The sequence below is a fragment of the Ipomoea triloba genome, chromosome 5, assembly GCF_003576645.1.
Source record: "Ipomoea triloba cultivar NCNSP0323 chromosome 5, ASM357664v1".
In the NCBI taxonomy this organism is placed as follows: domain Eukaryota; kingdom Viridiplantae; phylum Streptophyta; class Magnoliopsida; order Solanales; family Convolvulaceae; genus Ipomoea; species Ipomoea triloba.
This window is the reverse complement of record NC_044920.1, coordinates 18748687-18820775: the sequence shown is the minus strand read 5'-3', so window position 1 is coordinate 18820775 and position 72089 is coordinate 18748687. Positions and strand designations below refer to the sequence as shown.

At 33.3% G+C, this 72089-nt stretch overlaps 5 protein-coding genes across 11 annotated transcripts in view; 4 read left to right on the top strand and 1 right to left on the bottom strand.

Moving 5' to 3' along the window:
• Positions 1–104, top strand: part of LOC116020726 (translation initiation factor eIF-2B subunit epsilon-like) — a 9726-nt gene extending 9622 nt beyond the window's left edge. The window contains exon 13 of the mRNA XM_031261221.1: positions 1–104. This exon is cut by the window's left edge and continues 175 nt beyond it. Within this exon, the coding sequence (XP_031117081.1) occupies positions 1–71 (71 nt within the window). The 3' untranslated portion in view covers positions 72–104.
• Positions 105–15295: 15191 nt separating this feature from the next.
• LOC116020341 (transcription factor DIVARICATA-like) lies at positions 15296–23653 on the top strand. The gene is made up of 2 exons (XM_031260821.1): positions 15296–15583; positions 23333–23653. The coding sequence occupies exons 1-2, from the start codon at positions 15296–15298 to the stop codon at positions 23651–23653; spliced, it is 609 nt and encodes a 202-aa protein (XP_031116681.1).
• A 7542-nt stretch (positions 23654–31195) lies between these two features.
• LOC116019009 lies at positions 31196–34467 on the top strand. 2 transcript variants are annotated; one of them, XR_004098654.1, is made up of 2 exons: positions 31196–31581; positions 33885–34462. XR_004098654.1 is itself a non-coding variant. In XM_031259072.1 (2 exons), exons 1-2 carry the CDS (start codon positions 31393–31395, stop codon positions 34304–34306), a joined length of 606 nt encoding a protein of 201 aa, XP_031114932.1. In that variant the 5' UTR covers positions 31196–31392; the 3' UTR covers positions 34307–34467. The 2 variants fall into 2 exon arrangements, 1 of the variants encoding a protein (XP_031114932.1); XM_031259072.1 differs by having other exon boundaries at positions 33890–34467.
• Positions 34468–39717: 5250 nt separating this feature from the next.
• On the top strand, positions 39718–50395 carry LOC116020789. Of its 6 annotated transcripts, none has more exons than XM_031261323.1 (19): positions 39718–39905; positions 40021–42784; positions 42908–43711; positions 44039–44178; positions 44263–44390; positions 44475–44589; positions 44674–44896; positions 44986–45327; positions 45447–45692; positions 45894–45956; positions 46082–46198; positions 46485–46610; positions 46730–46876; positions 47121–47252; positions 47497–47604; positions 47894–47977; positions 48132–48392; positions 48585–49124; positions 49889–50395. In XM_031261323.1, the coding sequence occupies exons 1-19, from the start codon at positions 39792–39794 to the stop codon at positions 50134–50136; spliced, it is 6702 nt and encodes a 2233-aa protein (XP_031117183.1). In that variant the 5' UTR covers positions 39718–39791; the 3' UTR covers positions 50137–50395. The 6 variants fall into 6 exon arrangements, 5 of the variants coding, with proteins under 5 accessions (XP_031117183.1, XP_031117180.1, XP_031117179.1 ...); XM_031261320.1 differs by having other exon boundaries at positions 42908–43736; positions 43821–44178; positions 45453–45692; XM_031261319.1 differs by having other exon boundaries at positions 42908–43736; positions 43821–44178.
• A 9907-nt stretch (positions 50396–60302) lies between these two features.
• On the bottom strand, positions 60303–62832 carry LOC116018977 (thioredoxin-like protein slr0233). The gene is made up of 4 exons (XM_031259032.1): positions 62609–62832; positions 61632–61717; positions 61101–61278; positions 60303–60768 (listed from the first exon to the last, which is right to left on the bottom strand). Exons 1-4 carry the CDS (start codon positions 62780–62782, stop codon positions 60703–60705), a joined length of 504 nt encoding a protein of 167 aa, XP_031114892.1. The 5' UTR covers positions 62783–62832; the 3' UTR covers positions 60303–60702.
• Positions 62833–72089: the final 9257 nt, after the last annotated feature.

The following is a 72089-nucleotide window of genomic DNA, read 5'->3' as shown; positions in this document are numbered from 1 at the left end:
TTTGTTCAAGGCTTGACATGTTTCATTTCATTGTGAGTTTGATGCAGTCTGTGATGTCTTTACAAGCATGAGATGTTTGAGAAAATATATTCCAAAGAGAAGTCTAAATTTCCTAGGTAGCAAATAATTTCAGATGCACTAGTATGAGCAAAGTGTTGCTGTTAATGTGACACAGATTTTTAAGAATCAATATTGTCTTCAAAAAATTACAGGATGAGTTTGTGNCAATGTTATCGAAAACTTGAATCGCAGACTGTTTCACAAATTTGAAGCTGAAGTCGACAGGAGCACTCCAAGCTTCTTTACTGTCAATAGTAATTTGGTCAAACATAACGAAGGCATACTCTAGTTCAAAAGTCGTTGACACCACCCGAGTATCAATCTTCATTCTTTTGTGGTTCACATACGCCATGACCAATTATCGTTCTACGTACGCTTATAACAAGAACTCGGCAAAAAAACGAGAGGGAATAAACTTGCTAAAGATGCGAGAAGCAACAAATTCGATAAATAAACGAAAGATATAATAGCAACAAAACTTACTAATAAAAAAACAACACTTCTTTGAATCAAGAAAAACCACTCCTTCCTACTTCACCTTTTGCAAAACCCAAAACCTTCTTTTCCTTATTCAATGGTGATGTACTTCTTGACAGATCCGAAGTTGGGGAAGAGGAATAATGTCGGAAGGGAAGGAAAAGGGGCGGCGATAGCCGAAGAACACAAACATTGTCTTTTATTAGAATACAAATTTTGTTAATGGCATGGTGAACTTGTGAGAATTGTGATTGTATTGTGCACTGAGAGATATAGTACTTACAAACTACAAGAATACATATATACAACAGAGATTAATACGGTAGTAGCATAGTGGGACTATAAATATATAACATTATTTTGGTCTAAGTTATACGGAAGTAGTAGCATAGTGAGTCACATTACAAAGCTATGGCTTTTGCCGGACCTCTTCATTGGATGAAAATGTGTAAGAAAAATTATTGTAAATGGTAAAGGAGATGATCAAAGCATGAAAAGATCAAAATACTCATGTTTTGGATGGTCATTTGACGAAAATTTTAATAGTGGATTAAAAGTGGCAAGGACTAAATAAGACTGACCACAATGTGACAAAAATTAATGAAGTGGACTAAAATTGGTAATGTCTCAATAATAGTAGGACCAAAAATGGAAATGATTCATTTTTTAATCATACAATGAGTATATTTTAAAAGAGTATAATACATACGTTGTGTGTATGTGTTTATATATATATATATGGTTGTTCATGTGCGGTCTGGTCATTTTAGGTATGGCCATGCGGCCTATTTTCAGGCATTAGATTAGATCAAGTCATCAAATCAACGCGCAATATATATATATATTTATGTTACAAAACACACCATTCTACGCACTAAAATGCACCCGAAAATTAATGAAACACACCATTCCACACTATAACCAAATGCACTTATTCACTTAAAGTTCATCAGTATACATGATAAAAAGCATCATTCTGCATATTAAAATGTAGAGAAAATGTCTAAAATGGTCCTCCGAGTATGGCCTTTTCTTAATTTAGTGCATTGACTTTTAATTGCACCCAATGTGGTCCCTAGACTATTTAATTTTAGGCCAAAAAGGTCTCCGTTAGTTTTGGTGTGAATGTGGCGTTAAACAAAAGGGTAAAAAAGACAATGTATATTGTTTGTCATTGAAACCATTGATAGATGAATTCTTCCCCAAATTAGCGAAACACAATGCCTAACATTATGCCTTAATTTCTAAAGCTGAGGATCGGTGGAGAAAATCAAAGATATGAGCGGCTTGATCGCGCCGGTCGGGCAATTTTGATTCGATTCTCAGGCTTCTTCTTCGCGAGGAGCCGGATTTCATTGCGGCTAGCTTCTGTTCGCCGATTGATGTCGACTGAAGATCATACACCAGTTGTTGGATCAATTCGTCGGAGTTTTCCGTCGCGCAAGCCACGAGTAGCCGCCGGCTCTGGGAAGAAGCCGTCGGGAACTCTCCAGATCTATCACTGCTACAATCGCTGAAAGNCGAAAACTTGAATTGCAGATTGTTTCACAAATGTGAAGCTGAAGTTGACAGGAGCACTCCAAGCTTCTTTACTGTCAATAGTAATTTGGTCAAACATAACGAAGGCATACTCTAGTTCAAAAGTCGTTGACACCACCCGAGTATCAATCTTCATTCTTTTGTGGTTCACATACGCCATGACCAATTATCGTTCTACGTACGCTTATAACAAGAACTCGGCAAAAAAACGAGAGGGAATAAACTTGCTAAAGATGCGAGAAGCAACAAATTCGATAAATAAACGAAAGATATAATAGCAACAAAACTTACTAATAAAAAAACAACACTTCTTTGAATCAAGAAAAACCACTCCTTCCTACTTCACCTTTTGCAAAACCCAAAACCTTCTTTTCCTTATTCAATGGTGATGTACTTCTTGACAGATCCGAAGTTGGGGAAGAGGAATAATGTCGGAAGGGAAGGAAAAGGGGCGGCGATAGCCGAAGAACACAAACATTGTCTTTTATTAGAATACAAATTTTGTTAATGGCATGGTGAACTTGTGAGAATTGTGATTGTATTGTGCACTGAGAGATATAGTACTTACAAACTACAAGAATACATATATACAACAGAGATTAATACGGTAGTAGCATAGTGGGACTATAAATATATAACATTATTTTGGTCTAAGTTATACGGAAGTAGTAGCATAGTGAGTCACATTACAAAGCTATGGCTTTTGCCGGACCTCTTCATTGGATGAAAATGTGTAAGAAAAATTATTGTAAATGGTAAAGGAGATGATCAAAGCATGAAAAGATCAAAATACTCATGTTTTGGATGGTCATTTGACGAAAATTTTAATAGTGGATTAAAAGTGGCAAGGACTAAATAAGACTGACCACAATGTGACAAAAATTAATGAAGTGGACTAAAATTGGTAATGTCTCAATAATAGTAGGACCAAAAATGGAAATGATTCATTTTTTAATCATACAATGAGTATATTTTAAAAGAGTATAATACATACGTTGTGTGTATGTGTTTATATATATATATATGGTTGTTCATGTGCGGTCTGGTCATTTTAGGTATGGCCATGCGGCCTATTTTCAGGCATTAGATTAGATCAAGTCATCAAATCAACGCGCAATATATATATATATTTATGTTACAAAACACACCATTCTACGCACTAAAATGCACCCGAAAATTAATGAAACACACCATTCCACACTATAACCAAATGCACTTATTCACTTAAAGTTCATCAGTATACATGATAAAAAGCATCATTCTGCATATTAAAATGTAGAGAAAATGTCTAAAATGGTCCTCCGAGTATGGCCTTTTCTTAATTTAGTGCATTGACTTTTAATTGCACCCAATGTGGTCCCTAGACTATTTAATTTTAGGCCAAAAAGGTCTCCGTTAGTTTTGGTGTGAATGTGGCGTTAAACAAAAGGGTAAAAAAGACAATGTATATTGTTTGTCATTGAAACCATTGATAGATGAATTCTTCCCCAAATTAGCGAAACACAATGCCTAACATTATGCCTTAATTTCTAAAGCTGAGGATCGGTGGAGAAAATCAAAGATATGAGCGGCTTGATCGCGCCGGTCGGGCAATTTTGATTCGATTCTCAGGCTTCTTCTTCGCGAGGAGCCGGATTTCATTGCGGCTAGCTTCTGTTCGCCGATTGATGTCGACTGAAGATCATACACCAGTTGTTGGATCAATTCGTCGGAGTTTTCCGTCGCGCAAGCCACGAGTAGCCGCCGGCTCTGGGAAGAAGCCGTCGGGAACTCTCCAGATCTATCACTGCTACAATCGCTGAAAGCCGTCTGCTGGCCCACTCCCCTCGCCGCTCAGTACAACAATCCAAAAACGCATGAAACACCTAGGAAGGAGTTAGCCAGAGGGAAAATAACCACTGCCATTTCTGGCTAAGCAAAAGCTTTTGGCTTTATAATTTTTTCTGATTTTTTGGGCTAATATTCTGCAACTAATTCTTAACTTTATTTGCTATCCCAACAAAAAACTCAATTTTTGCCTAGAGCCATTCTCCAGATCTATTTGATTTTTCTGATCTTTTGACTTCTTCCCTCCATTGCCTAGAGCCATAAAATCGTCATTGTTGGAGCGTGTGAATCAGGGACTCTGTAACTCTGCAAAAACTGTGTACACTGTTTTTTTGGGTGAATTTATTCAACTTTGGGAAGTTCTCTTCAAACATTGCTGAGAAGATCAGAGATAAATAGAATAGTTTTCTCATCCTCTGGCTTAAGTGCTTAACCATGTGGATGGACAAGAGAGATGATGGTTGACCTAACAAGAAGAAAAATCAACCTTTGTATTTGTCAAAACATTCCTTCAATGATCTGGTCTGTCTCATGTTTCTCCAGTGGTTTTTCTATACCCATTGAAGGAATGCTATGTTTGTGGTATAATCCTTTATTTAAAAAAAAAATTGAAGAAGAGTATTTCTTAATTTGAAGACAAATTTTCGCTGCCTGCTAAATTTAGGATGCAAGAGCTTTAATTTGGGACTAGCACTTGAATTACCCATTTTGCCCCTCATTTTAACACCCATTTGACGTCTAATCTAACGGCTGACCTTTTTGGCTTAAAAATGAATAGTCTAGGGACCACATTGGGTGCAATTAAAAGTCAAGGCACTAAATTAAGAAAAGGTCATAGTCGAAGGACCATTTTGGGAATTAACTCTTAAAATGTATCACAACGTGCCTCATGTCAGATTATAAGCATGCACTATTTATACATATTAGAAAACATGTGCTAAAATATGCACCATTCTACGTATTAAAATGCACCACAACGTGTGTTAAAAGCACAATTCCACTCATTGAAAATCTCCATCCCAGATTATAAACATGCACTATTACACTTATTAGAAACATGTGTTAAAATACACACCATTCAACGCATTAAAATGCAACAGAAGCCGGATTAAGGGGGTGTTTGGCAAACGGCTGATAGCTTATAGCTAATAGCTGGTTGGTTTAGCTAGTAGTTGATGTCTGATTGCGTTAATTGGTTTGACCAGCTGGTTGTATTAGCTGGTTATAAAAAACTGTTTGGTAAATTAGCTGTTTACTAGTAGCTGATTGAATGTAAAATGACATTTAAGGGTATTATTATTATTATTATTATTATATTATTATTATTATTATTATTATTATTATTATTAAATAACAAACACACCACCCATTTAAAAGTAAATCCCATTGACTTCAAAGGATAAAATAGTCAATATACCTATTGTTTCCAACCAGCTGATACAAAAAGCTAAATTCATTAGCTTTTCAATTTTCAGCTTATTGGCCCAATAAGCCAAGGCCAATAAGCCATTTACCAAACACTTCAAAATAGCTTATTGGTTGGTCAAAAAGCTAAACTTGGTCAAATAAGCTAAAATTTGGCTTATAAGCCAATAACCAAACACCCCCTAAAACACACCATTTCACAACACACTTATTAGAAACACATGTGTTAAGATACACACCATTCTACGTATTAAAATGCATTAGATGACGTATTAAAACACACCGTTCCATAACACAGTTACACACTATTCTACGTATGAAAATGCACCAGCAGATAGATTAAAACATACCATTCCACAACACAGTTAATGCACCAACATACGTAATAAAACGCACAACATGTATTAAAACGCACCACACTGTGTACTAAAATGCACCATTTCAATTCGCGTAATATAGATACTAAAATTACCATAATAACCCCACTTAAACATACGCGAATTGAGTTGGATTAATGAAATTCGACGACGCAGATAAGACCGCGTGACCGCACCAGAGCATATATATATATATATATATATATATATATATATATATATATATATATATATATATATATATATATATATATATATATATATATATATATATATATATATATATATATATATATATATATNTATACATATTAGAAAACATGTGCTAAAATATGCACCATTCTACGTATTAAAATGCACCACAACGTGTGTTAAAAGCACAATTCCACTCATTGAAAATCTCCATCCCAGATTATAAACATGCACTATTACACTTATTAGAAACATGTGTTAAAATACACACCATTCAACGCATTAAAATGCAACAGAAGCCGGATTAAGGGGGTGTTTGGCAAACGGCTGATAGCTTATAGCTAATAGCTGGTTGGTTTAGCTAGTAGTTGATGTCTGATTGCGTTAATTGGTTTGACCAGCTGGTTGTATTAGCTGGTTATAAAAAACTGTTTGGTAAATTAGCTGTTTACTAGTAGCTGATTGAATGTAAAATGACATTTAAGGGTATTATTATTATTATTATTATTATATTATTATTATTATTATTATTATTATTATTATTAAATAACAAACACACCACCCATTTAAAAGTAAATCCCATTGACTTCAAAGGATAAAATAGTCAATATACCTATTGTTTCCAACCAGCTGATACAAAAAGCTAAATTCATTAGCTTTTCAATTTTCAGCTTATTGGCCCAATAAGCCAAGGCCAATAAGCCATTTACCAAACACTTCAAAATAGCTTATTGGTTGGTCAAAAAGCTAAACTTGGTCAAATAAGCTAAAATTTGGCTTATAAGCCAATAACCAAACACCCCCTAAAACACACCATTTCACAACACACTTATTAGAAACACATGTGTTAAGATACACACCATTCTACGTATTAAAATGCATTAGATGACGTATTAAAACACACCGTTCCATAACACAGTTACACACTATTCTACGTATGAAAATGCACCAGCAGATAGATTAAAACATACCATTCCACAACACAGTTAATGCACCAACATACGTAATAAAACGCACAACATGTATTAAAACGCACCACACTGTGTACTAAAATGCACCATTTCAATTCGCGTAATATAGATACTAAAATTACCATAATAACCCCACTTAAACATACGCGAATTGAGTTGGATTAATGAAATTCGACGACGCAGATAAGACCGCGTGACCGCACCAGAGCATATATATATATATATATATATATATATATATATATATATATATATATATATATATATATATATATATATATATATATATATATATATATATATATATATATATATATATATATAATTCAACATATCTCTATTAATGTTATTTAAACTAGTATTTTCGCTCGTGCATTGCACATAATAGATTTGTTATAATATTTTAAGAATATTTGGATCGATATACAATTATATAAATTATAACATTGAATATTATATAGCACAATTGATGAAATTGGTTGGATCGATTATGCTTTCTGATGTTTTCCTTGCTTGAATTAGAGTACATAATTGTCAAATTACTAGTGCGATGCACGGATAAATTTTTTATTATATATTTAGATAATAAAAATAAAGATGAAATTATAAAAAAAAATTCTAATATTGAACGTGTACATTTATTTGATTATAAGATTAGTGCAAAAGTATCACTCAATTAACTGAATAATATATGACTTATTTGTCTACAATTATCTTAAAAGATCAATATGTAATATGACTTATGTAATTATATTATTACTAAAATAAAAATGGGAAAATGAGAAATAATTTAATTATATAATTATTATAAAAATAAATTCAATGACCAATATTTAGCTTATTTACCATAATAATTATTAGACAATTATTATTAGTCAATTACACATATACTTTTATACATTAAGTATATTCATTTTCACCATATCGCATTTAGTTTTTTGTTCCTCCTCCATATTTGAATGAATGAATTGTAATTATTATAAAAAATCCAACAATCCATGTTTAATTGTAATTATACTAATATATGCGTAATTATTAAATTAATTAACATAATAATATTAGTCAATTATACTAATATCTTTGTAATTAATTTCTTAATTACCATAATAATTATTAGGTAATTATATACTAACATTATGCAATTATATTTTTATATCATGTTTAAATGTAATTATACTAATATTCATGTAATTAGTAGCTTAATTAATACAATATTTATTATATTTTATATAGTAATAGTTTGGGCAGAAAATTGTAAAAGTAAGATTTTGTTTTTTTTTTTGTTTGAGAAGAGTAAGATTTTGTTTTTATTAGTAGTAAGTATAGATATTGATAGATTTATAATTAAAATAATTATATTTAGAAATTAAAAAATTAGAATTCAAATTTTGTATGTTTAATTTAGTGCATAAGTATATGTATATATGTATGCATTTAAAAAAAATTCTAAATATTAATGAACACATAGTTTGTTAATTTTATAATTTTATTTCTTATTTTAGTAATTATAATTAAGGAAATTGCGTGTACAAATTAAAAGAATTTAATTATTAAATTTGTATGATTTAATATAGTTCGTAACTATATTGAGCATAAATTATTAAAACTATGAATCATTACAATTATTTTGAGTACAATTCATTCTTTAATATAATTTTAGTTATTTTATGAAATTATGAGTATAAATCATTACTATATCTACTATACTAATAAGAGCCAAAGTGAGTTATGCCTAAAATGGGTAGAAAAAATGGCGGTCAAATTATTTAATCAAATGGATGGTTAAGATGAATTATTTAATCAAATAGATGGTTAAGATAGTTCAGATTAATATTATTAATAGAGATTACCTAATTTAACATTACTTTTATGATTATCCGTTAAGTTTTCCGTTAAATATTCTCTTTTCCGTTAATATTCCGTTAACTTTTAACTTACCCATCAATTTCTATAAAAAAAAAAAAAAAGTCTTAGGTTCGAATCTCATCTCAATCAAATTTGACATAATTAAGTATCTTACTCTATTTTACTCTTATTAAATTAAATAAATTAGTAGCTACAACAAAAAAAAAATGATACATATGTATTTCTTTAGTTTAGAATTATGTGTCTACAATACCTTTATTTGAAAAAAATATTCATTATCAAAAAATTAAATTAAATAAGAGAAATAATTTCATTAGTTATATTGTCTTTATTTTCTCTCATGCAAAGATTCTTTACATTCAAATTTATCAATTGATATTATTACATTGTCCATTATCTTATTTTTACAATATCTTGTAATTAAATATCAAAGTTATAGTACAAAATAATATTATTTATTTATTTATTTACCAAGTATTTTATTAATACTATGAAATTTTTTTAAAAAATAATTTGGAGCTAATTATATTAACTACTTGGGGATTGGTTGACAAAGAGAGTACTCAAATAACCCAACAAATTGAAGCGAAATCATTCTATTTTACTCTTATTGAATTAAATAAATTAGTAGTTACACCAAAAAATGATACATATGTATTTCTTTAATATCACGAAAAAAATAAAAAAAGAATAGTTTGAAACCAATCATATTAACTACTTGGGAGATTTGTTAACAATGAAAGTACTCAAATAATCCATTACCCAGAAAATTGAAGCGAGAAACTACCTTTTAATATCTTTGGAATACATAATATTTTAAATTTTCAAATTTTTATTAATTTATTTAATCTTTTTTTCTTAAACTATGGATTTCTTTATCCACAATAACTCATTCAACAATAATGGTTGAACCAAATGAACCCCAAGCAGAACACCTAAAGGAAAGTCCATAGCTCTTATATCATAATCTCATTGCATGACGTTGTCATCTATGCTACCAACAATAACCGAATTGCAAATAACACACTACCAACAAAAAGAAAGATGACAAATAGTAAAGATGAAGACAATCACAATATTACTCAAAAGAGAATTAAGAACACTTAGAAAAATTCAAACAAAAAGTAGTATTTATTTAGACTATCATTTTTAGACCAAATATTTAGACTATCGATTTTACAAGGTTGCAAACATTTATTTTAGTAATAATTATAATGAATTTTCTATATTATCCTGGATTCATATACTTTGAGTAAGATATTTAAATAAAAAAATTCGACATTTAATTACCGTGTATAAACTTCTCCTATATAATCTTGCATTGATATACTTTCGAATATTTATTTAAATATAAACATTGGGCATTAACCCATTCGCGCAATGCGCATATAAAACTAGTTATGAATATAAATCATTACAACTATAAACCTATATCTTTATTTTAAGCTTAAATCAATAAAAAAATATTAATCTTTATGTAATTTAAATATAAGATTGAAAATATATACAATTAAATTTGAATCAAATAAAATTATTTCAATTTTAAATTTTTTGAATTGAAATACTAAACAAATAAATTTAAAGATATCTACAATATGAAGATATTAAATTAAATAGAACACTTCAATTCTATCTAATTAGAATTAATTCCACATATCAATTTCTTACGTGGAATTTTCATTTTATTTTATCAGAATATAAAATTACACATACATAAAATATGTTAGTAATATGCATAGTCCAAATATAGTGTATATATGTCATTCAATATAAATACATGTAGAATATAATCATTACTATTATTTTACTCATCTAAGTAAATAAATAAAATACAATAAATAAATGAATAAATACAAAGCCTAATGAAATAAAGCTAAAAATATATATATATTTACAGCAGCTCATTACAACTGTCTTCGACAAAAAAATAAATAAATAAATAAATAATCATTTCAATCCTGTAACCCTAACACCTCGTACAATCGAATCAATCGTACTCTTATTGTCCAAGCAGTACTTTAGGCATTTATTTAATTGAGTGAAACGAAAGTATGAGCCATTATGGGTATTTTTTTTTTAAAGTATGTGGCTGGAAAAACGCAAGAAATACAATGAGAAATGAATTATAATAAGGTTAACAAATCTTGAAATGTAAGATTTATATATTAGTATCTAAATCAATTACATACAAATCATATTAGGAAACATATTAAAAAAATAGCTTAATAATTATGGTACATTAATCCCAAAAAAAATTATTCTTTAGTTATAATTATAATAATATTATACTTTAAGTATATATGTATATACAGGATTAGGATTCTATGTGTATATAAATAAATAAATAAATAAATAAGTAAATATATATATATATATATATATATATATATATATATATATATATAGTTTATTACCGAAATGGTCCCTCGACTATTGCAAAATTATCAATTTGGTCCTTGACAATTTTTCTTGTCCAATTAACTCCTCGACTTTGAAAATTTAAACCAATTTGGTCCTCCGTTTATTTTGGATATATATATATAGAGAGTTTATTACCGAAATGGTCCCTCGACTATTGCAAAATTATCAATTTGGTCCTTGACAATTTTTCTTGCCCAATTAACTCCTCGACTTTGAAAATTTAAACCAATTTGGTCCTCCGTTTATTTTGGTGTTAAACATCCGTTAAATCGGGACTAAATAGGTAATTTTGCTATAGTCAAGGGACCATTTTAGTAATTAATTTTGGACTGAAATTGTCCCTTGACTATCGTGAAATTACCAATTTGGTCACGATTTAATGGATATCAAACGATAAAATAAACAGAAGATCAAAATGGTTAAATTTTTCAAAGTTGAGGACTTAATTGCGCAAGAAAAATTATTGAGGACCAAATTGGTGATATCGTAATAGTCGAGGGACCATTTCGGTAATAAACTCATATATATATATATATAATCATAATAATTGCACGGAAGAAGGGAATGAGAATTACCCTAATAATTACTATAAATAAAAATTAGGCAATTATATTAATAATTAATTATTCAGGTAAATATTTACAAAAAAAAAAAAAAAGTTAAAGTATAATTTATTTTGTATCAATAATATTATACCTTAAGTATAAACATATGTATATAGATTATCATAAAATTTACACGGAAGAAGATGATGAGAATTACCGTAAATAATCATTAGGCAATAATATTAATAATAATTATTAATTATTAAGACATGTATATAGTGTTATAGCTTTGTGTGTGTGTATGTACACACACACATGTATGTATGTATGTATGTATGTACGTACTTTTAATTCTATATTGATATGTATAATTTGTGTATAGTTTTTAGAAAAATATTTATTATTAAAAATGAAATATAATTTAAAAAGTAAATTATTAATTAGATTGCCGATTATAATTGTCTTAGTAATTAATTATTATGCTACTATAATTCGTACATTTGAAGACTTTTTATTATCAAGCTAAATATATATTAATTTTTTTAATAATTAAAATAATTCTTAATCACATCCGTAGTACTAAAAATATTGCTTTGGATTTTTTGTAAATAAGATATAATATTATTAAATCTAAATAATTAAAAATAATGTGCCCATAAGACAAAAGATTTTATAATTGACTTAAAAATTAACTATTAATTTTATTGTTGAATACAAATTAACCATTATTAAACATTATTTATGGTAATTATTGTGTCACGTGTAATACTAAAATTATTAGGTAGTATTTTTATAATTAAGGTGCAATTTAATTAAATCGAAATTATTAAAAATAATGTGTCCACGGTACAAAATAAATTATACTTGTCTTAATAATTAATTATTAATAATTATCTAATTTAAATTTACATTTACTAATAATTATTTTTGGGAATTATTAGGCATTAAAAATGGATAAAAAAGAATAAAGAAAAGGGAATCATATAAAAGATGCCATACAATATCTTAGATAAGGCAAATTAATATAAAATTTAATAATTACTTCAAAATCAAATACAAAAAATTTTGTAGGAAACATTGATGTCATCCACATGAACCCCGATCTTCTTAAATTTGTGTTTCTTTGGCTTCTTTTTGCTTCATCTACACGACCTGCAACTACATGAATTTATCCTTGAACACCGCCAGATCGGTGAAAATCTTGGCGTTCTCGCGGTGGTTTACAACGTCTTCCTGCTACGACAATTAATTATTACCATTGTAATATGATTTAGAAATTATATTATTATTAAAATAAATATAGAAAAAATAAATGAGAAATAATTTAAAAAGTAAATATAGTGTGAACTATTATATAAATGCATATTATATGTCAATTTATAAATTTGTAATATGATTTCTTACTGGGCAATGGACAAAGGGAATGAGAGAGTCACCAGCATGGGAAGAGGAGAGAGGCCGTGCAAAATGAAGAATATACTTATAGTTAGAGAATGCGAGAATTATAAATTTGTATAATTTTTCAAAAGTAAAGTCTAATTATTTTTTTTTTAAAGTTTTTAAATAATTTTCAGCCAATTGGTAATATCCTTTTCCTTTTCCAATTTTCCTAATTTACATTTCATTTTCCATTAGGATCTTTTTATATTTTCAATCAATTAGTAATATTAGTTTTTTTTTTCCATTTTATCTTTATTATTGATTGAGCGAGAATTTCAGTATAGGATGATTTTATTTTTATTAATAGTAATATAGATGAAGAATTATATATAAGTATTCGAATTATTATTAATGGTGTAAATAATAATTAATAAATTATTATTTGTTATAAAATTACGCAGAATTTTTAAGGAATTTTCTTATTTATTACGCAGAATTTGTTTCCATTATTCTCACAATTATAATGGTTTAATTGTTCTCAAAATTTGGTAAATACAATTTTGTTACCAATTAAGTTTTATTAATTTTTTATACCAATTAATTAATAATATTAGTTTGCGCGAGTTGAATGGTAGGATTTTACTTTTATTAATAGTATTGATACGTGAATATAGAAACAATATTACCAATTAATAGATATTAGTTAATTTCCATTTTGCATTTTCTTACCAAATAAGCTTTATTAATCATTTGACCAATAAACTATTTAATTAATTGACTACAAACGTTGGTGCGGGAAAATGAAATAGGAAGATTTTACTTTTATATATAGTATCGAAGTATAGGGCAGGGCAAAACGGTTCGGGTAACCCGAACCGAAGACATTTGGTTTGGTTTTAAACTGAACCGAAAACCGATCGATTCATGTTTTAGAAGAACTAAACGGTTCGGTTAAAAATCAAACCGAACCGAAAAATCGAACGATTTTTTAATTAAATATAAATATATATTATATATAATAAATAAATAAATAAATAAATAAATAAATATATATATATATATATATATATATATATATATATATATATATATATATAATCCTTATTAGTGAGACGAGACGGGTCGGGTCGGGTCGTGGCACCATGCAAATGTCACACTTATATGTGCAAATGTCATACTTATATGCTCAAATATAATACTAATCAGGAATACATTTTTTGTTACTTATAAGAGAAAAAGTATTACATTTTTCATAATAAGTAATGTTGACAAGTTTTCCTTACTTATAAGGGAAAATATAATACTTTTGAGGAAAAATGTAATACTTTTAAATCGAAATGTAAAAGTATTGTAATTTCCCTTAAAAGTATTACATTTACCTTTATAAGTAACAAAATTTTTATTCCTGATTAGTATTACATTTGAGCATATAAGTATGACATTTGTGCGTATAAGTGTTACATTTACATCTTGACCCGATCCGTCTCACCGTAAGACGGTCTCACACAAGTTTTTGCCTATATATATATATTATGTTTCCAAACGAATGAATTTGGAATTCATTCGAGATTACTGGAATGAATTCCAAATTCATTCGAGTTTACTGGAATGAATTTCCAGTTTTGAAATTTTAATTTTATTTTTTATTTTAATTTGTTTGAATTGTTAATTTGTTATATTGGTATTTAATATTTAGATATTATATTTTGAATTTGGGTTATCTGATGTTTCATGCATAGTTATTACGGTGCCCCATTACGTCGCAGCGCCCTCCGACCACCTTGTCGCCTAGGAAATGTTGAAATTCGGGGGTTGTAAACCGAACCGAACTAAATCCGAACCGAAACCGAACCGCTTCAAACCGAACCGAACTCTAATGTTAAAACGAATGGTTTAATTTTTTAAAAACCGAAAAACCGAAACCGAAAAAACTGAACCGAAGACCGAAACGCCCACCCCTATGGAAGTATAGATTACATATTAAGTTTAAAGTATAATTTTATTTCCTAACATAGTATTAGAAAACTTACTAAATGTAAAATGGTTTCTTGTCTTAAAACAGTATTAAGCTGCTAATTGATTAAAAACGTAAAATGGTAACTTTCCAAGTTTTAGTATGTAATTTTAACTATATAATGTACAACTTAATTCACACTCTTGTAAACCATAAACACTATAAACCTTGTATCTTTATTCAATATCAATAGAAATTCCAATGGCAAACCAGAGAGCGACATGGACATGGGATGAAGAGAGGATGTTTCAAATTGCTCTATCAACTTATGTAGAAGGAACACGTAATCGATGGAAAAAGATTGCAGAGTTAATTCCTGTAAAATCAGCCAAGGATGTGGAGGAATATTATCCTATTTTGAAGGCCAATATAGAAGCCATGGAAAGTAGCTTTACTCAGTTGCAAACCAACACAAATAATGCACCTCCATCTTCGCAGCGTAGAGGAGAGAATGAAGAAGTGGGCTCAGTTTGGGATTTGGATGAATTGGTTTCATGCTCCCAAGTTTATCATGCTTTAAATAAAAAATAATACTCCCTGCCAAAGACCTTGTGGTCTAGTGGCACCTGGTATCTCGGTTTGTGGGAGTGGGTTCGAGCTTCAGTGGAGGCTACTGTTGATTCTTTGTGCTTCAGTAGGTTGAAAAAGTAGCTATGAACAGATACTACATTGTAATAGAGAATACTTTTTAATATAGTAAAATCCCGTTTGAGTGAACTTTTTTCTAGTACGGTATCTCTCTCTTAATGAATTTGTATGCTATTACGCATGACTGCATGAGTAAGGTTTACCTAGTACATATTATCAAGTAGTGGTTGATATTTCCTCGTCATCCAAAAATGAGTTCTTCTATATTTGCTCGGTCGCCGATTGCATAAAATTTGACGATAATACCCCTAGATTTAACACCTATTTAACAGAAATTTTAATGGAGGACTATTTGTGGTCAAAAATGAAAGTTAGAGGACCATTTGTGATCGAATTGAAAGTCAATGACTAAAAGGAGTACTACCTTAATAGTCAGAGGATTATTTGTGGTATTAACTCTTCTTTAATCATGCAATACGTGATATTTTAGAAGTGTATATTATATATACATAGTAAAAAAAAAAAAACTCTAGATCTTTCAGTCATTATATATCTATATAATTATATTTAAAGTAACTTTTAATTGTGGAGTCTAAGTACATTCTCTAAGATAATATTAAGTAGAGCAAATACCAATTTTGATCCCACGACTATTAGCAAAATGACAATATTGGTCCACATGTTTAATTTCTACCAATTTTGGTCCCATGACTATAGTTTTAGTACCAATTTTCATCCACGACTATTATTTTAGTGTCAAAATTTATTTGCGCCGGTCATCCATCTGTTTAAAATGTGCAAAAATTTAAAATTGTTAAGGGTATTTTCGTCATTTTCAACTTAATATCCCAATTTGAACATGAATAAATGGATTTAAATCCTAAGATCAATAAAATTCACAGTTTTCTTCCTCATTTTACCTTAATTTGAGGAGAAATGTGAATTATGACCGATCTTAGGGCTTAAATCTCTTTATTCATGCTTTAATTGGAATATTGAGTTGAAAATGACGAAAACACCTTTAAAAATTTTAGATTTCTGCATGTTTTAAATGTATGGGTGACCGGTACGATGAATTTTTGCACTAAAACAGTAGTCGTGGGACCAAAATTGGTAGAAATTAAACATGTGGACCAAATTTGTCATTTTGCTAATAGTCATGGGACAAAAATTGGTATTTGCTCTATTAAGTATTTTAATATATGTAAAATGGTACGGTATCTTTACTTCTTATCTCAAATACTGCCTACTGAACTAATGAATTAAACCCGTGTGAGAGGAGAAGCTAAGCCCGTGTAGGCAAATGGTATATTTTCTTAATATCGCATTAGGTAGTTTATTATAGTTAAAATAGTATCATTCCCTAATATAACATTAAGCAACTAATTCAGTAAAACGTAAAAAGGTAACTTTCAAAGTTTTAGTACTCAATTTTAACTATATAATGCACAACTTAATACACCCTTTAATTTATAAGTTGTGACCAATAAACATTATATATATCTTTAATTTGTTCAAAATCAATATAAATTTCAATGGCAAACCAGAAGGCGACATGGACGTGGGATGAAGAGAGGATGTTTCAGATTGCTCTATCAACCTATTTAGAAGGAACACGTAATAGATGGAAAAAGATTGCAGAGTTAATTTCTTGAAAATCAGCCAAGGATGTAGAGGAACATTATCCTATTTTATTTGATGGCCAATATAGAAGCCATGGAAAGTAGCTTTACTCAATTGCAAACCAACACAAATAACAATGCTTCGTCTTTGCAGAGTAGAGAAGAGAATGAAGAAGTGGGCTCAGTTTGGGATTTGGATGAATTGGTTTCATGCTCCCAAGTTTATCATACTTTAAATAAAAAATAATACTCCCTAATATAATAATATACTATTACCCTATTTTCTAGTTTATTTATATTAGTCCTACGCATTATTATAACTTTTTAGTTATTTCTAATTATAGGGAAGTTATGGGAGTTTATTTGTAATTTTTCTTATATTTAATGCATTGATTTTTATTATTTGAAAATACAATATTTTTACTTAAAATATTATATCAATTTCCAATAATTATGCATAATTAATTTGAGTATAATTTATTGTTATATGATGTTATAGAAAAAAAAATCTTAAAGCTAAGTTATCAATAATAATAAGACTCCGTATATACTTTTCCAAATGTCTATGGTAATGCTCTCCATTGAGGCTCGAACCCACTCCTATCATCCATGTGGGAGTGTAAACCGGACACCCCGGGTGCCACTAGACCACAAGGTCTTTAGCATGGTAATGCTCTTTAAAATGGTTATTTTTGAATTTAGTATTCTTTGCATATTAGTTTTATAAGTTTAATTAGCATTGATATTAGTCATATTACCACAAAGATAAATATTGATAGAGTTTTGTTTTTCAACCAATTATGAAATAGGCCTTCTTTGGTTATTGGCGGATCCGCCAATTTTTGCCGAATTTGCCAATTTCAGCATTTTGACCAAACATTTGGTTAATGGCGGTTTGGAGCAGCGAATTTGCTCCAAACCGCCAACTTTCAAAACGCTGCTATGAGCAGCGTTTTGCAATGGCGTTTTGGGAAAATAATTTGTTTCCCCAAAACGCCCTTATAATTAACCAATTAATAAAAAAAAAATTAAACTTCAACCGCTGGGCAAACTATTGAAAATGAAATGGAGCCTTGAGGCTCCTTTTATAGGAGCCTCAAGGCTCCATTCCCCACTTATCCCACCGATGTGGGATAAGGGGGGAAACAAAGGGGAGCCACTGTGCGGCTCCGCCCTCCTTCTTCTTTCTTTCTTTTTTTTTTTTTTCTTTAAAACATTATTATTATTATTATTATTATTATTATTGTTATTGTTATTGTTGTTGTTGTTGTTGTTGTTATATATATATATATATATATATATATATATATATATATATATATATATTATGTATACCTTTTTGGTCATTTTACATGTTAACCGCTAATCTAAACAGCTAATTTAACCAAACATCTTTTTACAAACCGCTAATACAATCCGTTGGTCAAACCCGCTAATACAATCCGCTATTTGATAACCGCTAACACAATCCGCTACTGCTAACTTCTAACCGCTGATAACCAAACAAGCCCATAGTAAGGAATAATCTGTAAAATCAAACGGAAAATAGTTTGAAATATTAAGGTCCAATCCATAGCATTACACTCATTAAGGTGGCAAATTTCAAAATGTTTAGTATTGTTAATGTAGTCTCTCTAATTATATGTACTTATTCAGATAGATTCCTAAAACGTTTAGGAATTTTATAATTAAGAGTATCAATTTAAGAAAATTTGAAAAAAAAAAAATCGTAATGAGTAACTATTTTAGCAATCAATGTAAATAATTATAACATAATCACAATTCTATTAAAAAATGTACATATTTTCAAATTAAAGCGTACAAAATATTTTAAATATAATTTATGTTTAGGTAAATGTATAATTTTTATTATTATATAGATAGATATTAGATATAGATAAATATCATATCATAGCTTTCCCTGTATACATAAATATTCTTATTTTAAAATTTTGTATTGATATTTCAGAATTTATTTGGATGATATTATAAACTTTTGTTTGTTATCCTAAACTAAACAGTAAATAAATGTTTGGGAAACACTTACGTGGCGTTTGGTTAGATGGAATGAATTAGGTGGGAAAAGAATTGCAATTCTAAGGAAAAAGAATAATGCGGGAATAAAGTAGGAGTTTAAATTCCAGTGTTTGGTTTGCAGGAATAAAATTACTAGGAATTTCAATTCCAATGTTTGGGCTATGTTTGGCAAACCTAGCTGAAAAGGTAGCTGAAAGCTGAAAAGTAGCTGAAAACTGAAAAGCTATAAGCTCGAAGCTGAAATCTAAAGAGCTGTTAAGCTAGCTGTTATGCTTAAAAATGTTTGGTAAAATTAATTTTTTGATAAGCTGATAAATGTAAAAAGACTAAAAAGGACATCTTCATACAATTTAAATAGTTTTAAATTTAAATAGGTTTGTTTATATATTAAAATATAAAATAGTGAAATCAATATATTTTAATAAAATATAAAGTAAGAACATATATTTGAAAAAATATAAAGTAAAATAAAATGTTTATAATTCATAAGATTAGTTCATACAAAAATCAATGTTCAAACACAAATGTCAAATTGAAATTACAACCAAACATATTGAAGAGAAAAAGTAAAAAAGGTTTAGCTATAAAGATTTTAATTGGGAAGGGTAAACGATGTCATTTCTTTAAAATAATAAGGTTAAAGATAGAAAAAGAAAAGTTAGGAAGCTATTAGCTTATTTTGAAACGCTACCTTAAGTAGCGTTCAAAAATAAGCTCTTATTTTAAGCTACTAGCTTATTTTATGAACATTACCAAACAGAGCTTATAGCTTATTAATAGCTTAAAATAAGATATAAGCTCCTAAATAAGCTCAGCCAAACAGAGCCTTGGTATACATGGGAATTGAGAGGAAATAAGTAGTATAAAGTCCAAAACACTCATTGTTGCTGTTGTTGTTGTTGTTGTTATTATTATTATTATTATTATTATTATTATTATTATTATTATTATTATTTATAATTGAAAAATTAATTCACAAATTCTTAAAGTTGTTGTATATAAAGAAATGCAAATTTTGAATAGTCTTGCATATAAATAATTCAAAGGAACATACACGAAAGTTGTTGTATATGAATAATGCATATAAAGAATGTAAATTTTGAATAGTTGTTGCATATAAAGATTTAAATTAAATGAACATACACAAAGGGGTGTCAAAGACTAATACACGCTATAATTTAGAAGTGAATGTCATGTATCAATTTTAGGTTAAAAAATGGAGGGTAATTTTGTCTCAGGCTACCTTTTTTTCTTCCTAAAATCCATGGAATTAAAATCTTGGGAGGGGCCATGAGATTCTAATTCCATGAAAATGAGGGAATTTCAATTCCCTCCAACCAAACGAAGGAATTTTGTTGCATTCGGAATTAGGTGGAATTAAGTGGTAATGGAATTGTAATTCCCTCCAACCAAACACCATGTTATAGTTTTGTTTCTAAATCCTTAAAATGCATATATGAACTTAAAATCCCCTTTAAGAGAATTTTCACTTGGCATGCTTGTAATTCATGTCTCCATACATATGATTGTCTCCATCTACACCGAGTTCAATACATATAATTCTGTTGTTTTTTTTTTCTAGTGCGGTATATCTCTCATAATTGATTTGCATGCTATTACACATGATTGAGTTTTACCTAGTACATATCATCAAGTAGTGGTTGATATTTCGCCGCCATTCAAAAATGAGTCCTATTTTTGCTCTGCCGCCGATGATTCAACTCTCCATTTTCTGTTTGATTGAAAGTTCAAAAAAGAAAATTCTATTTGGTTCATTTTTTAAAAAATTACATAAATCTCCTACAATATCTTTATAAAATATTTATTATTTTAATGATGATAATAATTATTATTCATATCTTAAAAAATTATTAATAAATTTTAATAATTATAATAAAAAGATGTAAATAAATTATTTTACTTTCTAATGTATTATATTAGTAAAAGAAATACATAAATTGATAAATATAATAGTTATGAATTATTGAAAATGAAGAAAAAAACTTTTTTTTTAATGTGGGGTTGGGGTGGATCAAGGTTTTTATTGTTTGGCTTGGCATAGCTCAACTCATATTTAATCAAGATAAATGTAATAACTCTAAATGTTATTTTCAAAAAAAAAACTCTAAATGTTTTGGGTTATGAGTTGGACTAATATTTTTACTGTTTAGTCATGCCTAAGCACGACAAATTATACAGTGCACCACGGTGCACATAGCAATGTGCACCACGTACCTAAACGACGTCGTTTTGAGCATTGTAAACTAATCGTCCGTTTTTTTTGGAAATCACGTTTTCCCGTTTCGGCCGGTCTCTGTATTTATGTTAATATTCTGTGTATTCCAGGCAATCATTCTGTGTATTATAGGCAACCGTTCTGTGTATTATAGGCAACCGTTATGTGTATTCATGTTAGTAACACATGTTATGATTTCATGTTAGTAACACATGTTGAGATGTGTTTGTGCATTCGAATGTTTAGGAGGATGAGTTCTGTGTATTTTGTGTAAATATTATGTGTATTCATGTTATTAACACAAGTTGTGATGTGTTTGTGCATTCGAATGTTAGAAGGATGAGTTCGGTGTATTTTGCGTCAATATTCTGTGTATTATGGGCAAACATTCTGTGTATTCTAGGCAAACGTTCTGTGTATTCTATATAATGATTATGTGTATTATAGATAACGAATTATCTGGAGTCATTCGCGTCCACTAACATCTGTGTATTTTGTGTCAATATTCTGTGTATTCTGGGAAAACATTCTGTGTATTTTAGGCAAACGTTCTGTGTATTATAGATAATGATTATGTGTATTATAGATAATGAATTCCCTGAGTCATTCGCGTCCGCGTCTACTAACACCAAAACGAACGTTTTATGTACGTGGTGCACATTATTATGTGCACCGTGGTGCAGGGTATAACGATTGCCTAAGCACATATATTTTAACTGGGCTAACCCATTCAAGTTTAAATCTTGACAGATGGTGGGTCAATCTTCTCATTTGATATCACTCAAAGGGGTTGTTATGCCGTGGACCCAGGTCCACCTTGCAAGGTGGACCTGGGCCTACATTCACATACACTATACTCTACATTCACAATTTGTAAACTCCACATTCACACATTACATGATTATATATTTAGTAACTATATTACCACTGTTATGCATTCACACATTCAAAACTCTATATTCACAGGTCCTATACTCCACATTCACAACTTGAGAACTCCACATTCACACATTACAGGGCTACAAGTTGCTAGAACTTCTTAACTCTATTAAAGATTCACACATGCATAACTCTACATTCACGATTTCTATACTCCATATTCACAATTTGAAACCTCCACATTCACACATTTCTGGGCAACTCTACATTCACACAATCATAAATCTACATTCACGATTCCTATACTTTACATTCACACATTTTTGAACAACTCTATATTCAGCAATATGTTTACTAATTTAAAAAAAAAAAAAAAAAGAGACAAAAACGACGTAGTTTTGGACCCAGGTCCACCTTGCAAGGTGGACCTTGGTCCACAGCATAATTTGCCCACTCAAAGGGAGAGCATGAAAGAACCAAGCATGATATAAGAATTTTCAAAAAAAAAAAAAAATATTTTCCCAGTAAAAATCTACATTTTGCATTAAAGTCAATAATTTTACTTCGACCGAAATAATTATTTTTCGTTGATAGTTAAATATTAAAAAATACAAAAAAATAACGTAACTTCCAAAAATTATTTTTCAGGTTTTGAAACAAACTATTAGACAACTTACTAAATGTAAAACGGTATCTTGTCTTGAAATAGTATTAAGCTGCTAATTGAGTAAAACGTAAAATGGTAACTTCCCAAGCTTTAGTACGTAGTTTTAACTATATAATGTCCAACTTAATTCACCCTCTTGTAAACCATAAACACTAAATTAATCCTTATATCTTTGTTCAAAATCAATAGAAATTTCAATGGCAAACCAGAGGGCGACATGGACATGGGATGAAGAGAGGATGTTTCAAATTGCTCTATCAACCTATGTAGAAGGAACACCTAATAGATGGAAAGAGATTGCAAAGTTAATTCTTGAAAAATCAGCCAAGGATGTGAAGGAACATTATCCTATTTTGAAGGCCAATATAGAAGCCATGGAAAGTAGCTTTACTCAATTGCAAACCAACACAAATAACAATGCTTCGTCTTCGCAGCGTAGAGAAGAGAATGAAGAAGTGGGCTCCGTTTGGGATTTGGATGAATTGGTTTCATGCTCCCAAGTTTATCATGTTTTGCATACAATATTATAGCAATTTTCAGTAATTTGAGTATAATTTATTATTGTTCTATGAGTTAGGCACGAATCTTTAAAAAAAAAAAAATTTATATACTAATTAAATAACCCTCTGGATGCAAAAGGCATGGAAATACAATTAGTGAACCAATAATTGAACAATAATATTTTGTTGTAATTAATTTTTTTTTTTGAAAACAAAAACGTAATCAGATATATTAATGCAAAAGAGCTGAAATAAAGTCAGGAGGGACAGAGTCCAGTACATAGTATCTAAAAATGAGAATGCCTGAGAGGCAAAAATATGAGCAATAACATTTGCTGATCTAGGTACCCAACTGACTTGACATTGGATAAAAGTTGACACGGCTGCCCTGCACTCATCAATGGCAATCCCCGCATAAGATCTGAATGAAGGTTGCAACGTTGTTAAACCACTCCGTAGCTGCAAGCAGTCCATGAGCCGCTGGACGTCCGTAACCCTCTTGTTCCGTAACCACAGCAACACTTGTTTGCAAGCAGTGGCCTCCGCCATTAACGGGGTGAAACAATCCAGCAAAGCACCTGCGCATGCTGCAACAAAGTCTCCCTCCTGTGATAACAAGATCGCTCCATAGGTTGCCCTTGTAGACTCGGCTTGATACCCTGCGTCGAAGAAACATCGTTGCAGATTTAACACCGCCGGAACAGTACCGCCGGAAGCTGCCAACTGGGCAGCAGGCTGCGAATAAATAGACTGGGAATAATTGGCAGTAGCGGCTGTGCGGCAGTGTACTTCCTATGTTTGGTTCAAGTTATGTAATTTACTTCCTAGATTAAAGATTTCATATCAAAACAAGTGTTAGGGCGTTTGGTTCAAGTTATATAAGATAACTAAGGTTATATTTGCTTAAAAATATAGCATTCCTATGTTTGGTTCAAGTTATGTAATTTTCTCCGAGAATTTAACATAACCACCACATGAAGGTTTTAGCTATTGGAAGGAAATGTGAGATACATCCCAATTTTTAGGTAACCTCACATTCACTTATGTTATTACTAACATTGAGCTTTTGACATTTTAATCAATTTTGTCTGATTTCTGTTGTCTTATTTATATATTTCAATTTTAAACCAAACACATGAATGTAACATTCTCAGTTATCTAACATTCCCAGCAATCTAACATTCTCTAAGGTAATCTAACATTCCATGAACCAAACGCCCCCTTAAGTTCCAGAATTTTATAATACAAGACACAAAGATTCATAACATAAGACATACACATACATTAGGGTCCACAGTGCACAGTGCACTGTGAACCCTGATCCATGACTCCTGGTATAAGGATTGCATTTTAAATTCAAATACATTATCATATAAAATTCAATGCTAAATTCTTTCGTGACATTAAATTTCCACATATAATCAAAGCAAATCCGCAGGGCGAGTCTGATTTTCTTGGCCTTAAACATGAAATTTGAATTATTGAACTCAAATTCCAGTCTAATTCTCCATTTGGCAATCATAAACTATGATAATTTAACTCAACCATTATTGTGTGGACCATACTATTAAATAATGTATATTCAGTACAAAAATAATATACATTCATTATAAAAATAATATACATTATATTTAGGGGATGTACATTATTTGTGTACTGAATGTACATTATATTGTATAATGTACATTCAGTACATAAATAATGTAAATTTAGTATATTAAAAATATACTTTTTGTTATGGTCTACATAGGTTCTCACAGCAATATATAGACCATGGTCCACACAATAATTTGCCAATTTTAACCAAGCAACTGCTCCAATTGGACAATTTGGAATACGTAATCAAATTCAATTAAATTTTTCCAATTCCAATTAATCAATTGGACTCCATAAATTTTCAAATCTTTAATGAAGTAATTTGATGTGTATTTCTTTAAAGGAAAACGGTTGATGTAATTTCAAGTAAAGTCTATTGTGTGAATCATAAATAAAAAATAAATATATAATATACTAAAAGTACATTATTTGTATACGTAAAGTACATTATTCGAAAGTACATAATTTTTTATATATTATCAAATAATGTACATTCACACACAAATAATGTACTTTTAATATATTAAAAATGTATATTGCATTCATAGTTCACACAAATACGTGGATCATGGTCCACACAATAATTAATTTGCCGTATAATTCCGGCTACAATTTTTTTTGGGTAAAGAATAATAAACGAAAAGTTAATAATGGCCCACTTTCTTTTTCGATCAATCATAAATCATAATATGACAGTGCGATGAGAACGTAATTCTTATATTCAATAGTGTTTGACAATTACAACAATGATGAGAAGGGATATATATACAAGGTAAGTCTTATGCAGACTAGAATTGATAGTCCAAAATGTCACTCAGATACATAGAGTCCTAATACGTACTCCCCCTCATGTTTAGGGTAAACTAGAAATCTGAAACTTGTCTCTGAGAAAATTAAATCTAGGACCTGGAAGAGCCTTCGTAAATATATCAGCAAGTTGACTTGAATATCTCCATAAGCCACTTTATCTCTGACGAAGTGATCGATAATCAATCTCAACATGTTTGGTGCGAGCATGAAAAATTGGGTTTGCACACATATGTGGCCCCAAGATTGTCACACCATAGCTTGGGAACAGGAATCTCGTGAATCTTGATTTCTCGTAGGACAGACACAATCCAAGTGACCTCAACACAAACATCAACAATAGCTTTATATTTTGCTTCTGTGGAGGATCTGGCAACTGTTTTCTGCTTCTTACACACCTAGGACACGAGATTGATTCCCAAAAATACAGCATAACCACTAGTGGACTTGCAATCATCAAGACAACCAGCCTAGTCAAAATCAGAAAAGACATGAAGCTCCCTAGACTTGGACGGATTCACATGCAAGCCATAGGTCAAAGTACCCTTAACATATCGTAGTACTCGTTTCATGTGCTCCCAATATGTAACCATAGGAGCATGCATATGTTGACAAAGCTGATTTACTGCAAAAGACAGGTCAGGACATGCCACCGTGAGATACTGCAGTGCCACAGCCAGACTCCTGAACTTTGTTGGATTATCATATAGATCTGCATTAGAGACTAAGGAGGGCACTTTCGAAGCAGAGACGGGTGTAGCCAAAGGTTTGCACTCAGGCATACCAACACATTTTAATATAGTAGTCATATATCTTTGCTGAGAGAGAACATTTCAACAATATTGAACTTCTATTGACACCTTTTTTTGACTTGTTTGTCTGCTTGCCTTTAATGCAGTCAATGCAAGTCTCAAAATCAGTATAGTCTAGAGTAGAAAGTACTCTATCCTTTACCAATCTCTTAATTCCTTCAAGGGAGATATGTCATAATCTCCGATGTCATAACATTGAGGAATTTTTGTTAATACTACAACGTTTGGTACCAGTTTCAACATGTAAGAAATTGTAAATTGGATTGTTTTGTAGGTGAATACGATAAAGACCATCAGGCAGTGTACCTTTTTCCAACACAAGTAGAATTGTGAAACAATTGAAAATACTTTTCATAAAACTTAAATTGAAATCCAAATGGTACAAGTCTTGAAACTGAAACCAAGCTTCTAGAGAAACTGGGTACATAAAAGGTCTTTTCTAACTTCAAAACAAAACCATTTTCTAATACTAAAGTACAAGTTCCAATTGCTTCAACTGGTGAGCCCATCTTGTTTTCAGATAAGATGGTTCGCTCACTTCTCATTGGTTGTCTCAAATTTTGCATATCTTGTAAATAATTTGCAATGTGGATAGTTGAACCAGAATCAACCCACCAAGAATTAGTATTAATTTCTAACATATTTGATTCAAAACATATAAAGGAAGAGGAAATGTTGCCTTTTTTTTTTTTTTTTTGGAAATTCACTTCTTGAATTTGGCACAATCCTTCTTCATGTGTCATTTCTTTTTATGAAGAAACACTTATATGCCTTCTTAATGTCAGCTTTAGGGATTAGTTTCCCTTTAGCTGCTGACTTGGATCCCTTAAACTTTCTAGATTTTCCTTTAGACTTTGTAGTGGGCATTAAGACACTCTCCCCAAGCTCAGTAATAAGCCTCTCTTCCTTTTATAGACACGTGATCATTAATATGGGTGTGCAATCGGTTAACCAAACCTAACCAAATCGAAGTTTTTAAAACCTTAACCGTTAACCTAACCAAACTTTGCATTACTAAAACGAATCAAAAATTTTTCAGTTAATTGGTCGGTTAACTGATTAACCGAACTTTTGTAAGTTAAATTTTAAATCTTAAAAAATAATATCCATAATAATAAATCAATAAGAAAATATACAAAAACAATGACATGACAACACTACACATGTACGAGGATTTTACATAGTAGATTCATATATATATATATATAATTTTGGTTAACCGTTCGATTAATTCGGTTAACTAAAGCTTTGAACTGAATTAACTGCTAACCGAAATTTTAAAAATGCTTTAACCATTAAAAGAACCAAACAATTTTGGTTGAAAACGGTTAACCGAACTTTGTTGGTTCGGTCGGTTAATAAAAAATTTACTGAAGTTTGCGCACACCTAGCCGTTAATTCATTGATAGTCTAATTCACCTTGTGTGTGTTAATGGAAATCTTAAAGGGGCTATATTGTTGAGGAATGGTATTAAGTGCAAAATGCACCACAAAGAAATTTGGTAAAGTTATTTCCAACTTCTTCAGTTGAGCCGCAATATCCCTTAATTAAATGGTAGAAACGGAATTGGTACGATTTTGGTTTGAGTTTTCCTCCCTTAGTAACAAAACTACCAAACTATATGCCACTGCATAATTGTCTGTGGACTAAATTATGATCATAACTCAATATTTCATTCCAATTAATCATACATATATAACAAAATTGCCTGTGGACTGAATTTTTTCATGTTATATACAATTAATCGCAATTGATATGTCTAAAACTTTATGTGATCTAGTGAAACAACTTAATATATGATTTTAATTGATCAAGGATGTTGTGACTACTCCTGAATTAATTAAAAGTATAAGATCACTAGACAATTATCAGTTTATTGCCGATCTTTATGTGATTAAACTTAATAATCCTGAGTCAATTAAAGATGTTGTGGCTACTCTTTTATTAATCAAAATTATAATCACTTTGGCAATATGGATTTTAAAGCCTAATAAACAAATTATACTGACATGTGATAGACCCAAGTATACTCTTAGAAAAGTTGGCCGGGACAAAACCCCATTAAAAATTAACTCCTTAGACAGAGTAGGATTCTAAGAGAACTAGTAGCATATTGGCTATTCTAGTTTGCACCCCAAGATATTTTTCCCGGTTCATGCATTCTCACATTCAATGTACAATAGTTTGAGAGTTCTATATGAATGTCGGTTTACTTGTGGGCTATGGTTAAGACTTTAAAAGGTGAACAATCAGTTATCGGTCGTAGGTTTTTCGGTCGGTCCGATTTTTTTGTTCACCCTTAACTACAGGTACAGAATATATCAGCTACATATACAGAATCTGAATATTATTTGAACCAAGGTGTACAATGCAAAGTAAACCTTGGTTCATGGTATAATTTACGGCAAATTATTGCATGGACCATNGGTGTGCAATCGGTTAACCAAACCTAACCAAATCGAAGTTTTTAAAACCTTAACCGTTAACCTAACCAAACTTTGCATTACTAAAACGAATCAAAAATTTTTCAGTTAATTGGTCGGTTAACTGATTAACCGAACTTTTGTAAGTTAAATTTTAAATCTTAAAAAATAATATCCATAATAATAAATCAATAAGAAAATATACAAAAACAATGACATGACAACACTACACATGTACGAGGATTTTACATAGTAGATTCATATATATATATATATAATTTTGGTTAACCGTTCGATTAATTCGGTTAACTAAAGCTTTGAACTGAATTAACTGCTAACCGAAATTTTAAAAATGCTTTAACCATTAAAAGAACCAAACAATTTTGGTTGAAAACGGTTAACCGAACTTTGTTGGTTCGGTCGGTTAATAAAAAATTTACTGAAGTTTGCGCACACCTAGCCGTTAATTCATTGATAGTCTAATTCACCTTGTGTGTGTTAATGGAAATCTTAAAGGGGCTATATTGTTGAGGAATGGTATTAAGTGCAAAATGCACCACAAAGAAATTTGGTAAAGTTATTTCCAACTTCTTCAGTTGAGCCGCAATATCCCTTAATTAAATGGTAGAAACGGAATTGGTACGATTTTGGTTTGAGTTTTCCTCCCTTAGTAACAAAACTACCAAACTATATGCCACTGCATAATTGTCTGTGGACTAAATTATGATCATAACTCAATATTTCATTCCAATTAATCATACATATATAACAAAATTGCCTGTGGACTGAATTTTTTCATGTTATATACAATTAATCGCAATTGATATGTCTAAAACTTTATGTGATCTAGTGAAACAACTTAATATATGATTTTAATTGATCAAGGATGTTGTGACTACTCCTGAATTAATTAAAAGTATAAGATCACTAGACAATTATCAGTTTATTGCCGATCTTTATGTGATTAAACTTAATAATCCTGAGTCAATTAAAGATGTTGTGGCTACTCTTTTATTAATCAAAATTATAATCACTTTGGCAATATGGATTTTAAAGCCTAATAAACAAATTATACTGACATGTGATAGACCCAAGTATACTCTTAGAAAAGTTGGCCGGGACAAAACCCCATTAAAAATTAACTCCTTAGACAGAGTAGGATTCTAAGAGAACTAGTAGCATATTGGCTATTCTAGTTTGCACCCCAAGATATTTTTCCCGGTTCATGCATTCTCACATTCAATGTACAATAGTTTGAGAGTTCTATATGAATGTCGGTTTACTTGTGGGCTATGGTTAAGACTTTAAAAGGTGAACAATCAGTTATCGGTCGTAGGTTTTTCGGTCGGTCCGATTTTTTTGTTCACCCTTAACTACAGGTACAGAATATATCAGCTACATATACAGAATCTGAATATTATTTGAACCAAGGTGTACAATGCAAAGTAAACCTTGGTTCATGGTATAATTTACGGCAAATTATTGCATGGACCATAGTCCATGCAATAATGATTGATAATTTACCATCANAAAAGTACATTATTTTTATACTGAAGGTACAGTATTTTTGTACTGTAGGTACATTATTTGACAGTATATATTAAATAATGTACCTTCAGTACAAAAATAATGTAACCTAAAATAATGTACCTACAGTATAAAAATAATGTACCTTCAGTACAAAAATAATATACTTTTTATTTTTGGTCCACACAGCTGTGTGGACCATAGTCCATGCAATAATGATTGATAATTTACCATCAAAATGCCTTAAACAAACCAAATAGGTCCAATAAATATTTTTTTTTTAATAAGTCCAGACCTGGCCGAATTGGGCCAGACTCGACCCAACATAATAATCCATCATCATGTTCTTCACCTTTAATCAGCCATAACCCTAGCTGCCTTCTACATTATATACCCGCAGCCAAACTTAAAAATGGAGAGAGAGAGACAAAGGTGACCGAAAAAAAATGGGGAAGGCAGTAGCGGCGAGCCGGGAAGCCCAGCCTCGTCGCCGCCATCTTGCTTCGACGACGCCCGCCGTCCGCTGCCCGCGACTCCAAGTCGCGTCGTCTACTGGAGCTTGAGTAGCAGCGACGGCGTCGCCTGAAGGAGAAGAGAAGAAGCATGTCGCCACCGCCGGGAACCAGCTCCGCCGCCGCCATATGCCTGCAGGCGCGACGTCGACCGTCGTCCGCCGCCTGCAATTCCAGGTCGCGATGCCACCTCAGCAAACACTGTCCACTGCCATCAACAGAGGTCGCCGGCGCATTGACGACAACCAAAGGCACCGGCGAACTCTCCGGCGGATCTAAGGTAAGACAGTATATTGAAGGCTGTTATACTTTATCTAATCGTTGTATGTGTGGTTTATTTTCGTGGTTATACTTTATTTTCCTGCTTGTGTATTTTTGGTGAATTGGGTGTAGGTATTTTGTGCATGATTTTTTGATCTAAGAATGATGAAATCACTGCATAAAATGTGCAAACGCAGCATCAGTGAGTGGTGCAATGAGCGGCACTTTCCACACGAGATTTCTGACTCTATCAAAAGAAATTGGCCTATATTTCGCATCTTTTTTAGAAGATTTTGTATTTTTTGTGTTTATTATGTTTTCAGATTATTATTTTGGTAAATTCAGATTGTGACTTATGATTTTAGTTATTCCTAAGGGTTTGTTTCTCAAGACATTTGCAATGGTCACCTTAGAAGCTTTTGCCTTCCGTGTTCTGTATACCTTCTTCTAAAAAAAATTACTCTGTTATACTTTATCTAATTGTTGTATGTCTAGAGCAGTGGTTTATTTTCCTGCTTCTGTATTTTTGGTGAGTTGGGTGTAGGTTTTTGTGTTTGATTTGTTGATCTAAGAATGATGAAATCACTGCATAAAATGTGCAAACGCAGCATCGGTGAGTGGTGCAATGAGCGGCACTTTCCACACGAGATTTCTGACTCTATCAACAGAAATTGGCCTAAAATTTTGTATCTTTTTCAGATATTGACATATTGTACCCTTTTTTCTTGGATGTCTGTCTTTTTAAAAAAAAAACACTTTTTGTACATTTTTTGTGTTTTATGTTGGTTTTTGAATGTAGGAAAGGTGTATGCAAAATATGGGTTCGATGCTTATATTCTTTGTCACTATTCATTAGTGTTTGTGAATTGGTTGGCTTTACCAACATTTGTGATAAAATGATAGCATTCAGTGTTATTTAAGTGATTCCTTTAGGGCCTATTTTAGCATTACCCTTAAAATCCCTGTCAGTGTGTGTATTTTAGTAATCCATAAACCTCTTTAAAATCTTTAGTTAGAAACTGCAAATGCTTTTGTTGGATGGAGGAACAAAATGTTGGGTACTCTGATCTCTGAGGAAGTAAAATTCCTTTGTTAGTTTCTAAAGCATTTGGAGAGAAATTTGTGCTTCTTTTTCCTGTCTGGTGATGTTTAAAAGGGTAATGACTTTTATTTGTTCATAAAGTTATGGGAAAATTGCACTTTTATCTCAAGTTATTATACGATAATTGTAGAATTTGTCATTATTTGTTGGTTGTGCTCATTTCTTGTCCTTGAGCTATAACTAGCGCAAGTGACCATTATTTTATAATTTAGAGACAAAAATTGTCATTTATGTCCATGTTTGGGTTTTTTTTTTTCTATAGCTTAATAGGAGGCTATGATTAGAAAGAGAGAGGGTTGAGTGAGGAATTTCCTTGTGTTCATTAGGGAGTTTTTGGGGGAGAAGTAAATGAAAATGGTCTTTGGATGGCTGCCGCCGCCTTCTCGAGAGAGAAGGCCTTTGGTGGTTTATTACCTTCCAATGTGCATCGTTATCTTCTCTCCTTTCCCTTTTGGAAGGGATTTTCCTCACAATGAAGTGCCTTTATAAATTTACACTTGATATGAGCCACCTTTATTTTCTTTTTCTTTCAAACAATACAAATATATAATTTTAGACAGAGAAATTCAACATACCCTTCATTTATTTTCTCTACATTCTTTTCCTTGGCATTATTTAGTTGGTTTAATGGAGGAGAGAGGTGAGAGGACAGTGAAGGAAAATAAATTACTATGGATTACAAATTAAGAATTTTTGTGGAATCCATAGCTTGGAGAAAAATAAAAAATATTTACTGCAGGTGCACATTGGGTGCACCGCACCAATAGCTCCAAGCTATGAAAGACATAATTTTTGTTTTGTTTTGTGTATTTTATTTCATTTGTTCATTTCACTTTCTTTCCTAATTGCTAGGAAAAAATCATCCTAAAACATTGATCTCTTGGAGATACTCTTAAGAGCATTTTCCTTTTAGAAATAAAATCAAATAATTTATGGGTTTACTTTCATTTGTTATTATTTTAAAAAAAATTTCTGGTTTTATTTTTATAAAAAAAAAGTAGAGAATTTCTCTAATTAACCAACTAATACACCAATTCTCTTAGTTTCTGTGGGTTCTTTAACCAAGCAAGACAAAAATTCCTTCACAACTGATATCAAACAGCCTAATCATTCCCTCACCCAAATAAACCCACATTTACAATATCTAAACTACAAATTAGACTACAAATCTACAATAATCTGTATAATGTTAAACTGCTTCTAATGTTCATCTCCACCAGTTCAGCCTGTTGTCATGCCACCCATGGAGGAGTCAGGTGCTGCTTGTTTCTTTGACGCTGGATTCAGTCTAATGACAGGCAGAGCTACATTTGGAGCTGTCCTATTTACGCCAACCGGAGGCTTGGCAACTGCCAGATTGCTCATGCCCCCTTATGGCGGAAATTTGGCTTGTAAAGAAGTTCTATCATGGTTAAAGGGTTGTGGGGTTAGCTCTGTTATTTTACACACCAACTGTTCAGGGCTTCACGGATGTCTAACAGCTCCCATGGTCGCAATTCGGTTGTTTGTTGGCATTGCAACTGATGGGTGTTGGGAGATTATGTCTTCTTTTCTTAATTGCTATATTCGTTTAATTTGTAGATCCTCTAATATGATTGCACACTCTTTGGCTTCTAAGGCCTACTTTCAGGCTAACCAATAATTATACCATGAATGGATAACTTAGGCTGGTTTACCTCCTTGTGATTTTTTGTCGGCTAGGGTCACAAGGTGAGGAGAAAGTCTCGTTTTCTAGAATAATTATACCATGGGCTCGGGTTCATCTTTACAAATTTACATATTGAATGTTCACATCTTATTTTATCTGTCTTACTTTCTTTTTTAGTTTGGCCCAAAATATCGTTCTCTTTCTAAAATTGAACATCATTATCATTTTATTTTTTTCAATTTTACCCTTATGATTTTTGTTTTCTACATTGTTTTTATTTTCAAAAGTGAAAAAGTTGGTGGCATAATTGGAAAGTATATCATATTTATTTTAATTTTTTAAAAAGCGGGCAAAAAGCAAATGTGACATTCAATTCGCGATGGAGGGAGTAAATATTTAGTTGTGAACATTCAATATATAAATTGTGAATAATCAGTATGTAAATTGTGTATTTTGGATTTAAGGTTCACAGAGGCCAACATAATATATTGGTATTCAGTCCCACTTCACTTCGTGTGAGTTTTTTTGAACGAAAGAACAGATATTAAATGACATCCAAGGGGGAGAGTTAACAAATCACTCCGTACAATCAGGCAAAGAAACGAACTGTCTAGCTAACTCATGAGTTGCCCGATTTGCTACTGATAAGGTTTTTGATATTCCTAATAACTAGATGGAAGTAAGAGTTTCCTTGCACAATTAACAGAGAATCAGTCTCAACATAAACTTTATCATAATGTAGAATCCAACTAAAGCTTCTCTAACTGCTTCTGGTTCCCTAGGTGGGAAAACCCCTCTCCATGGAATACCTCTAACAGCAACGAAAGCTCCGTTGTCATCCCTTAAAATATGTCCAAAACCCATTTGACCAATTTCTTTATTAATGACTTCATGTGAGTTATGCAGTAATCTACCTTCATTTTATTGCTTTAGAAAAACTGTTTCTAATGTATGCTTAACACAAAATGTAGAAAATCATTAATTATCGCTGAATGCAAATTGTACAATTTAAAATGAAATACGAAAAATTTTGCAGTTGAATTGTATTTAACATGGCATCCTTTAGTGAATACAGTTATACAGTAACAGCCTGTTTGGTTCGCTGAAAAATATTTGAAAGAAATGGAATTCAAATTCCATAGAAAACAAATTATGAGGAAAATTGATTCCATTGTTTGGTCGGGTTTGAAATAGTAAGGAATTATGAATATAAAGACCAATATGTCCATAATAATAATAGTGGTAATAAATTTTGATAAGGGCAAAATAGTCCAATTGCTTCATACTTTCTTCTCAATCCCTTTGAAAAACAAAATATCAACTTCTACCTTTGGAATTTGTTTTGAAAAGTCAAACTCCATGAAAAACATTTTTCATCCAACCAAACAACATAATAACACATTTTCCTCAACTTTTTTGAAATTTCCATCCAACCAAGCATGCCATAAGCATCCTTTTAACAAACATACTTTGAAAATCTGCAAAAAGTACTAAGCAAATCATAAATTAAATCTAACGTAAATATGATTGCATTTAAAACTTAGTGTTCTACTCAATATCATCCCATTAACATCCTATTTGATTACATGTTTTACTAGTTAGTGAAATGAACCTTTTAATTGGGAATTCAATTGTTATTCCATGTAACATGTTTTCAAAAGTGATGTGCCTACCAATGACATATTATGTACATGATATGTACTTGTAGGTACAAAATCTGAATGTTATTTTTAGATTAAGGTTTACAATGTAAAATAAACACTAGTTCATGGTATAATTTTTCTTGGAATCAATGTGAACTTCCTTGCCTAGTAGGCAAATTAACAAGAACAAGAATTCTTTTATGTAACTCACTCATATGCCCATTCTTAAATCCAACATTGGGTCACATCATAATCTTTGTAGTGAATTAATTAGTACATTTGATTTTTGTTTCCTCTACCATGAAATTGCTTTAGACTTGGGAATCATTCAACTCCATACCACGAATTATAAAATATAGAGTAACATATATATTTGTAGCATTAAACTTGAAAATTGGCCACACCTAGTGAAGAGTGCGGAGCCATGATAGGGAATAAGGTTGTTGGGCGTGTTGACTGCACCTATAATTAAAAGAAACAAATATCTTATTTATAGATAGTTTTTTTTTATTAGTGTTAAGTCTAGGTTTCTTTTTCTAGTTGCATCTCTTAGTGCTAGGGTCGAAGAAAGATATAAAATAATGTCCATATAAAGATTCAAGTTAAAACGGGAGTTCTTTACTTGTCAATCGCCCGATACGTTTCTTGCTTCTTCTTTTTTTGAACCACTTGGATGATAGTCTTGAACCTGCTGAATTAGCATTTTTAGACAATTAGACCACTTTATCTTGATAGAGACGTTCTATACATTTCTTCAACCCTCGCACAGTCGCACCGAGGGATGCAAAACAAAAAAAAAAAAATAACTAAACACCAACAGAGAAATTATTAATAAAAAAGATATTTTTTTTCTTTTAATTATAGTTGTGGCCAACACGCTCAATGGCCTTTTATTCACAATCAGGACTATCTAAGGATACTAAGTTTCATTCTTAACAAAGAATTTAAATGTTAAAAACTTATATTATTTAATTTAAATTGTTAAAAAAAAGTGTTGAGATGGCCGAGTTGGTCTAAGGTGCCAGATTAAAGTTCTGGTCTGAAAGGGCGTGAGTTCAAATCCCACTCTCACAATAAGTTTTTTTTTTTTTAACTATATCTCACAATTATAAGCAATGTCAACAAAGGCTGGCAATATATCTGAAAGAAAGAGAATAAACTAGAGTAGAAAAGAGTCTGTTTCGTGTTATAGAACACTGCATTAAAAGCGTTATTTGTCCGGTGACGGTGCAGTCAAGATAAACCGGTACGCTTTCGACATGCAACACAGAATAATCACGCCAAGCTCGCACCAGCTTAAACGTAGACCAACCTGAGTATTGCTCAGACTTAGGGAAGCATACGAAGGAGGGGAAGAAAGTTTTTAGGTGTGTCTTCATTGAAATGTAATGGGGTTTATATACTAGATGGCTCTAACAAACCTCTAGATATTAGCCACAATTAAACTAATTATAAGGAAACCACAAATATTAAAATAGAGCATAGCCACAATCATGAGAGGAAAATGTGGGAGTTTATTAACAACCCCCCTAACAATTCATGACCAAGAATTAGTGTGGATAATCCATTCTTTATAGAATCTTGAACTCACCGGTTAGATAAATTTTGAACTCTAATGCACACGCCAACTCTAAAATGCAGGTTCTACGAAAGTCAAACTCTTTGACTTCTTATGAATAATACTCTTAGTATTCACGTCTGGTATGTCTATCCAATATAGACCTCCACCCTGTCAAAGTCTATCTCAAAATAGACTTTCAACTCTCACAAAGTTTCATCGCATTATAGACTTTTATGTCTATCAAGTCTATCTCAATATAGACTTTCGGCTCTGTCAAGCCTATCTCAATATAGACCACCTTTAAAGGCTACAAATTGGTTAAAGACATAAATATGGTGTAAGTCTTTTCATGATTTCGTTTGACCACAGAAGTGGTACCCGTCATGAATTCCTTACCTCACTAGTCTTAACCCACCTCCCTTGATATTTCAAGGATGGTTCTTTCAGTTTAGACCTTTTGTGAGAGGATCTCTCAGACCTCAGAACCTCCATTGTGATCAATCTTTAGCCATCAACTACCATTCAGACTCATGTTTGACCCTTTATGTGTCTTCTCTTTCTATCATAGACACTATTCTTTGCAATGCGAATGACAATTTGTGAATCACAATGTATATGTAGTGATGGTCTTGGACACCTCCACAACTGCACGTTTCTCAAAATATTTCTTAACTACTCAGCTTCTTGGGATACCCCATTATCTTTCATAAATGACGGTTAACCCTTTTCACTCAAGTCATTGATTTCGCTAGGTCTACCTCAAAATAGACTACCCAATTAGGGTATAAATCATTAAGAGCAATCTATGCTCAAGTGTTAAGCGGTGAATTTATTAGGTTCGTCTCAACAGAACCACCCTTCCCATAGTGTTATGAATTCATTAAGAGTTGTAGTTCAACCTCACAAGTACACAAATTATAGAAATGGTCAATTAGTGTACTGCTTCGTGACCCTTTCCATAGCTTCGTTTTACCACATAAGTGGGGATCAACCATGAATTCATCACCTCTTGGGTTATAAGTCATTCCATCAATAATACAATGACTAATCCTCATAATTAGTCTTTAAGTAAGTTGATCCTCTTGATCAAACTTACATACAATTAGACCACTTTATCTTGATAGAGACGTTCTATACATTTCTTCAACCCTCGCACAGTCGCACCGAGGGATGCAAAACAAAAAAAAAAACTAAACACCAACAGAGAAATTATTAATAAAAAAGATATTTTTTTTCTTTTAATTATAGTTGTGGCCAACACGCTCAATGGCCTTTTATTCACAATCAGGACTATCTAAGGATACTAAGTTTCATTCTTAACAAAGAATTTAAATGTTAAAAACTTATATTATTTAATTATAGTTGTGGCCAACACGCTCAAGGTTCTGGTCCGAGAGGGCGTGGGTTCAAATCCTACTCTTAACAATGTTTATTATTATTACTATTATTATATCTCACAATTACGTTTATCAATAAATGTTTTCTAGAAATTGGAAACGACATTTTTTTTTTTTTTTTTTTTTACTATAGCTCACAATTACTTTTATCAATAAATGTTTTCTAGAAATGGGAAAAGACATGTTGATACATACGTGCTGAAAAAGATAAGCAATGTGAACAAATGCTGGCAATATATCTGAAAGTAGGAGAACAAACTAGAGTAGAAAAGAGTCTGTTACGTGTTATAGAACACTGCATTAAAAGCGTTATTTGTCCAATGACGTTGCAGTCAAGATAAACCAGTACGCTTTCGACATGCAACACAAAATAACCACGACAAGCTCGCACCAACTTAAACGTGGACCAACCTGACTATTGCTCGATCTTAGGGAAGCATACAAAGGAGATGTAGAAAATTTTATTGTTTGAGTTATTTCCCAATAGGATTCAAATTAGCAACTTCTCATTTAAAAAGTCACAATTATGAAGATTTGCCACACGATTTTGAGCTTAAGCTATAAAACTTATTGTTTGAGTTGTGTACTTGTGTAAAGCTGCATTTGGACGCGCTACTATTCTTCAAGTCCCACGTGCCTGTTGCACGTGAAATACCTTCCGGAATTCAGATCGACAAATTACCCGGGAAGGACCCATTTTTGTTTAAATTCAAAATTCAAATTCAAACTTCCCCTCTCTCCTCTTTAAATACCAAACCCAACAAACCTCTCTAAACTTTTCCTACTAAAATTCTGTCTCGTAATCAGACCTTATCCCAAGTACAGCATTTCCTAGCTCTCAGTTTTTTTTACTGATGTTATCTTGATTTTAGTTAGAGATGGATTTTCACAGCATGAAAAGGAAGGAACTTCAAGAGCTGTGCAAGAACCATGGCATTCCTGCGAATTTATCGAATGTCGAAATGGCCAACAGGCTTTCTTCCATTTTTAAGGTAACCCATTTCTCGATTTCCCTTTCCACTTCTTTAATTTTGACCTAATTTCCAAGTAGTAGTGTCTTTTTCCCAATATTATGTTTGAGATTGAGAGTGTAATTCTTTTGTTCAGGGAAGTGAAAAAGAAAAGCCCATGATTCGTGGGCAGTCGTGTTTGAAGGTGGTGGGTGATGGTGAAAATGATTCGGATGGTGTAAATAGGAAGGCCAAGAAAGTTAGGTTTAGCCCTGAAAATGAGCTGATTGAGTTCACTAAATCAATTGCAAAAAGGGGGTGTAGGAGGAAATCAAGGATGGGAAATTCTTGCTTGATTGTTGAGAATGCCTGTAATGTTGAGCTAAACCAAAGAGCAGCAAAGAGAAGCCCGGTTAGAGTTACCCGGTCACGGGGACTACAATTGTTGGATGAAGGGGATGCTGAGAAGAAGGTAACCAAAAGGGGCTCGAATGGTAACGGTAGAGTAGAGAAATTATGTTCTGAAAATGAAGTTAGAGTAGCCACAAGGAGAGCATTGAGGAATAGAGAGATGCAAGATGAAGATTTGAGAGAAAGTGAGGGTGTTGCTGAGGGACTGAGGAAGAGTGAATGGCAACAAAACCCGGGTAGTGCCAAAGGAATTGAGGATGTTTCTGAGAGTAAACAGATTGGTGAGGAACCTCAAGGTGCATTTAGGCGATCGAAGAGGAATGCAGCGAAGAAGGATAATGGAGATGTTGGTAAAAATGAAAACAATAATGGGGGAAGGTTGGGTAGAAAGCAGGCACTGTTAGAAGTTGAAGCTTCAGAATTGGAGATGGATGGAGTCAGATGTGCTGAAAATGGTGTGGCCTTGGTGACTGGTGACAATAAGGAGGTTGGAGTTGTCACTAGGAGATCATTAAGAAATAGGGTGATAACAGTGGAAGGGAAGAAAGAAAGAGAGGAAGATACTGCAGGGTTGAGAAGAAGTGGAAGACAGAGTAAGCAAGGTCCATTAGGCAGTGATGGAGTTCATCAAAGTCAAGATATTTTGGAGGAACCCAAAAAGGAACAGAGGAGATCAAAGAGGAATGTTTCAAATGTCAAAGACACGGAGAGGAATGTTACACTTGCCAAAGACACAGTAATGTTTGATGAGAACAAAAACTCTGGGAAGGTAAGATTGGGAAGAAATCAGATTAAATTGGAAGTGAAAACTTGTAAACGGGAGGCTGCTGGACTCAAGATTGCTGAAGATAGTTTTGCTTCTAGTAATGGCGAAAACAGAGCTTGCACAAAGAGATTGTTGAGGAACAAAAAGGTTGCAGTTAGCGAGGACATTGATGAAGGATTGAAGAAAATGGGAGGACAAACAAGTATCAGAAATGAGAAATCTGGTGAGGAAGGTCCTCAAAACAAACAGATTAAAGAGGAACTAAGCAAGGGACTGAGGAGATCAAAGCGTACTGCAGCCAAAATGGATGAATCACAGTATCCATACCAGGGAATTGGTAAAAGTAAAATGGTTAGAAAGGAGCAGAAAGCCAGAAGTCAGTTTGCCAAGAGTGTGGAAGCATCTATGCCTGCAACTGAAATTGCAGCTTTGGAGAAAAATGAAGTAGGTAAAGAACCAGCAAAAGCTACAATTGGAAGTAGCCCACAAAACTCTATGATGCCTTTGCTTGAGAAAGCTACCAAAGAGACGGAAGCTTCCTCATTCGGCGCAATGTCTGAAACTGAAACTGCAGATGAGAGTAGATTAGAAGTGCTTATTCAAGTTGAAGAACCAACAAGTATTTCACCTAGAAGTTCTTCATTTAACACTCAGTTTGAAACTGAAAGTGCAGCTCTGAGTAGATTAGAAGTGGTTAATCAAGTTGGAGAACGAACAGGTGGTTCACCTAGAAGAGCTACTGTACAAAAATCCGGGGCAACATTTGGAAATGTTCATCAAAATATGAACCAAAATTTGTCAAGTCATTTAACATCGAATGCCAGTCTTGAGGTGGAGGTCATTAAAGATGATGAGATGTCTGAAGCTGATGGGCTGAAGCATAAAACTGTTATGCTTTACTGCAATTCATCCATTGATGAACAAGTTGATTCTAACAAAACTGTTGCAAGCAGGGAATTAAGCAACGACTCAAGCAAATCATTTGATGAACATGAAGGAACAGTGGCAGAAGAGATGAGGACATCTAGAAGGAATGCTTCTGATGAAACTGGGAGAATTCACAATGCTACTGTGAATGCTGCAGTGGAAAAAGAATCATGTAATAAGAAGAGCACACCTGCTGAAACTTCTTCCCAACAGTTAAGGGTTGATGCTACTAGAGATGATAAAATTGTACAACCAGTTGGTGAAGACAAAGATTCTGGAAGCAAAAATATGGCATTGGGAGTTTCCATAGCTGAGGACTTAACAAAGATTAATGAGCAATGCACCCATGTTGCTCTGTTGTCTGGGATAACAGATACAGAAACCACAAAAGAACCAACAAGTACTGAGCCCCTTATGGATGAATCTTGCTTGGAAGGAAATGAATCTGAAGAGACAAGACATAAAAAAAATCAAGTTTCTCCTAACAATGTTGGTGACAGAATAGGAGAAGTGGGGGAAGTAAAAATCCCTCTATTGGTTAGTGGAGTTGAGTATTCACGGTCTGACCTTGTTGACTTACACACTGATACTGAAGTCCAAATAGTGGATATTCCAGTGACTGAGTCAAAGGGCTTTGCTGAAATGGTGAAAGTTTCAATGGAAGTGAATGTAGAGAATTCATTGGATGACTTAGAAGTTGCTAATTTGGCTGAGCAAGAACCATCTGAAGACTTTAATTTTGACATAGATAGTGCTTCCATTGAGGCCAACTCCACAATCGATTGTTATAAATCCAACGGTCAATTGTACTTGACAGGTTAGTATGTATTGATAGCTATAGAGCTAATGGTCTATTGTACTTTACATGTTAGTATATTTGAGATTAATGATTGTATCTCTATTCATGTAGAGACATAAGTTTTCTTTGTCTATGTTTCAGCTGGTGTAAAAGAGATGCAGAAAAAGGAGTTGACAGAGATTGGCTATGCAGAATCTGTAGGCAAAGAAGATGAAATTGCAGGAGAAAATGAACTGGTTGTAATAGCTGAGCCACTGAACAGAGCTAATGAAAAAAGTCCAGAAACCCAAGTTTCCTTAGTAGAAGACAGAATGAGTAATGGGGAGAAGAAATCACTACAGATTGGGGACTGCACTCAAGTTGCTGTATTGTCTTGTGTAGAAGTTACAGATATCCTCAATGAACCAATGAATTCTGGAAGCTTCATTGATGATACTATTATGACTAGCAACAAATTTGAAGAGTCAGCTAAGCAAAGCAAGCAAAGGTTATCTCCTAAAGTTGACAATAGGAAAAAAATGGAAGAAGTGAATAGCCCTCAATTGGAGAATGCAATTAAGGAGTCATTCTTTGAACTTGTTACTTCTCACACTGATCATGTGGAGCAAGAAAAAGTTCTTGTAGATGAAATAAAAGACATCTCTGATAAAGTTAACATTTCATTGGAAGAGAATGCTGAGAAGCCACTGGGTGGCTTAGTAGATTATAATGTTGTTCACTGTGAAACATATGAAGGCGTAAATGTTGATAGAGAAGAAGAGATGGAAGAAGTGAATAGCCCTCAATTGGAGAATGCAATTAAGGAGTCATTCGCTGAACTTGTTACTTCTCACACTGATCATGTGGAGCAAGAAAAAGTTCTTGTAGATGAAATAAAAGACTTCTCTGATGAAGTTAACATTTCATTGGAAGAGAATGCTGAGAAGCCACTGGGTGGCTTAGTAGGTTATAATGTTGTTCACTGTGAAACATATGATGGCGTAAATGTTTATAATGTTGTTCACTGTGAAACATATGATGGCGTAAATGTTGATAGAGAAGTTCACTGTGAAACATATGATGGCGTAAATGTTGATAGAGAAGAAGAGATGGAAGAAGTAAATAGTCCTCAATTGGATAATGCAGTTAAGGAGTCATTCGCTGAACTTGTTACTTCTCACACTGATCATTTGGAGCAAGAAAAAGTTCTTGGAGATGAAATAAAAGACTTATCTGATAAAGTTAACATTTCATTGGAAGAGAATGCTGAGAAGCCACTGGGTGGCTTAGTAGATTATAATGTTGTTCACTGTGAAACATATGAAGGCGTAAATGTTGATAGAGAAGAAGAGATGGAAGAAGTGAATAGCCCTCAATTGGATAATGCAGTTAAGGAGTCATTCGCTGAACTTGTTACTTCTCACACTGATCATGTGGAGCAAGAAGCTGAACTTGTTACTTCTCACACTGATCATGTGGAGCAAGAAAAAGTTCTTGTTACTTCTCACACTGATCATGTGGAGCAAGAAAAAGTTCTTGTAGATGAAATAAAAGACTTATCTGATAAAGTTAACATTTCATTGGAAGAGAATGATGAGAAGCCACTGGGTGGCTTAGTAGATTATAATGTTGTTCACTGTGAAACATATGATGGCGTAAATGTTTATAATGTTGTTCACTGTGAAACATATGATGGCGTAAATGTTGATAGAGAAGTTCACTGTGAAACATATGATGGCGTAAATGTTGATAGAGAAGAAGAGATGGAAGAAGTAAATAGTCCTCAATTGGATAATGCAGTTAAGGAGTCATTTGCTGAACTTGTTACTTCTCACACTGATCATGTGGAGCAAGAAGCTGAACTTGTTACTTCTCACACTGATCATGTGGAGCAAGAAAAAGTTCTTGTTACTTCTCACACTGATCATGTGGAGCAAGAAAAAGTTCTTGTAGATGAAATAAAAGACTTATCTGATAAAGTTAACATTTCATTGGAAGAGAATGCTGAGAAGTCACTGGGTGACTTAGTTGGTCATAATCCTGTTCACAGTATAACATATGATGGCATAAATGTTGATAGAGATACTGTTCCTTTTGAGATCATCTCCCCAACTAAGGCCTATGGATGTATTGATCAATCAGATTTGGCAGGTTATTTTTTATTTTATTATTATTTTTTATGATTATTGATTATTCTAATTATTCAAGAAAAGTACTAAAATTTTATTACTAATTTGCAGCGGATACAAAGGAGAAGCAGACTGAGGAAGTGGCAGAGCTTCAATATGCATGTTCATTGAGCAAAGGCATAGGCTCTACCATTCAATTGGTTGAACATGCTGTTAGAGGTGAACTTTCAGGTGAAAAGAAGCTGGCTGTAAATGCAGCAGACAGTGTCAATATCTTTGCCACCATGAAAGTGCCCAATGATGTTCTACAGGACACCCTAGATGATAGACCTGGAGAGAACCTTGAAGATGGATACCAAAGATTTGAAAAAGCTGGTTTTGTTGATTCAAGTGAAAAGCATAAGTGTGATGCTTCCATACTAGAGCTTCATGCAGGAAATGCAGAGAACATAGGTGCTGGATATATCTCTATAAATGAACAATTCTTAACTGTTCTTAATAAAGGTCCAATATCCATTTCCCTTTGTTTGTGTATTTGTATCAAATTAAATAATGTAAATGCATTGGTAAAGTTGCAGAACCTGCTAGTACTGCGGATTGGAAGAAAGCATTGCAACTTGGGGAACAGTCAAGCAAGCTTAGAAACAGTATTGAGTTTGTCTTTGTTGAAGGAGATGAAATACTTAAAGATGGAGACTTGGAGGATCAGGGCATTCAGGTGGATGCCCCTGATAATGATGGGAAACCTTCAGTATCTGATGCAACTGAAAGGAGAAGTGAGAATAGCCTACAAGAAGCTAGAGGCAGCAATGCTGAAGGTTAAACTGGGATAGCTTTTTGTTTTTCCTCTCTATGAGTGTTTGTAGTCACATAACACCACTATGTCCTTAGAGTATCAGATTAATCAGTATCCAGTTATTTTTTTTTTTTTTTTTTTGAAAATAGTATCCAGTTATTTACTAATCTCAAAGGGCTATTTAGGCATTTTACTGATACAAGTTCCTTTTTGTTTTCAACAGGTTCTGTTAATAATGTTGAACATGAGCATTTTCCTCCTTCAGAGTCTAATCTGCAGAAGCATGGTTAGTTCTTTACCTTCATTAGTGCTTAAGAAACTAATAGAGTCCAATATAATGGACTATATTGCTTAACTAAACTCAATCTGCTTCATATTTTAGTTGACTTCATGTAAAGGCATGTTTAACAGGAGAATTTGCAAATGATGCCGGGACTGAAATACATAATCAAAGAACCTATTCCAATGGCCTAGAAACAGGAAGAGGCCTATGTGAATGTGAAGATGGATATGATGTTATGGAACCTGGTTAGTAAAATAGTGGATATTAACATTAGATATCCAATCACTTAATCATAGACTTGATTGCTTCATCAAACTTATTTCATGATGAATTAGCTTAATAGTTTGGTTCAGATTCAGTTCCTGGAGTTCTTGATCTTGAGTCTTCATATTGTGTTTCTCCTTCCAAGTGCAGTGATAATGAAGAGCAAAGTTTTTATTTTTATTTTTATATTGTGGCATTTAGGATTGTAAAATGGATTCTAACTTCATTTTCTTGTGCTCCCAAATTATATTGTTTGTCTGTTGACAGAAGAACAACTGAGATTGCTGTTTTCCACACCCATCAAAGATGGAAGCGCTTGTGAAGAGAATGCCAATGCCTGCTACATGGATAGCAACAAAACATCAGGTCAATTCACAGATGCTTCCATTGCAGGTAACCAAACTAGATCAATATTCTTAATTTCTTATAATTGTATGTATAGGAACTTTTATTCCTAATTTGCATTTTCTGTTTTGATGAATTTAATTTGCACAAATCTTAACAAATAACAGGTGAAGAACTCAGAAAGTTGTTTACAACCTCTGGTGATGTTTCATGCCCCAATGGAAATGATAAGTGCAGTGATCAAAGTACCAATGGCTTAGAAAGTCATAGATGCCTCTCTAATTGTGAATGTGGATCTGATAGCACTGAACAAGGTTAGTAAACTTGAAGCTATTGAATATATTATCACTTTCTTCAGAATGCAGTTTTCTTTCTCCAACTTCATGAGGAATAGGATGCTTTCTTTTAAATACTTTTAATTTTTTATAATTGCTGTTCCATTCATTCTTCTTAATGATGCTTCTTATTGTGGTACTCAGAAATACAGGAAATTTATCTCTTAATTCAATTTCTTTTACATTTTAATGTATTTCTAAATAATTATTTGCCTGATGACAGAATATCAACTCAGATTATTGTTTTCTACACCCACCAGCATTAAAAGCACTTCTCAAAATGACAGTACACATGGCTTAGAAATGGACAGAGTCCTCTGTGAGTGTATAGAAAAATTTGACGGTCTGGAACAAGGTATCTAAAGTAGTTGTTTTGAGTGCCATCTATTTGCAATGTTGAGTGTTTCATGAGGGTAGCTTACAATTTTTTGACTGTACAACCACTTTTGTTCATGAAGCTTCACATTGGATTACTCCTTTGAAGTTCGCTATTGACAATGGGCAAGAGTTATTTTAAAGTGTTTCATTTTGGATGGGAAATTTGCTCTTGTTATTTATGAATATTTCTAATATTCAGTATCTTATTTGCCTAATCACAGATGATCATCTTAGACTGCTGTTCTCCACACCCAAAAGTGTTAGAGGTACAGATGAAGAGAATGTCAAGGACTTCTACATGGATAAAATGATTGAGGCATCTGATGCAGGTAAGCAATTTAAAAAAATATGTTAGAATAGGATTATTGGGCACTTGTAGTTCTTTGATTTACTACTGCTATATGTTGTCTTAATAATTTTCAGTTCAAACTATTCTTGACTTCTTGTTGATGTCATTTTATGCCCTACACTTGCTTTGAACAAAGCAAAAGAACACCAGCAAGGCCAGTTTTGAATGCAGTGATATAATAAGAGTTTTAATTTATTAGACCTGGTAGTTTTTAGGAATCTTGTCATTTTATGTCCCTTAATTCACACAATATCACTAAAATCATGCAGAATTACAGAAAAATGATTTGCCTGGGAGTGTTGACTCTGAAATAGAGGAAACATTCAAATTTGCTGAACCATTGGGAGCTCATGGTATACAGATATATTTTATTTTATTATGTTTATTGTTATAACCTATTGTAATTATATTTACTTTGCAAGTTTGCATGTATTTCTCCAAATGGCAATTTTCTGACTGTTTCTGAGGAATGATGCACTAGTATATACTGTTTTCACAATTCTATAGGTAATTTCCCCTGCGGAACTGAGGGAAGTAATAATTGTTACGACAATCTCATTGCCACATTCAAGGTAGAAGACAGTCTAAAAGCATCTGATGAAGTTTCGGAAGAGCCATGGATCAGCAGTGAAGCAGTAGTACTGCAAGAAGGTTTTGTTCATGGTGACATTAGTCAAGATTCTCAAGAACTAAATGTGAGTGCAATCGAGAAGAGAAGTGGGGAAGATGGCCCCTCAGAGAACAATGCTGAGATTAATCCTTGTGCCGGTGAGTTCAATTAGTCTGCATTAGTACAAAACTTTTCATGTAGTGCTGGCAACAAATTTTTGACTTGCAATGCGATTGTGAATATGTGATGCATCTTTGATCTTCAAAAGAACTGATTGAAAATTTGAAATGATTTTGCTCTTTTTATGATGCTCTACACTGGATCAATTATTTTTTCTCTTGATGACACAGAATGCCCTGATTCTGGTGCTGAGTTTTCTCCTTCAAGCAGTCTGAAATTGAACTTATGTTTAGGAGGGAATATGGAAGAAAAAGCCCAACAATCACAGGTGGAAAATATATGTTCAAGTTCCAAATGCAACTACATTAAGAAGGATGACATAAAAGGATGCCCAACAGCTATGGTTGACAATGACCAAATAATAGCAAACAGTTATCTCTTATTTGATTCTCCATCTAAACTTCATGCCATCACGGACAAAAGAAATGACCTTGATTCCAACTCCAACGAATGCTCATCTACAAATGAGGATAACCTTGGTGGCCAATCCTTAGTGGTTGCAGAAATGAGCCAGCCAAGCTCTTGTGGATTGGTCGACCCCCAAGAAAGCATTGCAAGTTCTGCCCTGCATGTTAATGAAAGCAACTCTTCAACTGAGGAAAATAAGTGCTGGAGGGCTAAAGCAGCTGAAATGGAATTGTACACTTCACAACCATGTCTGAAACCAACACACCAATCTACTGCAGAAATCGATTCAGATGGTGATAAAGGTATGCAATGTTTTAGCCACAATATATCTATTGATAGGGAATATACCCCGGTCTACGGACCCTTTTGTACCAAGGACCCAGTCGGATACGGATTGTCTCGAAGTGAGGGACGTTTCCCGACTTGAACCGACCAAAGTATAGCATTTGACGGGCCTGACCTGAAAACAAGGCGTCTCAACGGCTTAGTGGACCCTTGCCTCTACTTTTCCGAGCTCAGTCTTGACCCGACTACTTGGGTGAAGGCCCGAGCCCACGTACTTGACCTAGTAGGCAATTGGCTAGTCAAACACATTCTTACACGTGCACGTTTTTCCTTAGCTTCTGAGATCACCGAGTGTATGGAGGACATGTGGCGGACATGCCGACTTCTCGGCATGTGTCCCTGTGAGCATAAATATAATATAATATGTGCAGTCCAACTATCAGCTTAGGCTTTTAGTTGAGATGGAACACATGCTTTAATTTGGTATCAGAGCCATGCAAAAGATCCTTGGAATATGTGCAGTCCAACTATCAGCTTGGGAAAAACTTTTAGTTATGGAGCACATACTTTAATTGTCCCCTCGAATTCCCTATAAATACCTAGCTAAAAACTTGTTTAGGGGACTTTTGGCAACACTCTCAATAGAACACTACTAAGCTTTGGAACCTCCGACCTCATGTCTTGACTTCCCAAGCGGCTACTTTCAGTATTAAATACAAATGTGTATAACCGAGTGGAGTTTACACATTATCTACTTTACTTACCTTTTTGCTTCTTGTAGATGCTTCACTATCTCTTGAAAAGAATGGCTCAAGAGAAGAACAAAATGCAAATAGCTCCCTGCTGAGAAAGAGTGATACAAGAAGGATTTTGATACATGCAACACCCTACAAAAAACCCATGAGAGTGGACATGAAAGAGAATGCTCCAGCTCCCAAGGGGGGGCTCATTGGCACTTTAACAGCAGCCAGACCAGAAAATCGACGGCGACCCTTGAAGGATTTGCAGTGGAATGATGGAAAAAATTGATACATATGGTAATATTTTGAAACATAAAGTATTCAGCAGTGTTTTTATATTTTGTTTATTGTGCGTATACATGCCAATTTATCTTTGTATGGTGTGCAAGCATATCTCATGCTAATTGTGTGGAAGTGTACTTAATATATCTAATGGTTTGTGATCTGACAGAGATACTTAAGTAGTGCTCTTTGATCTTTGTGTAATTGTGTTCAAGATTCAAGATTTTCTGCAGAATGCATATAATTGAGTGAAAGTGTACTCAATATATTTTTGATTTTTTAATTCTTTTTTGACCAAAATGGTGAATAGAGATGATCATAGTTTGGTTGGAACTATTTGTTTTAATTGCATTGAATACTATAGAACCAGAATCTATACGTTTCTGGTTTCTAAAATATAGGATTAGAAAATTGTAAAAATAAAATTAAATGGAAGTCTAAAATTATTATTATTATTATTATTATTATTTATATAAATAAATTTAAATTTTAAATTAAATACAAGCCTAAATTATTTATTATTATTATTGTTGTTGTTATTTGTTTAACTTCAAATTCTAAATGTTTGTTCATAAGTTGTTTAGAATTAAAAAAAAAAATAAAATTAAAAGTTGAATTTGGATAATTTTGAAAATACAAATCGAAAAGTTAAAAAAAAAAAAAAGTTTCAATTTGAAATTGCTGGTTTAATGAATCAAAATTGAACCTTTCTCACAAAATTTCACTTTTGATTTCTTGAAACATGGAATCAATACAAAAAAACTTCTACTGAGGCTCGAATTCATTCTCTCCCATATGGAAAGGCTATTACTATGCTATCTATGCACAAGGTGCTTGGCAATAACTAACAGTTTGAAATCGAAATCGAGCTGTGGTTATTTATGTTGGGGGATAATATTAAATAGAATAGAAGAATGTAGACTACAAAGGATGGTTATCAAACAACAAATATTGCAATAAAAACCAATAGCTCACAAAAAATAATAAAATATACTCCCTAAAAATTAGCTCACAAAAAATAATAAAATATACTCCCTAAAATTATGTTCGAGCATCACCAATAGAAGTTTTTTGAAGGGTTAAACAGGCCACTGAACTACACATCAAAATGCAATTAGGTCATCTTGAGTCCCTCAACTACACAAATTCATACAATTTCATTCAAAATGACATGTTTTACACTTTTACCTGATGTGCCGGTAATCAACTTTAAAAATAATATTTTAAAATATTTTAAATAAAATAATTAATTAAAATTAAAATTAGAAATTAAAAAAAAATACTTCTGACCGGAGACGAAGATCTTCGTTTTCGGCAATGGAGAAGAAGACCTTCGTCTCCATGGCCACTTCGTCTCCTCGCTATGGGACGAAGGTCCTCGTCTCCTGGCTATGGAAACGAAGGTCCTCGTCTCTTGGCTATGGAGATGAAGGTCCTCGTCTCTTGGCTATGGAGACGAAGGTCCTCATCTCCATGGCCGGAGACAAAGGTCAATCGTCACCGGCCGGTTTCTCTTGTTTTTTTTTTAATATAATTTTTAATTAATTACTTTATTTAATATATTATTTTTAAAATTAGTAACCGGTGCATTACGTAAAACATGTTATTTTGGATGAAATTGCATGAATTTGTGTAGTTCAATGACTCAATTGCATTGTTTTTGAGTTTGATGGCCTAAATTGCATTTTGGTGTGTAGTTCAGTGTTCTATTTAACCCTTTATCCTAAGTTTTTTCGAGGTTTTTGAGAAAGCAAGTTTATGGGGAGGAGAGAGAAAAAAAAAGTCTCTGGGCAAGACATGAGTTTTTATTAGACTTGTGGGACCCACTAAAATCTCTGAAGTTTGTGCCTTGGTTGCGTGCAGCTCAACCCAACGCCGCTTGGGCGTTAAAGAGGATTTTCAGTTTTTTTTTTTTTTTTTTTATTACACCCGTAAAAACTTCTCAAAAATTAAAACTATTGGGGATGTTTTTTTATTTTTTTTATTTTTATTTAAATATATATATACTCAACAAAAAAAGAAGATTTATTGTTTAGTCTAAACTTCAGTTTGATCTTGTAGAGTTGTTTGGTGAAAATAAACATAGGAAAGGTTCGATTATGGTTAACAAAAGTGAGTGTATTTGATTTACTCCAGGCTCCAACAAGATACATTTCCACAAAAACTAGAAACAGAATTAGTTTGCATCATTGGAGTCCGCAAAGAAAGCTTTGAGTAAAAGCAACTCATCACTCCATCTGTCTCCATCAGAAGCCTCATATAGAAGTATATATGTTACAAAATATTACTACGGAAATAATATTTCTGGGATAATAACAAGCACAAGAACGAAAGGGAAAATCTGGAGGGGTTTAGCACGAGTCGAGCGAAACACTCTTTTCTTAAAACCTTATTTGCTACCTCCCAAGAGTGCTAGGAGCGTTGTAGCCTAGGTTTCATAGGATAAAACGTGTTACGATTCACAGTTTGAGCACTCAAACTAATGAACCCAGCGAACTAGAGCAACGAGATGAACACAATTTAAAAGAGAGGAGTAGAAACAGAGTTTTGGAAGAGAAATAATTCGTTCTGTTTCCAGTGTTGTAAATCTAATGCTTCTACCAACGAAATATATAGGAGTGTTAAATTAAATAGCAATTGCTCATGACATTAACCTGATAAATAAATCAAACTTTCTATTCCTGTAACAGCCGACTATTACCTGAGATTTAATTCAAATTTTAAAAATTGGAATTAATTCGAAATTAATTTCGTAACAGATGAATTAAGTCTCTGAGCGGTCACAAACCTGAATCGTACACAAGACGAGTCGAGAGCACGAGGAGTAAACCCGAGGTGTCGTAATAGGCACGAGTCGTTAAGGCCTCGAGCGTACCAGAATGGCAAGGCGATGAGTACTTAAGACCGAAGACTTGGTCAGTAGTACTCTGGGTACCACCCGAGTTCAGTAGCTACGTGTTGGAAAAAAGTTACAAAAATTCGGCATAACTAAGCCCGCAATGCTAGCCAATTTTCCGGACGACATTCGTGTCCGCAGGTGCCGGCACACACGAGTCAAGCTTTTTCAGTCTCATTTTGGGATTTGATTTGCACCCCTGCGTGCGAGAGAGAGCCTCTATGCTATACAATTCACTAAGACTTAGAAAAGCTCTTGTATAAATAGTGGTGCAAACCCACTTTCCAAACCAATGTAGAACAAAGCTTACTTCAAAGCTTTTCCCACCAATTTTCCCACTCAAATGGTTCAACTTTGAGAACCAATTTCTCATTCACCTATTATCCGTTTTGTGCGTACTATATATCAATCTCTTTGTCTAACTACGAAGAACCCGAATCTACTTTGACCCGACCCAAATCGGAAGTGGACCCTACATATATTTGTACCACAAAATAGCCACTAAAATTGCCATTTTATGCTATTTTTCCAACAGTATAGAAGAAAAATTATTCCATGGATCAAGATCCATCTTGCATCTGATTCAAAATGACATTCAAATTATGTGTATGCAATTAACATATTAAGTCTCTGCAGTTAACAAATTATGCGTGTAAATAAATTAAAGGCACAAAATTTGTTAACTACAGACACATAATATGGTATATACGGAGTAGTTAACAAATTATATGCCTTCAATTTATTTACATACACATAGTTTATTAATTGGAGACACATAATGTGTTAATTGCAAACATACAATTTTTTGGACAAAGATCATAATCAAGGTGGACCCTAGTCCATGATATAACAATTGGGTATACATATTCTACTAGTAGAGCATATTAATATAATGTCTTGCCAACATACAAACAACCTAACCCCACATTTGATCTACAAAATTCATCCCACACGCAAATTATACTATCGACCAGGACCCACAAAATGATATTCAAATTATCGTATGTGTTGAGTGGAATCAGGTGAAAGGTCAAGTCTAACACTAGGTGGTTAGGGAATTGTAGACGGAGGCCTAAAGGGAAAAGTCCAGCACCAGGTGACTAGGAAATTATTGGGTGGAGGCTTAAAGGGCTAAGTCCAACACACTGTCTCTAAAAAATGTGGCAGTATAAAGAAATAAAGTTGTGTCTCCGCTACTAGCTATGACCTTAGTTAATAGACTTGATATGGTAAATACGGGAGCGGTAATACGGATACAGTATGGTTGTGACAATAATCCGAATCGGTCCTTATGATATCAAAGGAGTCCGAGAGCACAAGGGGCATGCGGTCGAGAGTGTAATGTACGGCCTTAGGTTTCTTTCTCAAAAGTCCTCTCTCTTCCATAAATGCGGGTATTCATAGGGGGGAGCATGTGACGGCTTCTGGGCAGCCGGCATGTCGTACACGTGGAGGTCATGCACTGTCGCTTCCTGTTACTATGCTCGGGATCGTACACGTGTCTCTAGATTCCTAGCAGGCTCTGAGGTCGGGAGGTCGGCAGGTCGGTAAGCGTGGAGCACCTTACTGGGGTACGGTGTAGTCCGGGGTAATTTCCCCATCATATAGCCCCCCCAAATGTGGCGCCTGATGATGGTGGTTTGAAGAAGGCGGCACGTTCAGTCATGTTCCCTGTCCGTTAACTGAATTGTTGTCGGAAGTTACCTAGCCCGCGGTGCACACGTGTTGGCGACGCGCGGCGTCTCGTGATTCCCGCCTCATCATGGCGTGGTGTCGTTTCGGCTTCCCGAAATTACCCCGGACTACACCGTACCCAGTAAGGTGCTCCACGCTTACCGACCTGTCGACCTCCCGACCTTAGAGCGTGCCAGGAATCTAGAGATACGTGTACGATCCCGGGCATAGTAATAGGAAGCGACAGTGCATGACCTCCACGTGTACGACATGCCGTTCGCCCGGAAGCCGTCACATGCTCCCCCTATAAATACCCGCATTTATGGAAGAGAGAGGACTTTTGGGAAAGAAACCTAAGGCCGTACATTACACTCCCGACCGCATGCCCCCTGTGTTCTCGGACTCCTTTGATATCATAAGGATCGGTTCGGATTATTGTCACTACCATACTGTATCCATATTACCGCTCCCGTATTTACGAAGACGGTTACCTTGTGAACGGGCTTGTTAGGCTTTCGGTCCCCACGGACGGCGCAAAAAATGATATGGTAAATATGGGAGCGGTAATACGGATACATTATGGTTGTGACAATAATCCGAACCGATCCTTATGATATCAAAGGAGTCCGAGAGCACAGGGGGCATGCGGTAGAGAGTGTAATGTACAGCCTTAGGTTTCTTTCCGAAAAGTCCTCTCTCTTCCATAAATGCGGGTATTTATAGGGGGAGCATGTGACGGCTTCCGGGTGACCGGCATGTCGTACACGTGGAGGTCATGCATTATTGCTTCCGTTTACTATGCCCGGTATCATACATAGTCTCTAGATTCCTGGCACGCTCTGAGGTCGGCAGGTCGGTAAGCGTGGAACACCTTATTGGGGTACGGTGTAGTCCGAGGTAATTTCCCCATCAAGACTATATAGTAGCTATAAATAATAACATATATATAAATATAATATATTAATTGTAACAAAGAGTTAATACCTCCAATGGTCCTCCGAGTATTAGATTTTACCAACTGTGGTCCCTCGAGTTTAAAATGACCTTCAATGATCCTCCAAGTTTTAAAATATAACCACTCGTGGTCATAATTATTAAAATAATCTGATTTTAAAATGACCACGAGACATCTTAAAAGGACCAACCACAAATGGTTATTTTTTAAAATTTAAGACCATTAGGGATCATTTTAAACTCGAGAGACCACATCGGATAAAATCCAAATGCTCGAAGGACCATTGAATATATCCGCTATGTTCTCTGCCTCCTCCTCCTTAGCTTTTGCAAATATTAATAATGTATCACTCAATCTACAAAAAATAGATGTGATACTCTTGGAGCACTCTTCCCTCCATTTTATGCTTTCTTCAACACACATCATATGGCTTTTATAACCAAGTTATGAATTGAAGAAAACAATCAAAGTATCATTTTCTCCTTTGACTTGTTAAGTTTTATGGAACAAAGAAGTTATTCACATTTTAGTTCAGTTTATGTAAACCTATTGGAGAGCTGCATTACATCCTAACATATCAAAATCAAGACCAAGAACTACTCAGGAAGCTGAACCATATATTAACTTGTTCAAAAGTTAGTTCAAGCAAGTTGAAGCCCTTACAGAAATTCTGAAAGTCTAATATAAAAGACCAGCTGGATGCTGACTAGAAGAGAGAATTTACAGAGATCTCACCACTGCTTTCAAGATATCAAATAAGGCATTAAACTGAGGACTTGAAATTCCAGACTGATTATTGAGGATTTGAATCATAATTAGAGATCAAGTCATGAATCTGTCCATAGTCTTTAGGCTGTAAGTTTCAAGGAAGCCTGACGGGAGTTAAGTGATGCTGTTGTTGATGGGGAGTCTCAATACCAATCGATCAGGGGATCAATTAGCCAATTCTTCACAAAAGTTCTTTGCCCAATCAAGCTAAGTGTTACCTGTGATTTCCTATTTGAAAACTTTGTGTTCACTGTAAATGATTCTTGGAATCTTTTATAATTGAATGAGGAATTGCGCACACTATTCCTTGGAATCCCCCAGACATAGGTGTGGCTACTCCGAACTAGGTTATCAAATTTGATGTGTCAATTTAATTTCATTTTTTTTTTTACAGATTTTACGTCTTCAACGTTTCTCTCTCTTTAGATTAGTAGTTCTAAGCGTAGTTTTAGATTACTTCGCTTACTGATAAGTGCTTATTTGTCTATATTTTCCCCCCTTTCACTAAGTCATTGTGTTTATAGATCATTTCAAAGTTCATGAGAATTAGTGTTTATTTGTGTTATTTTGCAAGTAGTATGAGGTGGAAAGCATTGAAGCAAAGATGGTCATTTTCATGCATTTTGGTGGGCATTGGAGTCAAATGGAGACCAAATATGAAGCTATGGAGATGGATGCAACACTCCCAAGGAAGTCTTAGAGTGGTATTTTTAATGATGTTGGTCATTTGGACAAACCAAAACAAAAGAGAAGCAAAAAATCAAAGTGTTGCAATTCTCGCACTACACGTCGACATCTTAGTATTTTGACCATATCTCAGCCTAGAAAAGTCCAAATGAAGTGATTCTTGAACCATTGGAAAGAAGACTTGAAGGGCTACAACTTTCATGAAGACATCAAAGTCTAAATCAAAAGGGAAAAGAGTCAAAATCAGCTTGCAAACCGGACCTCCGTCGCAGGATTCTCGACGCGTCGAGAAAAGGTAGAATGCCACTGTTTTCAATCCAAATTAGCTCGACGCGTCGAGGACCCCAGATCTGCAGATTTTCAGCATGCCCCTACTCCTATTTAAGTGGGTTTTCACTCATTTCTCCATGGTTCCGACCCATCTTAGAACCCTAGCTATTTTCTACTCTTTCTTTTCATATTTTAGGGTTAGATTAGACTTATATTTAGGTTATTAAACATTTTGGAAGCTTGGATTGTAGCATTTAAACTTGGGTTTCAAGGATTTCATATCCATTTTCACTAGATAAGTTCTTCTACTCTTTATTTCATTTCTTGCAATTTACTTTCTTGTTTTATTGCTTTGATCTTTTATCTTGTATTATGAAATTCCTCGTTGATTATGAATCTTGTGATATTTTCATTATGAAGTTCAAGGAGTTGATCAACCATGCTTCACCTTTGGGAAAAGGGGAGTGCGTGATGTTAAGAACACCAAGTGTTTGATGAAATGCCTCTTAGACATTCTTCAGTCATGGAAATGTCCTTGAATGTTCTAGGAATGTTGAATGACCTTGGGAAAGGCTTCCCTATTGTTATATGGCATCTATCATCTTTTGATCCCTATTTATTATTTGTTTTCATTATAGTGTGTTGTTTGATATTGTGTTTGTATCCAAATCAACCCTTCGGTTTGGCTAGATTTCCATGAGGAACATTAGTATCTTATGCTTGGAACAATAAAGCTCTACTCCTATCGCCAATCCTTGTGAGAACGATATCCGGTGTAATGATATCCTCTTACACATCCACTTACCCAAAAGACTACTTCATCACTTACTATTTTATTGACTTTGGTTTGAAAATACTCCGTTGAACTAATCCTTCAACTACTAGGTATTGCAAAAATAAACATATACTATTTCATTAATGAACCTATTTAATGTCTATTGATATAATAAACTCCGTAATAATAGTGTATTTGCATTAGTATTGTAATTTATAAAGATGAATCTGTAGTATATTAAAAGTAAATTTGAATAATGACTTAATAATTATATATATTAATTTAAAACATTGAAAATTTTATTAATATGGAAGTCAAATATCTCAAAACTTTTTTTTTTTCAATTGGTATATTTTGTATATTCCTATATATATATATATATATATATATATATTCAAAAATAGAAACTTCAATAAATGCCTAGCAACTTTAATTTAACTATAACCTCAACACTAGTTATTGGTCAGAGCATGATGCATGATGCATGATGCATGATGCATGATTCCATTTCTATCTATTCTATAGTTACAAGATTTACTTACAGCGGTGCCAATTTTCAACTAATATAAATACTTGGTCATTGAGAATTTGGGATTAATGATATTTATATATTATTTATGCATTAATTTTATTTGTACAAAAATAAATATAATAAAATAAATTTGAGTTAAAAATTAAAATTTTAACTTCACCTATTTGTAACTTGTATGGTAGGCCCTGATATAATAATCCAACCTGATATAGGTATTACGGGATGTTTGGTTCACGGAATAGCCAGGGAATGGCATAGCATTCCCAGTAATAGCCTATTCCGTTGTTTGGTAAGCATTTGTATTCCCAGGAACGAATGAGCTATTACCCTTGCAAGGGTAATAGCTATTACCAGCACCCCCCTTGGTGGTATTAGCCTATTCCTGACCTTTCAGGAATAGATATTTTATCATATTCTCTTTTATATCAAGGTATTCTTCTAACTTTCTTTTTTTTTTTTTTTTTACAAATTATATATATATATATATATATATATATATATATATATATATATATATATATATATATATATATAAAATTTAAAAACAAGCTCCCAAAACACCTCCATGACCCATATTAACCTTCCAATCAATTTGAAGGTGATGTGCCTGGTTCATAACACCTGCTGGGTTCCAAGGTTTATTGTTCCACACCACCTCATTCCTCCCTTTCCATATACTCCAACAAACAGCCATGCAATTAATAATAGTAATATTATCAGTATTGGCAAACTGACAACCATTCCACAAAAGGTTCATCAACATACGGGTAGGGAATTTGAGATCAAGGTTAATAAAACCACTGTTGCGGTTGTGGTGATGACGGTGGCGTTACGCGAAAGACTGGATATTGAATTCAAGAAGTATTCCAACAAAAAGAAGGGCAAAACTGAGAAAATGCAGAAGACCAATTACAGAAATAATCAAAAGTGATTCAAGAAAGGAGGCCGCCGGTTTGATCGTCGCTGCGGCGATTTGCGATCTCGTCGAAGGTTCGAGGACGGAGCCTCGGACGGAAAGGGAGGTTTCAAATGATCTTGCTCGTGCGAGTGGGGCTGTGCGAACATCTGCGGAGTGTTTGATGGGTTATCGCGATCCCAAGCCAGGAGGTTCGAAGGTGGCGGTGGCGTCACGCGGCTCTGCCTTGGGGTCGCCGGAGGTGGCTCTGGTTGTTGCGAAGAGGGTCCCTGGTGGTTGTTCGACGCTCCGAGGTCCAGACTCGAAATCTTCAGCCTTCCGCAAAAACTGAGCGATGAGAAGATTTTTGACTACTTATACCAACACTCCATCAATTATAGGCAACTAGTTAGTGATATTGACTAAGAATTTTAAACTTAATTAACTAATTTGAACCACATAATAATAATAATAATAATAATAATAATTTGTACAAGGGCATTTATGTCTTTTAAATATATATTCCATTTCTATTCCTTTAACCAACCAAACACTGGAATACAATTCCCGAGTCTATTCTTTCAGCGAACCAAACGCTGGAATACAATTCATATTCTATTCCTTACCTATTCCATTCCTTATGGAATAGTATTCCTATTCCCTTAAAATTCATTCCGTAAACCAAACGTGCTGTTAGTGTATTACCAATCCACTAAATCCAGTAATCTACAGTTAGTGTATTACCAATCCACTAAATCCAGTAATCCAATATCTGTAGAGCTCTCTAAAATGAAATTTTGACAAGTTGAAGACACCCAAGCTTGGGGGAAGAATAGTGAAACTTATCACTGTAAAATGTAACAATCCAATTACAATGGCAACAATAAACCTAGGAGCAATGGTTAATTCGCGGAAAAATTCAATTAGCTTGAATGACTATCACATGAAAAAATACAACCCATGGTGATCACTTTTCCCCAAGTAACAGGAATTTGACAAAAAGCTAGGACCAAATTCACTTAAAACCTTGTATCAAATAGGTCTTGTGCATTTCTGCCCAAACTTGGAAGCACGGAAACACAATATTTGCACAGATCAGAGGAGAGATAGATTCAGTACAGCTACTGTACAAGCTTGAGTGCATCCTCAATACGTTTGATTAAATTGTCAGCTGATAGTGCACCCTCCTGAAATGAACACATTAAGGCCATTAACAAAACTAAATCATCAAAGATGTGTGATAAAAAAGAAAATTTCCACCAAAGTGTAATCAATTCATGCTACAAGCCTGCCTACAAGGGTAAAACATAATATAACTTTAACAATTCTGATATTTATTTTATGAAATTGCACACCAACTCTATGAAGCACATATATGGAAATGAGCATTGCATCGGACACAATGGATATGATGGATGTAAGTATACGCAACTTCCAAATTGTGTCATGCTAGTTCTTTTACTGGTAGACCAAAACATGGGTAAATGGGAAAAAGATGACCTATAATCTGGTTACTTACAAAGCGATCGCATGGTTCCCCATCCTTGAACAGAATGAATGTTGGCAGTGCCTGTATTTTGTACCTGTCCGCAATGCTAGGATACTTTTCAGTATCGATTTTCACCACTTGAATTTTATCTTTCATTGCATTACCTACATCGTTGAGGATAGGAACCATGAACTGGCAAGGACCACACCTGCAGTGTACATGAGTGATTAATGCTTCATAAAATTAACCTTAAGACATTCCACACGAGATAATTATGGAAATTGTACCTAAGTACTTCAAATCTCATTACTGAGCTTTTATAAAGCAAGTAGTTGTTGCAAATTGAAAAGAAAAAGAGAAGGATGATCTTTCAGAAAGCATTGTCACACCATAAGAGACACTGCCAAGTATTTCAAATCTCATTATTGAATTTTTATAATCACATGGAGAATGATGGAACAGCACAAGGACTATAAAACCATGCACATGTTCTCATAAGTTATTAGCAGAGGAAGCAGGTAGTAGAAGAGCAGAAATCAGCAGAAACACAGCATAACTTACCAAGTTGCATAGAAGTCAACCAAAACTGGTTTGTCAGAATTTTCCAGAACATCATCAAAGGAAGAAAATGTCTCCTTTGCTTGAACCTAATTACACAGTTTACTAAATTAGATGAGAATCTTTTGGAGTAAACTACTTAATTACTTTAACAAGTTATAGAAGACAATGAAGGTTGAAGTTGAATTACTGAAAGGCAAAATCATAAAGGATGCATGCCAAATTGCCAATTCAAAAAATCAAATGGAATATTGACAAAAATAGCACAAAGTAACAAGAGGAATCACAAACTGCAGTCTATTGTTCAAAAGTCAGAAACTGAATATCATAGACTACCAAAAGCATCACCCACTTTCACCAAATCAAGTACACAAAATTTAAGGTAAAGATAGTTTCACGGCATTTAGTAAATATTTATATCAATACCCTAAATCAAAACAAGAATGCTTAGATATAGAACACATGCACCTAAATTCTAGTAATTCAAGAATCAATGAAAATCCAAATCAAATTCCTCAACATTAAATGGGCGTAGATGACCAAGTTCTAAAAACTCAAGAATTAAACTCCGAACAAAAATGCAAACGACCTCTTTGCAATTCTAATTCTAAAATATAATTAATGGAAGTCAATGTAGAATTCTAATAAAATTAAATAACTCAAAAAAAAAATCAGAACAAACAATACTAACCACCACCTCACAATTCTTAACATCAATATGAAATTCAACTTGTAACTCTAAGTAAATTAAACAATTCAAGAGTCAAAATCCGAAGAAAAAATAATAACCACTTCCTGATATAATTATTAAAAATTATAAATGCAATTCAACGTGTACTTCTAATTAAATTAAGTAACTCAAGAATCAATAGAAATGGCAGTTGCAATCGCATCGCACGGAAACAAACAAGCTCGCAGAGAAACAGAGGAGAAATCAAAATCCACGAATATCACAAGAAAATGTAGAAGAAACAACTCACCAGAGGAAGAGTTCGGGGCCGAGACTGAGGATCGGAGCCGTGAAATCCAATCCGCACGCAGCGAAGTTGTCTAGGGAGTTGCAAGGACGTCGAGGGAGAAGTCAACGGGGCGGCGGCTGAACGGTGTTTGGTGTTCAAGGAGTACAGAGCAGCGGACTTTGCAGAAATCGCCATTTTCTTGGGGGGAGAGAGAAGGCGAGTGAGGACGAGAGAGAAATTCGGAGAGTAATTATTATAGAGGAAACAAAAGAGATGTGAACCGTTGATGAAGTCGCCTGGCTTGGGGATCAAATGGATATGATTGAGTCGGAAATATCTTACACGTTTCTATTTGCTTTTGCTTCACTCCTGCGCCTACTTTGGCATTGGGTATTTAGTCCCCGCACTGAGATGACACGTTACCGCTACTAATTAATTTCCTATCCTTCGATTATGTATAATGTATAATGGATAATGTATATATTTTAGACACTTAATAAAATAATAATATTCCCCCATCCCAAAATGGATGTCTCATTTGCTTTTTACACGTTTTTTAAGAAATCAAAGTAAATGTGATGTGTTTTTCAATTATGCCCCCAACTTTTTCACTTTTGAAAATAAAAGCAATAAAGAAATGAAAATTCATAAGGGTAAAGTGGGAAAAGTAGAATGATAGTGATGTTCAATTTTAGAAAGAGGACAACATTTTAGGACAAACTAAAAAGGAAAGTAAGACACATAAAAACAGAGGGAGTAATAAAATATTATAAGTTAAATAAATACATATAAAAAAAACTCAATAGAATAGTTCAAGTGGCAAGTGAACTTTCTTTGTGGGCAAGAATTTCAGGAGAAAGCCACGGAGCACTTCGTGGAATTACCAAGAAAAGTTACATGCAACAAAATAAAAAAATATTTAACGCATAAATTGATAGGTTTTATGGACGCGCATTTATCTATTATAATCCATATATAAGAGTTAATAAGACTAAAATTTGAATAGACTTGGACCATTAAACGGAACCCCGTGCCTCCCGGAACAAACGCAGGTGGAACTAGACCGTTAAACGGACAGAGAAAGATCGGATGAGTCACTCTGGCATGTTTTTTTTCGTCGAGCCGACGAAAATGGAAGAGAACGAAGACATGGCGGGATGGAGGGCGTTAAACGAGAGTGACAGAATTGGCAACAGCGCACGACAGCGTAACATGGGAGGAGAATTGGTTGGGTTTATTAGATGAGGCCGCCAATGTTAAAGCGAGGCCACCCGGAAGGCTTGAGAAGAACTTGAAATGAGAGTTGTGGCCTTGGAGAGCGGTTGTCGGAAGAGGTTTCAAGGTCGCCGGAGAATCGAACATGTGTTCATAATAGACGTATAAGGGGCGGGCTTGAGCAGGTGATGTGGCAGCAGCAAAGCTGATAGAAGTGTCGACAATGGAAATATGTGTTTTGCGATATGATTGAATTTCTTGAGGAGGATATATAGACAATCCATTCAGCTCTTTGTCTCATGTTCAAGTAATTCTTGATCTCACTATCTGTTCTTCCAGGCAGCTAATATCCTAATTCCCAACAACACATAACTCTTCAGGGAAAAGAAGTGCAAGGAAGACAGTAAATTCAAGTGTAATTCTTTTTTTTTTTTAAAAATTATGTGACAATCCTAGTAAGTACAAACATGCAAGTTACTTGTTAAAAATGTCAATTTATTTGAAACTTATTCCTATAAGATGTATAAAAAGTTAAGAAAATGAAGGGGAGAAACTAGTACCTAAAAGTACAAAACTCAAAGTCCAAAGTTCGATACATGCCAAATACGCAAGCGACAAGAGAAGCAAATCTCAATGTCACTTAATGGAGGTTAACAGCAACAAAGTCACGAACCAAATCCAATCAACATGAGCCAAACCAAGCAACATGACACCTGCCACCTGCCACACCCACTTTAAGTAGTCAATTCAAACCGAATTTGGGAATGCCTTTGATTTGATGGCTTAAGCACATCACTATTTTGGTGTTATTAGTATAGTTTTTTCACAAATTTTTAAAAATTATAAAAGAAAAAGACAAAAGAATTTCAAAAAAAAAAAAAAAAAAAAAATTAAAAAAAAAAAAAAAAAAGAAAAAAAAATTTAAAAAAAAAAAAAAAAAAGAAAAAAAAATTTAAAAAAAAAAAAAAAAAAGAAAAAAAAATTTAAAAAAAAAAAAAAAAAAGAAAAAAAAATTTAAAAAAAAAAAAAAAAAAGAAAAAAAAATTTAAAAAAAAAAAAAAAAAAGAAAAAAAAATTTAAAAAAAAAAAAAAAAAAGAAAAAAAAATTTAAAAAAAAAAAAAAAAAAGAAAAAAAAATTTAAAAAAAAAAAAAAAAAAGAAAAAAAAATTTAAAAAAAAAAAAAAAAAAGAAAAAAAAATTTAAAAAAAAAAAAAAAAAAGAAAAAAAAATTTAAAAAAAAAAAAAAAAAAGAAAAAAAAATTTAAAAAAAAAAAAAAAAAAGAAAAAAAAATTTAAAAAAAAAAAAAAAAAAGAAAAAAAAATTTAAAAAAAAAAAAAAAAAAGAAAAAAAAATTTAAAAAAAAAAAAAAAAAAGAAAAAAAAATTTAAAAAAAAAAAAAAAAAAGAAAAAAAAATTTAAAAAAAAAAAAAAAAAAGAAAAAAAAATTTAAAAAAAAAAAAAAAAAAGAAAAAAAAATTTAAAAAAAAAAAAAAAAAAGAAAAAAAAATTTAAAAAAAAAAAAAAAAAAGAAAAAAAAATTTAAAAAAAAAAAAAAAAAAGAAAAAAAAATTTAAAAAAAAAAAAAAAAAAGAAAAAAAAATTTAAAAAAAAAAAAAAAAAAGAAAAAAAAATTTAAAAAAAAAAAAAAAAAAAATTTCAAAAAAAAAAAAAAAAAAGAAAATGTTGGTTAACGCACCCAACGAACAGACGAAAATTTTTTTTTTGTGGGGTCCACTGAAAAAACAAAAAAGTAGTTCCTTTTATAAACATTTCAAAAATTCTCTCTCTCCAACTCACATTTGACCTTACAAAAAATCACCCAAAAACCATCTAATGGGGATGCTCCCAGATTCTCAGCAAAATCATACAATAGTTAGAGCATCCCATTAGGCCCTCCCGATTAGTCATATTTAACACAATATTTTAGGAGAAAAAACTAACCTATGTAATTTTGAACAAATGGGGGTGTTGCATTTTGTATAAGTTTTTCTTCTACAACAACTCCCAATCTGTAAAGTTTTTTTTTTTTTTTTTAAACACAAAATGTAAGACGCTGTCATGCTGGGGCATCTGAACTGGCGGCCACTCTCAATTTAGCACTGTTATTTTTGTTTTTTGTTTTTATTTAATTTAATGATGGCCGTTGCAATTTATTTGTTTTTTTTAAAAAAAAAATTATTTATTTAATTTAATGCTGGCCGTTGCAAATATGCAACGGCCAGTTTTTTTTAGTTTATTATTATTTAATTTTTAAATTCAATATTGTTATTAAATTTATAATTATAATTACAATTATAATTTTTAGAATGTTAATAGATAAAAAAATAATTAAAATATAGTAGGGTGAAATGGTGGGTTTACAAAAAATTGAGAAAAAACTTAAAACTAATGGAAAGAAGAGTTTTTGAAATTGAGTGAGATAGTGAATGATGAGGTGGATGTTTGGACCCATAAAAAACTTGAGACAAAACTCAAACTATTGAGAAAGGCCTTAGAGTTTTTGATGAGGTTTAATTCTATGTGGAAGAGAGAGTGTTGTAAAGAGAAGACAAAAGTTCTTGCCGGAGGGGTGAATTTTTGTCTTCTAATTTTGGTCCAACATAACTCATAAAAAATAATAAACTGCAACTGGTGTGCATTAAGCACAGCAGCACTATCCAGTGGGGCAACCACCCTCATTTATTACTTTTTATTTTTTATTTTATTTTATTTTTTTTACCTCTCTCATCTTTCCTACTTAAATCCTAAAAACTTATGCAAAAATTAGTGTTATTGAGAATGCTCTTAAAAACCTTTCTTATACAAGTAAAATTGTGAAAATAATAAGCTGAAATTTTGAGTGCAATGGTGACAACCTTGCACTCCACATAGGAGGAGGATCCGTATTGATGTTTGAGTATCAAGGGAGATTGGTAGTGACGATAATCTTAGCCCAACGTTTATGAATTGGCCTAATCAGAAAAGATTGAAATGTTAGTGGGTTAAGGTTTAAAAAAAATTATATATAAAAAAAAATGTTTGATAGCTCAAAACAATCAATTGTTATACCATAGACCAGCACTCACATTATATTGTAAATCCTAGTCCAAATAACTTTCAGATTATGTGCATTTAATTAAAATATTATGTACCTTCAATTTATCTATAGGTGTATAATCTATTAAGTAATGATACATAATATGTTAACTACAGACACACAATTTTAAAACCATTTTAGTGGGTTGGCCTAATAGCTTGATGTGCAATCATTATACCATGGACCATTGATCTATATTGTAAAGTGAATCACTAACTTAATGTACATTTCTAATATACTAAAGGTTCATTTTTAATAAATTGAATGTTTATTTTTTGAAAGTTTATTATTTGTGTATTGAAGGTTTATTATTTGGCATACTACTAAATAATAAACCTTCAGTATATTAAAACTAGAGAAAATTACACTTTTGGTTTTGTGACTATTAAGGTCTTGTTAATTTCAATTCACGACTTTAAAAACTAATAATTTAGTACCTTAACTATTCAATTTTTAACAGATTTGGTCCATCTGGTTAAATTGCCGGCCAATTGTTTGAATCCTTTAATCCATTTTAATTTATTTAATTTGGGGGCAAATCGGTTAGGTGAAAAAGGGGAAAGTTGAGAATACTCCGAATTCCTCGTCGGCAGCTGTGTATTCCGTTCAAATTCCAATCTGCATAGATTAATTTCCGGCGGTGACAGTGGAGGATTTTCAGACGGAAACCTCGATTCTTCTCTGGCAGGAAGTTTCTGGGCAGCTTCAGAATTTCCCGACAGCTTCAAAATTTCTGGTCAGCTTCAATTCCAACGACGGTGACAGGTTTTCCGTTCGGCAATTGCTTCAGCAAATTGTTTCAGGCAGTAGCTTTGTTTGGGTGGCAAATTAAATACAACGCAACAGCAGAGGATTAATTCTAGCAGCAACAAACAAATTCTTTGGCAGCAACTATTTATTCACAACAATTGATTTTTCTTTCTCTTCACTCATTATTATGAAATTAGCAATATTATGGGGAAGACCAACGGAGATGGGGAAGATGAAGGAAGAAAACATACGCAGAGAAGCTCTGTACCGCCGACGAGGAATTATGAGAATTCTCAACTTTCTCATTTTTTTTTTTACCTGACCGATTTGTCCCGAATTAAACAAATTAAAATGGATTAAAAGATTCTGGCTACAATTGACCGGCAATTTGGTCGGATGGACCAAATTTGTTAAAAATTATATAGATAGAGTACTAAATTGTTAGTTTTTAAAGTTGTGGATTGAAATTAACAAGACCCCATAGTTATAGAACTAAAAATGTAATTTTCTCCTAAAACTATATTACTTTAATTAAAATGTACATTTTATTACAAGTTGATATACTATGTATGACACAAATTTTCTCTTTAATTTAAGATTTTAAATACAAAAATTTCATTATCTAATCAATATTTTAGGGAAAAAATTAATATTTTAAAATATCAATGAAAGTTTACAAGATAAATAGTTCACATATAACGACAATTGATGTCTCAATCATATACACATAAAAAATTAAAATTTATGAATTCGTAAACTATAAATTCATTGCATAACTCTTTAATTACTCTTCGACAACATCAGTAAGTCTATTATAATCATGTCACTATTAACAAAAATAAGTTAAGTTTTATTGACTCATCAATATCGCATTAAGAATACTTAATTTATTTTAGGGATAAGGGTCAAATAGACCCTAAAACTATATCCAATTGTGCAATTAGGCCCTTCAACTTCAAAAAGCTCCAATTAGGCCATCAAACTTGTTATTTTGAAACAAATAAGTCCTTTTAACCTATTTGTGACCTGTGATTGCAGGTCAACCACTATTCCGGCGATCCTCTGACGAACAAGCCAAACCATCAACCACCGGCGACCATTACAGTCGCCGGTGGCGTCCGACAGTGCAGAAGGCGACCAACTTGGTCACCTGCTCCGGCAGTGGAGAAGGCGACCAAGTTGGTCACCATCTCCGTCCGTCTACTAGAGATGGTGACCTGGTCGCCATCTCTAGTGTACCGAAGATGGCAACTGGATGCCATCTCCAGTAGACGGAGATGGCGACCAGTTTGGTCGCCATCTTCGGTACATGGTAACCAACTTGGTCGCCTTCTCCACTGCCGGAGAAGGCGACCAAGTTGGTCGCCTTCTACACCGCCGTACGCCACCGGCGACCTGATTGTAGCATATTTTATAACAAACAAATACCCCAGTACTGGGTTATCGATCCACAGAGAAGCGGGGCGTATCGAACACTAGTTACTAATATATTCTTATGAAGCTAATCCTAACGAAAATGGTGTTTGAGTGATTGCAAATATAGTAGTAAACGAGAATAATGAAAGCTAGTTGATGAAAACAATAGAGAGAGAGTGGGATTTCCGGGTTTAAGTGTTTAATCTCCTAATGCCAAGTTAAGGTGAAATATCTAATTTGGGTTATATAAGTGTTTAGATGCACTCATGAGGTGAATTATTCCCATAACTCCTACAAGACACGAAATAAAACAAGCATCTAAAACTACTTAACTAAAAACTCTTTTCCAAGAAGTAAAAGCCAAGTGCAATTGTGGGTGCCCTAGTTTATATCCTAACTCCCATCAAGACATAAATTTAGCAATTGAAACAAGCAATTGAATCCTTAATCACAAGCATCAACAATATTAAACACAATTGCATAACAAGTCATCAAACCCAAATGTAAATATAACATTAGAACATGAAGAACAAGACAAAATATGGTCCATAAACACTTTTCACCCAAAAATCCCAAAGTTACTTTAGCCAATCATGACTAGCATTGAATTTAAAGCTCAAATGTTAAAGAGTTTACAAAGACTAAGAAAGTAAAGGAAAGGAAAAGAAATTCTCCCAAATGTAGCTTTCCAAGCTTTCCTTCTTCCTCCCAAAGCCTTTATATCTCCTTGAGGTGACAATCTTCTCCTCAAAAGTGGTGGATCCCTCCTTCACTTCCTTGAAGACACAACACCCTTACACTCACTCCTTTTTGCCTCCAAAAACGCAGCTTAGCTCCTAGGGTTTTGGGAAGGTGAACCTTTTATAGTGGGAACAAAAATAGGGGCAAAATAGGCAATTTCGCAGAGCTGAAATATATTTTGTCGTAGGATTCTCGACGCATTGAGACAGGGGCTCGACGCATCGAGCCTTGGGTCTTCAATTTTGGTTGCGTACTGGAAAATTTCGTCGCGACGAGGCGGATTCCGGACGCGTCCAGCTCTCAAAATCAGCATTCTTCATTCATTTTGACTCCAAGCATGCTTTCAAACGTTCCCTTTCTTTTGGATTTGATCTAAAATGATTTCAAAACACTAACAAACACCATAAAAGCACTCAAATCAAGAATGAAATCATATCTAAATGAGAAAGCAAGGAATATGCATTGGAGATGGCAAATTAACACATTTAAGCTCAAAAGTTGGTCCAAATCAATCAGAAAAATATGCACAATTTGAGATTATATCACGACCGTGACGGTCGTCGGTGGTTGATGGTTTGAAGTTGAAGGGCCTAATTGCACAATTGTGTATAGTTTGAGGGTCTACTTGACCCTTATCCCTTTATTTTAATATGAAAACTATTTGAACATACTTTTTATTCTCGAATTGTAATTATTTACAATAATACGCATCTTTACTACTACTTTAAAAATACTCATTTTGATTATATTGAAAATAATTATTTTTATTTTATATTAATTAACTTTGATATTTAAAAATTATACGAAGTATTTACTTATTTTAATTTTTTTATTGACCATTAATTTATTTTTATAATTATTAATGTATTATAGAGTCTAATTTCTTTTATTGTCTTTATTGAAGCTAAAAGTAGATTTGAAGATGGAAGTATGTAACTAGGCAACTGACGTTCTACCAAGTGCTAACTAACCAATGAATCAACACGTTCTTGCTTGTTTTGTAATTAACTAGAACAATATTGCAATTCCTTGTTTTGTTTTGTAATGAACTAATCATTCTATTTGTAAATCTCTTGTAATATTTTTGGGTTTTAAATTTTGAAGTATTTCTGAGAGGGAATTCCATTTTTGGTCCTACTGTTATAGGGGTGTGTCCAATTTTAGTACACCTTAATTAATTTTGCCACATTGTGACAACTGTTATTGAACGTGTTTCACTTTTAGTCCACTGTTAATATTTCTGTCAGTTGACCGTGTAATATAGGGACATTTTGGTCTTTCTATGTTTGTCTCTTCGCTTTTACCCTTTCTTACAGCAATCTATTCCGATTGATCACATTGCGACCACTATCACGCTTTTCCCTCGTACCGTTCTGACAGCCATTCCTCCGTCCTGGTTTTCTTGGTCTTTGTTATCCTTACGCACCACCCAGATGAACTACTGCCCCAATGCTTCTAGGCCCACGGCGATTTCGTGGAGCTGCGACCCTGTGAAGTGGGACATGCTTCTGAAACATACATAGATTACAGAACTGGGTATCTTGGTGTCCAGCCATTTCAAGATCTCGTGTCGTTCTTGCTAGATGGGGTTGATAATGTTGTTCCTTTTTCCGGTAGGGCTTTCTCTTCAATTTTTGTGTTGCAGAGGAGAAGAGGGCCAATATGCCACGCTCTTTTCCCCAATACTTTGGTATAGTACTCAGCATACTTGGGTTTGAGCTCGTAGAAGCTATTGACGGTCACTCCATAGCTTCTGGACTCTGATTTCTTGATTTTTTTATTAAGGAAAAACTGTAAATTTGACAACCTCAATGGAATAAAGTTGGTACAAAGGATCAAAATTTCTGGAAGTTTCAATTCTCCAATCCATACTCCATAGTCTACCTTCTAGAACTCTTTTCTACATGTTCTTTCTCCCTCTCACTGGAATATTCATTCTTTATCTTCCAATGCATAACCATCCACTACATAGTCTACTGGAATATTCATTCTTTAGCCATATGGCATCTTAATTTCCAATGCAGGGCTGCTTAACCGTCCACTCCCAGCCCCAAAAATTCCAGTGCCCTCTACCCATTCTCCGATGTGGTCACTTTGCAGGAAGAGCTAGCGAGTAGCCTTTCGATGAGCTTGCGGTCTACTGAGCTATCATCCACAAGCATGGCGGTGACTTTGAAGAATTTGGGGACCAAGTCGTTGGAGGTCAGTTGGTCCATCCTCTCGCATCCTTTCGGTAGTCCAGAACATAAAAATACAAAAATACCCCTAAATTACACGATCAACTAACGGAAATACTAACGGT

What these genes read in the sequence shown, in the direction of transcription:
- LOC116018977 (XM_031259032.1), bottom strand. Translation starts at nt 62,782, where the DNA reads ATGGCGATTTCTGCAAAGTCCGCTGCTCTGTACTCCTTGAACACCAAA. An exon ending in GGCCCCGAACTCTTCCTCTG is followed by an intron (nt 61,718 to 62,608) that starts GTGAGTTGTTTC and finishes CTGTGTAATTAG; the next exon opens with GTTCAAGCAAAGGAGACATT. An exon ending in GGGAACCATGCGATCGCTTT is followed by an intron (nt 60,769 to 61,100) that starts GTAAGTAACCAG and finishes TGTTCATTTCAG; the next exon opens with GAGGGTGCACTATCAGCTGA.
- LOC116020789 (XM_031261319.1), top strand. Translation starts at nt 39,792, where the DNA reads ATGGATTTTCACAGCATGAAAAGGAAGGAACTTCAAGAGCTGTGCAAG. An exon ending in CGGTCAATTGTACTTGACAG is followed by an intron (nt 42,785 to 42,907) that starts GTTAGTATGTAT and finishes TCTATGTTTCAG; the next exon opens with CTGGTGTAAAAGAGATGCAG. An exon ending in GTCTAATCTGCAGAAGCATG is followed by an intron (nt 45,957 to 46,081) that starts GTTAGTTCTTTA and finishes CATGTTTAACAG; the next exon opens with GAGAATTTGCAAATGATGCC.
- LOC116020341 (XM_031260821.1), top strand. Translation starts at nt 15,296, where the DNA reads ATGGCAAACCAGAGAGCGACATGGACATGGGATGAAGAGAGGATGTTT. An exon ending in TTTGGGATTTGGATGAATTG is followed by an intron (nt 15,584 to 23,332) that starts GTTTCATGCTCC and finishes ATGGCAAACCAG; the next exon opens with AGGGCGACATGGACATGGGA.
- LOC116019009 (XM_031259072.1), top strand. Translation starts at nt 31,393, where the DNA reads ATGTCGCCACCGCCGGGAACCAGCTCCGCCGCCGCCATATGCCTGCAG. An exon ending in AACTCTCCGGCGGATCTAAG is followed by an intron (nt 31,582 to 33,889) that starts GTAAGACAGTAT and finishes CCACCAGTTCAG; the next exon opens with CCTGTTGTCATGCCACCCAT.